General features: G+C 42.2%; 1 long non-coding RNA gene and 1 other non-coding gene across 2 annotated transcripts; one reads left to right on the top strand and one right to left on the bottom strand.

The window, feature by feature from the left end:
* Positions 1–28,964: 28,964 nt before the first annotated feature.
* On the bottom strand, positions 28,965–46,204 carry LOC126481623 (uncharacterized). Its single transcript, XR_007587599.1, has 2 exons — positions 46,156–46,204; positions 28,965–29,301 (listed from the first exon to the last, which is right to left on the bottom strand). It is a non-coding gene; the product is annotated as an uncharacterized LOC126481623 (long non-coding RNA).
* A 3,748-nt stretch (positions 46,205–49,952) lies between these two features.
* Positions 49,953–50,036, top strand: Trnas-gga (transfer RNA serine (anticodon GGA)). Its single transcript is given in 2 exon segments — positions 49,953–49,992; positions 50,002–50,036. It is a non-coding gene; the product is annotated as a tRNA-Ser (tRNA).
* The last annotated feature ends 22,053 nt before the right edge of the window (positions 50,037–72,089 follow it).

Below are 72,089 nucleotides of genomic sequence, written 5' to 3'. Positions count from 1 at the left end.
TTCATTATTTTATAACACTTATTCTCCAGAAGTTTTTCCCATATTGTTGATTCTTCTGAGTTTACGTTCAGCTACGAGGCTGATGAACTACACCCAAACCTTCCTATATCGTATATGTTCCTCGTTTTATATTTTCTTTTAATATTACTTTCTAGATGATTCAAGGTTTCCTCTGAATATAGAACTTCGTATTTCTCAATTCATTAATTATGCATTAACCATGCATAACATTTACTGGCGCTGACGCTATTAAAAGAGCCTCGAGATGGTGCAGTTTAGACAGAATTGTCATTCCTGCGGTTCCTAAGGCGAGAGAAAATTGATATTACCTGTCTCCATGATTCGTCCTTGCTGGTGGTAATCTGTAAAAGAAGTAAGCACACCGTGCTGGGGAATTAGTAAAACTTAATCCCTCACCAGGTCTAAATCATTCCACAAATTTATAACAGAATTATCTGGACGCCCCAGCTTTTATGAGGTGCAGTTGTCCATTGCTCATTACTCCTCTATTTTTCTTTACATGACTGTCGAGAAATAGGTCTGTGAGAAAGTGACAAATGAATTTACTTTGTTGTAACACATGGTCTCGTTATGGTTGCCTGACGCAATCACTCAGCGCAGTAGGCGATCTACAATTTTGTACTACGGTCTTCTTTTGAAAACCAATTTATAAATTAAAATCGTTATGTTAACAGAGCTGCTGGAGTACTAGTTTCGGCAGTATGTATTGTCATCCTCAGAACTGCAAAAAGAAAGGCTTACAATCACATAAAATGAAGTAGATCATACACAAAAACTCAGTGACAAAAATTACATACCAACTAAACTGGACAGGGGTAGTTACACCATACAGTACTTGCACCACTCTCTCTATACAGAGTGTATACAGAATGCTGTGATATAATAATTCTCATAAAATTCCACTCATTTAGACAGATACAATCCAATGTCAACATATAATAACGAATATCTCTCACAAACAAAATTTTAAATGTAATCTTACCACAAAAATGTCGAGGCACACAATGACGAACTTCTTGATAGCACACCTGACATGTCATTGTAATGCCTCGACTTTTTTGCGGTACGTTTGTATTTAAAATTTTACTTATTACGAGTATTAGTTATTATATGTTGACTTTGGATTGTGTCTATTGCGCCGTAAAGTCAAGCGCCGGAACGGCAGTCGGAAACGAGAGAGTAAACAGGGCTGTGAAGAAGACATCAGAACAGTTGTGGATTTTACGAATAAATAGTTTTAACAGTTAAAGCTAGCAATGACGTGTTTCAAAACATATTACATGACAGTGAACGCAAGTCGAGAAAAGATCAAAGGAATTTAAATTTGAAGCTAAAATTAATAGTCAGGGCACATTCGCAGTGACACGATTAGATCCAGAATGACTTTGCGACTGTAGAGTTTTGAAAAGAGAACTGTGGTTCAAAATGGTTCAAATGGCTCTGAGCACTATGGGACTTAACATCTTAGGCCATCAGTTCCCTAGAAGTTAGAACTATGTAAACCTAACTAAACTAAGGACATCACACACATCCATACCCGAGGCAGGATTCGAATCTGCGACCGTAGCAGTCGCGCGGTTCCAGACTGAAGCGCCTAGAACCGCTCGGCCACACCGGCCGGCAGAGAACTGTGATCGATGCTCCATTTAGGAGGCTATCATCTCACAAGAACTGCCTTAGCCATCATATCTTATGACGGCGCTGCCCCTTTGACGTTTAAGTGAAGTGATTGATCCATTTTTTACCAGTCCGCATAAGCTACCAAACACTATCTACCGGTGGATACACTCTTTTTGTCGTGTACTTATTTGCGTAATACATGATTGACGTATATATAATTCTTCACAGCAAGTGTTTCGATCGATCAAAACTTCTGCATCTGCAGTATATGATGTCTGGGGAACTGTTGCTGGTATACTACAGTTATTTTCTCACATCTCAGTGCGTTAGCATATAGGACACAACGGCACTATTCTTCGGTATCAGCCCGAAGTTTTCTCATTTTATCCAGGTGTTATTGCGTGATATGAATATTTCTTGTACTGGAATGTAGTCTCTCAAAATTTTGGGGAATAGTTAGCGTAACGGAAAGAGTTTTACATAATGTTTCCAATAGGACTTTCTTGAATATTTTTTAACTCTGTTGTGATGACTAAAGACATTCATGACGAGTCGCGCCGCTCTGTCCTCTTTTGTTAATCTACATGTTGGTTATAATTAAACTTTCGCTATTTAATTGGCCTCCGTGTAAAACGAGTGATCGAAGGACAATGAGACTTTTTGGAAACATTTGTAAGACATGCGGAAGATAAATAATCACTAAATCATGAAGAAACAGGTTTTAATTTCCCCCATAAGAGGATAACATTTGTTAACTGAGTACAATGTTTATGTTCCCATTCAGAAAAGTTGCTCGGTGTGACGACCATTTGCATCCAAGACAGCCTGGAAGCGCGTTAGAACTACCGTTTCACAATTGTTCACAGCACTTTTCGAACGGTGTGCCATGAAATGTTCAGCTGTCGTGACATAGCTCGTGGACTGCTTGAAAATCGCACAAAGTGTCCATTATTCTCAGCCACGGCAGCAGTAACATCTTTAGTAATTTGTGAAGTAATTGCCCATCGGCCTCTCTCAGGAGCAATTTCCAAAATTGCCAGTTAGTTAGGACTTCTGAATTATATTCTTCAACCCCAGTGCGGAAAGAGGACCTCTTCGTATTCCATTAATGTGTCGATGCTCGCCGGCCAGAGTGGGCGAGCGGCTCTAGGCACTGCAGTCTGGAACCGCGCGACTGCTACGGTCGCAGATTCGAATCCTGCCTCGGGCATGGATGTGTGTGATGTCCTTAGGTTAGTTAGGTTTAAGTAGTTCTATGTTCTAGGGGACTGATGACCTCTGAAGTTTAGTCCCATAGTGCTCAGAAACATTTGAACCATTTTGTCGATTCTCACGAAGAGCACAAGCTCTGATGCTGTTGCTTTGGTACAACAGCTTTACGAGTAAAAGCCTTTCTCTTCTTGTCCAGACCGATGCTGACTGTCTGCAACTGTAATGCACAGTACGGCTGTGTTTCAACTGTTTGTCACATACAAGCACCGGTGACTAACGGCAAGTCATGCCGCTAAATCTAATAACAACGTAAATCCTGCAATGCATAGTCTGAACATCATTCCCTTGCAGATCGCATAACATAAATAGTTATCCGTCACACTGGCTCAAGTAGCGAAAGTTTAATTGTAACAACCCTGTATATAAAGAAGAGCTGTAACAGCTTAAATTTGACCAAAAATTGATTGACTTTCTTTGATAAAACTGTGACTATAAAACTCGATATATGAAAGGTTCAGTGTTTTCAAATAACCTTAAACGTATCGATATTTTCAAACGATGTTAAATATCTTTAACAATCTGTTAAAAGTAGTAGCTATAGTTTTTGCTTTTGAAGTGCTTAGATGTCACTGATGGATTTGTCACTCAGATGACATCCAATGACTAGTCCACGTTCGAAGTCACTGAGCTCTCCTGGTCGATCAGTTCTGCTCTTTCTGCTTCTCTACCGACAACACGATACCCCTCTCCTCCTTTTATACACTACTGGCCATTAAAATTGCTACACCAAGAAGAAATGCAGATGTTAAACTGGTATTCATTGGACAAATATATTATACTAGAACTGACATATGATCACTTTTTCACGCAATTTGGGTGCATAGATCCTGAGAAATCAGTAACCAGTACAACCACCTCTGGGCGTAATGACGGCCTTGATACGCCTAGGCATTGAGTCAAACAGAGCTTGGATGGCGTGTACAGGTACAGCTGCCCATGCAGTTTCCACACGATACCACAGTTCATCAAGAGTAGTGACTGGCGTATTGTGACTAGCCAGTTGCTCGGCCACCATTGACTAGACGTTTTCAGTTGTTGAGAGATGTGGAGAATGTGCTGGCCAGGGCAGCAGTCGAACATTTTCTGTATCCAGAAAGGCCCGTACGGGGCATGCAACATGCGGTCGTGCATTATCCTGCTGAACTGTAGGGTTTCGCAGGGATCGAATGAAGGGTAGAGCTACGGGTCGTAACACATCTGAAATGTAACGTCCACTGTTCAAAGTGCCGTCAATGCGAACAAGAGGTCACCGAGACGTGTAACCAATGGCACCCCATACCATCACGCCGGGTGATAGGCCAGTATGACGAATACACCCTTCCAATGTGCCTTCACCGCGATGTCCGATGTCGCCAAATACCGATGCGACCATCATGATGCTGTAGACAGAACCTGCATTCATCCGAAAAAACGTTTTGCCATTCGTGCACCCAGGTTCGTCGTTGAGTATACCATCGCAGGCGCTCCTGTCGGTGATGCAACGTCAAGGGTAACCGCAGTCATGGTCTCCGAGCTGATAGTCCATGCTGCTGCAAACGTCGTCGAACTGTTCGTGCAGATTGTTGTTGTCTTGCAAACGCTCCATCTGTTGACTCAGGGATCGAGACGTGGCTGCACGATTCGTTACAGCTATGCGGATAACATGCCTGTCATCTCGACAGCCAGTGATAAGAGGCCGTTTGGATCCAGCACAGCGTTCCGTATTACCCTCCAGAATCCACCGATTCCATATTCTGCTAACAGTCATTGGATATCGACCAACGCGAGCAGCAATGTCGCGATACGATGAACTTGAATCGCGATAGGCTACAATCCGACCTTCATGAAAGTCGGAAACGTGATGGTACGCATTTCTCCTCCTTACACGAGGCATGACAACGTTTCACCAGGCAACGCCGGTCAACTGCTGTTTGTATATGAGAAATCGGTTGGAAACTTTCCTCAAGTCAGCACATTGTAGGTGTCGCCACCGGCGCCAACCTTGTGTGAATGCTCTGAAAAGCTAATCATTTGCATGTCACAGCATCTTCTTCCTGTCGGTTAAATTTCGCGTTTGTAGCAGGTCATCTTCGTGGTGTAGTAATTTTAATGGCTAGTAGTGTACTTGCAGGTCCGCCTCTGGTGACATCCAGTAGTCAGTTCAGGATGTCTTTTTCTATTTTAGATCTGATAGTGCAGTTGTTGAGTTTCGCCTGTACGAATATCCCAATTTTTTTTTTCACCAGTCTTCTGACATGGATTGATGCGGTCCCCGCCACGAATTCCTCTCCTGTGCTAACCTCATCATCTCAGAGTAGCACTTGCAACCTACATCCTCAATTATTTGCTGGCTGTATTCCAATCTCTGTCTTCCGCTACAGTTTTTGCCTTCTGCAGCTCCCTCAGGTACCATGGGCGTCATTCCCTCATGCCACAACAGATGCCCTATCATCCTGTCCCTTCTCTTTGTCAGTGTGCTCCACATATTCCTTTCCTCTCCGAGTCTGCATAGAACCTCCTCACTCCTTACCTTATCAGTCCATCTAATTTTCAACATTCGTCTGTTGCACCACATCTCAAATGCTTCGATTCTCTTCTGTTCCGGTTTTCCCACAGTCCATGTTTGACTTCCATACAATGCTGTACGTACGTACATTCTCAGAAATTTCTTCCTCAAATAAGGGCAGATATTTGATATTAGTAGACTTCACTTGAGCACAAATGCCTTTTTTGCCATAGCTAGATTGCTTTTGATGTCCTCCTTGCTCCGTCCGTCATTGGTTATTTTACTGCCAAGGTGCCACAGTTCCTTAACTTCATCTACTTCATGACCATCAATCCTGATATTAAGTTTCTCGCTGTTCTCGTTTCTACTACTTCTCATTACCTTCGTCTTTCTTCGATTTACTCTCAATCTATACTGTAACCTCATTAGACAGTTCGTTCCGTTTAGCAGATCATGTACCTCTCCTTCACTTTCACTGAGGATAGCAATGTTATCAGCCTATTGTGTCACTGAAATCCATTCGCCTTGAATTTTAATTCCACTCCTGAACCTTTCTTTTAATTCCATCACTGCTTCTTCGATGTACAGATTGATCAGAAGGCTACATCCTTGTCTTACACCCTTTTAAATACGAGCACTTCGTTCTTTGTCGTCCACTATTATTATTTCCTCTTGGTTATTGTACGTATTGTGTATGACCCGTCTCTCCCTACAGAAAACCCCAACTTTTTTCAGAATTTCGAACACTTTGCAGCATTTTACATTGTCGAACGCTTTTTCCAGGTCGGCAAATCCTATGAACGAGTCTTGATTTTTCTTTAGTCTTGATTATATTATTAATCGCAACGTCAGAATTGCCTCTCTTGTGCCAAACTGATTGTTATCTAGCGCATCCTCAGTTTTCTTTTCCATTCTTCTGTGTATTATTCTTGTGAGCAATTTGGATGCATGAGCTGTTAAGCTGATTGTGCGATAATTCTCGCGCTTCTCAGCTCTTGCCGTCTTCGGAATTGTGTGAATGATGCTTTTCCGAAATTCAGGTGGTATGTCGCCAGACTCATATATTCTACGCTCCAATGTGAATAGCCTTTTTGATGCAACTTCCCCCGATGATTTTAGATATTCTGATGGAATGTTATCTATCCATTCTGCCCTATTTGACCCTAAGTCCTCCAAAGCTCTTTTAAATTCTGATTCTAATACTGGATCCTCTGCTTCTCCTAAATAGACTCCTGTTTCTTCTTCTATCACATCAGACAAATCTTCTCCCTCATATAGGCTTTCAATGTATTCTTTCGAACTATCCGCTCTCTCCTCTGCATTTCAGTGGATTTCTCGTTGCAGTCTTAATGTTACCACCCTTGCTTTTCATGTCACCGAAGGTTGTTTTGACTTTCCTGTATGTCGAGCCTGTACTTCCGACAGTCATTTCTTTCTCAATGTCTTCACACTTTTTTGCTGTAGAAATTTCGTCTTAGCTTCCCTGCACTTTCTGTTTATTTCATTCCTCAGCGACTTGTATTTCTGTATACCTGAGTTTCCCGGAGCATTTTTGTGCTTCTTCCTTTCATCTATCAACTAAAGTATTTCTTCTGTTACTCAAGGTTTCTTCGCAGTTACCTTCCTTGTACCTATGTTTTCCTTCCCAGCTTCTGTAATGTCCCTTTTTAAAGATGTCCGTTCCTCTTCAAATGTAGTGCCTACTGAACTATTCCTTATTTCTGTATCTGTAGCATTTGAGAACTTCAAGCGTATCTCGTCATTCCTTAGTACTTCCGTATCCCACTTCTTTGCGTATTGGTTCTTCCTGACTAATGTCTTAAACTTCAAAAAATGGAATGGTTCAAATGGCTCTGAGCACTATGGGACTTAACATCTGAGGTCATCAGTCCCCTAGAACTTACAACTACTTAAACCTAACTAATCTAAGGACATCACACACACATCCATGCCCGAGGCAGGATTCGAACCTGCGACAGTAGCAGTCGCGCGGTTCGGGACTGAAGCGCCTAGAACCGCTCGATCACAGCGGCCGGCCTTAAACTTCAGCCTACTCTTCATCACTACTATATTGTGATCTGAATCTATATCTGATTCTGAGTACGCCTTACAATCCAGTATCTAATTTAGGAATCTCTGTCTGACCATGATGTAATTTAACTGAAATCTTCCCCTTATCACCGGGCCTTTACCAAATATACCTCATCCTCTTGTGATTCTTGAACAGGGTACTTGCTATTACTAGCTGATACTTGTTACAGAACTCAATTACGCATTCTTTTCTCTCATGTCTTGTCCCAAGTCCATATTCTCCTATAACCTTCCCTTTTACTCCTTCCCCTATAACTACATTCCAGTCCGCCATTACTTCTGGATTTTCATCGTCCTTTACGTACTGTATTACCCTTTCAATATCCTCTTACACTTTCTCTATCTCTTCATCTTCAGCTTGCGACGTCTGCATGTACACCTGAACTATCGCTGTGGCGTTGGCCTGCTGTCGATTCTGATAAGAACGACCCTGTCATTGAACTGTTCACAGTAATACACTATCTGGCCTACTTTCCTATTCATAAAGAATCCTAGCCCCGTTATATCATTTTCTGCTGTTGTTGATATTACCCTATACTCATCTGACCAGAAATCCTTGTCTTCTTTCCACTTCACTTCACTGACCTCTACTATATTCAGATTGAGCCTTTGCATTTCCCTTTTCAGATTTTCTAGTTTCCCTACCACGTTCAGCTTCTGACATTCCACGCCCCGACTCGTAGAACGTTCTCATGGTGACCTTCCCCTTGGCTGTCCCCTCACGGAGATCCGAATGGAGGACTATTCCAGAATCTTTTGCCAATGGAGAATCATGACACTTCTTCAATTACAGGCCACATGTCCTGTGGATACACGTTACGTGTCTTTGATGCAGTGTTTTCCATTGCCTTCTGCATCCTCATGTCGTTGATCATTGCTGATTCTTCCGCCTTTAGGGGCAATTTCCCACCCACTAGGACAAGAGAGTGCCCTGAACCTCTGTCCGCTCCTCCGCCCTCTTTGACAAGGCTGTTGACAGAATGAGGGTGACTTCTTATGCCGCCAATGCTGACTATTATCAAAATTTAAGCAGGGGTAGCATTCGGACCCGGTACCTAAGATGTTTTGATTATGAATCTAAGACGCTACCTCTAGACCACGAGTGAAATGTATGCAACAGAAACACTTGCGCGCAATTTTGGTTCAACATTGATCCTTAAATGCTCATTGTAAACAAATTAATCGGCCAGTGTTATGGCCTACGATTGTGTTAACAAAAATAAATGCGAAATTTTAACAGAAAAATAGTTCCACGTCGGAACAGTAGTATCTAGCGGACTGTTGTAAATCTTAGCTTCATACATATTGCCGGCCGAAGTGGCCGTGCGGTTCTAGGCGCTGCAGTCTGGAACCGCGAGACCGCTACGGACGCAGGTTCGAATCCTGCCTCGGGCATGGATGTGTGTGATGTCCTTAGGTTAGTTAGGTTTAACTAGTTCTAAGTTCTAGGGGACTAATGACCTCAGTAGTTGAGTCCCATAGTGCTCAGAGCCATTTGAACCATTTGAACCATACATATTGTTCTTCAATAGAAGCAGACAGCCGTCTTTTGTAAGCGAAATGCGCAAGCGGAGAAGACGTTATCGCTACGAAGGTCCCCACACTTTGTCCTCCGTGACGGTCACGCACTAGAGTGAGAGACTTCCCATGAAACAAGTTGTTTACGTGTCACGACCAGCTGCGCACGTGGCGAAATTGCGGCCGTGGTCGGAATGACGAGACTTCCAGCAAATGTGTCATCTTGTTGTTGTACGGATTGTCACCGTGCAATTTCGCAGTGCAGCAGATTGCGTACTTGGATCGGTTCTTCAGATAAATTTAGAAACGCCCCTTAGCATTAGTACACAATTTCAGTAAGACGCGTAACTGTAAAGAAACTGAGACCTGCACACGATCAAATCTTCCTATATATAGACAGTGTATGTACGTCAATGGGAAGATGGACAATAAAATATTCTTCCCTCAACTTTGTCTTCATTTTGCGATGTAGCTATCTAGAAGTGTGTGAAAGTAAAGCATTAATAAAACAGCATTGTCGACCAGTGACGATATAACTACATTTTATTAGATGCAATTCACCTAGCTGTTCTAAAACTATTCTTCTTGTGTAAACTGACAATTCTTGAAGTATACTACTACATGGATCATGGATGCACAATTTTAAAAGTACATTAACAAAGGAATCAAACAACATATTCAACAGATTTGTCTACCATTTTTGGTTTGTACTCGTTAATTATAGTAATAAGACAGTGAGTACCCTTCTTTCTCTTTAATGTCGTTGGATCCTGAAAGTCTTGGTATTCAAAAGCATTGTGGCCATGTCGTACAACTGCAATAATTCGTGGCACAGGAATTCCACTTTCAATTTTTTTCATGTAATTTTCTGTTAGCAAAACTAAAAGTATTCACATATCCTAGAAAACTATAAAATTTTAAAGTACTGAGAACTCTCCACTACTTCTAACATATACTTGATTACAAAATAGCGCTATCGTTATAAACTGTTGATCTTAACGTAGACGCGGAGTGGATTTACTCATTTTCATAATGCTAATAGTTCTCGATATTGACGAATGATAGTTTTTATTTGAAGAACATGAGTTATGTGCGATAGGTGCAGCAGTGAAACTACCTTAGCGCCTGATCTGAAACACTGAAGGAGGGCTGCTGTAATCCATGCGCCTATCACTCTACTCTGGAGAAGGCAAATTTGCCTGAATTCAAATGAACATAAAATGTAATAAATATTTTTAATTAGTTGCTACTAAGACTTAATTCCTTTATATAACACAGTAATTTTTGGGAAATTATCTAGTCCACTTTACGTACGTACAAGCATAATTTTATTCCTGATTCGATGCTCCAGTAAACACATATAACACAGTTCATGTTCGATTCTATTTCGTTGTCTGTCAAATGTGAGTCTTTACTGCATATTGATAATGGTTAGTAGTAACATGAAATAGTCATATATCCAATCAGAATCCTGCAATACTTGTTTTCAAGCTTTCGTGAACGCTGGCATGTTCATTTAGTATAACTGTATGCTTTGTAATTTTTCTTTGCTCGCATTTATAAATCTGTATAATCACAAATTAAAAATTACATTCCCACCTCATTCCTACCTGAAGTTTGTAATACACTTTGTTTCTCCACAATATCCAATACTTAAAAAAAAGGTTAATTGATATGAAATGTTAGTGTATTCCACGCATATTAATATGACGGGATAATTAATTTACTTGTAATGGTAATAATAATTGTAATTATTATTGTCAGATGGAATTGCACACTATGAAATCATTCAATGTTTATGATTCAGTCTTCTGAGTTACCGTTAAACTCTTTTCCTTTCTACAATTCATTTTCTTCCTGATTTCTTTGCAGTCGTTCTCCCCCTGCACTTACTACCTGTCAGTTTTAAGTCCGTTCGCGTTTCCGTCTAAGACTTCGGATGAATTTATCTGGGCTCTTTATAGAGCGTTTTGATTTGTCGAAGTCAGTCGTTTTGTCTAACGTTAAAATTTTGGTAGGAGGTCATGTCGCTGGGAATCTGTGAAGGGCCTTTAAATCCATAATATTTTTCAAATGTGTGCCGCGAGGTTTGCTGTTTTCCAGGATTTTAGTCCGTAGCCATCTCTGGTTGTACTTCAGACGATAATCTTTCTCATAATATTGCGTTTCTCGTTCAGGATGTTTTCTGTGTGGCGTTTTATGTGAGGTGTGGCATTCATGTCCTTTTGATTTGATAACTACGTATTGGGCCATAGTTTTCCAAGTCTGGCGAGAAATTTTTTGTTGTAGATGTGGTAAGTCTTTCAGCAGATCCTCTTGGGTTTTTGCAGGTGCATTTTCTGTGTTAGTTTTCCTCTCCCAGTAGGTTCAAGGATCTCACCTAGGTACATGGACTACGGTATTCTCTGGAGTTGACCATATTTTGTGATCAAGTTCTGCATGTCGCATTTAGAGCCTGTGAGATTTTTCGAAGAAAATTTGTAAGCCGACGTTTTCAGCTTACGCTCACGGGCATTTAAGTATTGATTCTTCACGCTCCACGGAACAGGAAGAAATCATAATACTTTGTACAATGTGAAGTAACCTCTGCCATGCACTGCACAGTGGTTTGCAGACTTGAGTATCTAGCACAGTGGTTATTGTTTATGTGCTTTTTGGTAGCATTACTAACATATTAAAACAGTTGTGGCACGATGGCTCCAAATCTTTGGTATCCATCTTTTTACAAATATATTAACGGATAAATGTTAAAGACGAAATGGCCCTCATTTACGTATTATATAGGTTGTGCACTGTATGCTATGACACACAGGGTCATAAACCTATCGAAGGTACACTTATGACTATTGAAACTGGAAGACTACGAAGGCGGCATGCAACAGATAACAAATAGGCGTAGAGTTAGACGAAGTTAGCTTTCATAAATGAAATACTTAACGTAACAGATGAATATGCACTCTAGGACAATAAAAAAAGGCACACGACAAAACAGTTATCCGAATGGGATGGAAATCAATAGATCTGATGTACATGTACAGGAAAAGAAACAATTACAATTTCAGAAAAATTGGATGATTTATTCAAGATAAAAAGCTACACAGTGTGAGCAAGTGAATAAGGCGTTGGTCCACCTCTGGCCCTTACGCAAGCAGTTAACTCAGCTTGGCACTGATTGGCAGAGTTGGTGAATGTCGTTCTGAGGGATAATGCGACAAATTATATCCAATTGCCACGCTTTCTTTCCTCTACTGTGCCAATTTTTTCATCTCAGAGTAGCAATTGCACGCTACGTCATCAATTGTTTGCTGGATATATTCCTCTGGAGTTTTTGCTCTCTACAGCTCCCTCAGGTACCATGGAAGTTATCCCCTGATGCCTTAACAGATATCCTATCATACTGTCACTTCTTCCTGACAGCGTTTTCCGTATGTCTCTTCCTGGCTGATTTTGCGGACACTCTCCTTATTCTTTAGTTTACCAGTCCACCTAATTTTCAACATTCATCTGTAGCACCACCTCACACATCTCCCACAATCCACATCTCACTATGATACAATGCTGTGCTCCAAATGTACATTCTCAAAAATTCCTTCCTCTAGTTGAGGCCTGTGTTTGATACTAGCGGGTTTCTCTTGGCCAGGAATGTCTTTCTCGTGAGCTCCAGTCCGTTTTTAATGTCCTCCTTGCTGCGTCCGTCATAGGCTATTTTGCTGTCTAGGTAGCACAATTACTTAACTCCGTGATTTCCAATTGTAATGTTACGTTTCTCGACGTTCTCATTTCCACTACTTCTCATTACTTTCATCTTTCTTCCATCTACTCTCAATCTATATTCTGTTCTCACTAGACTGTTCATTGAATTCAACACATCCTGCAATTCTTCTTCACTTTCGCGGAAGACAGCAATGTCGTAAACTAATCTTATCATTGGTATCCGTTCGCCCTGAACTTTAATAAAATTCTTGAATCTTTCAGAATGAGATTTTCACTCTGCAGTGGAGTGTGCGCTGATATGAAACTTCCTGGCAGATTAAAACTGTGTGCCGGACCGACACTCGGGACCTTTGCCTTTTGCGGGCAAGTGCTCTACCAACTGAGCTACCTAAGCACGACTAGCACCCCTTCCTCACTGGGTCTCCGCAATATCCTTTTTTTCAGGAGTGCTACTTCTGGAAGGTTCGCAGGAGAGCTTCTGTAAAGTTTGGAAGGTAGGAGACGAGGTACTGGCAAAAGTAAAGCTGTGAGGAGGGGGCGTGAGTCGTGCTTGGGTAGCTCAGTTGGTAGAGCAGTTGCCCGCAAAAGGCAAAGGTCCCGATTTCGAGTCTCGGTCCGGCACACAGTTTTAATCTGCCAGGAAGTTTCTTGAATCTTTCTTTTATTTGTGTCATTGCTTCTTCAATGTATAGATTGAACAGTAGATGCGAAAGACTACATTCATGTCTTACACCTTTTTTAATCCGAGCGCTTCGTTCTTGGTGGCGGTGGTAGTTAGTGTTTAACGTCCCGTCGACAACGAGGTCATTAGAGACGGAGCGCAAGCTCGGGTTAGGGAAGGATTGGGAAGGAACTCGGCCGTGCCCTTTCAAAGGAACCATCCTGGCATGTGCCTGAAACGTTTTAGGGAAATCACGGAAAACCTAAATCAGGATGGCCGGAGACGGGATTGAACCGTCGTCCTCGTTCTTGGTCTTCCAGTCTTATTGTCCCCTCTTCATAACTGTACATATTTTATATTACCTACCTTTCTCTATAGCTTACCTCTCATTTTCTCACGATTTCGAACCTATGGACCATTTTACATCGTCGAACGCTTTTTCCAGGCCGAGACATCCTGTGAACGTGTCTTGATTTTTCATCAGTCTTGCTTCAATTATCAACTGCAACGTGAGAACTGTCTCTTTGGTGCCATTACTTCTCCTACAGCCAAACGGATCGTTGCCTAACATATCTTCAGTTGTCTTAACCATTCTTCTCTATAGTATTCTTGTCACTAACTTGAATGCAGGGGATGTTAAACTGATGGTGCGATAATTCTTGCACTTGCTATCTCCGCAACTTTGTGGATAATGTTCTTCCGAGAGACTGGTGGTATATCGCGAGTCTCGTACATTCCACACACCAATATGAATAGTCATTTTGTTACCACTTTCCCCAATGATTTTAGAAATTCTGATAGAATGCTATCTATCTCTTGTGCCATATTTCATCTTTAGTCTACCAAAGCGCCATTAAATTCTGATTCTAATTCTGGATCCCCTGTCTCTTCTGCATTTAACAGTGAAATTGCCATTGAACTGTTAATGTTACCGACCTTTCTTTTGATTTCAGCGTAGGCAGTTTTGACTTTCCTATATGCTGAATCAGTCCTTACGGCAATAATTTCTTTTTCGATTTCTGCACATTTTCCATGCAGCCAGTTTGCCTTAGCTTCCCTGTACATCCTATTTACTTCGTTCCCTACTGATGTGTATTTCTGAATTCTCGAATTTCCCGGAACATTTTTGTACTTCCTTCTTTCGTCAATCAGCTGAAGTATTTCATAGGTTATCCATGGTTTCTTCTCAGTTGTCTTTCTTGATCTACTGTTTTCTTTTCAACTTCCGTGACTGCCCTCTTTAGAAACGTCCATTCCTCTTAAACTGTACTGTATATTGAGCTATTCATTATCGCAATGTCTATAGCCCCAGAGAACTTCAAACGTATCTCTTCACTTTTTAGTACTTCTTTATGAACCGATTCTTACTGACCACTCTCTTGGAGTTCAGCCTATTCTTCATCATTACTTAATTGTGAACTGAGTATATCTGCTCCAGGGTACGCCTAACAATCTAGTATCTAATTTTGAAATCTCTGCCTGATCACTATGTAATCTAACTGAAATCTTCTCCCGGCTTTTTCCAAGTAAACCTCCCCCCTCTTTTGATCCTCGAACAGAATATTCGCTATTACTAACAAGTATTTACTGTAGAACTCAATAAATTTTTCTCCTCTCTCGTATATACTACCAAGCCCATATTCTACCGTAACCCTTTATTCCACACCGTATTCAAATCCCCCATGACTATTAGATTTTCATCTCCCTTTACATGCTGACTTACCCGTTAAATATCCTCATATGCTTTCTCCATCTGTTCATCTTCTGTTTGCGACGTCGGCAAGTATACATTTGTTATTGTTATTGGTGTTGGTATGATGTATATGCTGATGAGAATAACCCGATCACTGAGCTGTTCAGAGTAACACACTCTCTGCCCTATTCATAACGAATCCTACTCCAGTTACACCATTTTCTACTACTTCTGATATTACCCTAAACTCGTCTGACCAGAAATGCTTGACTTCCTTTTATTTCGCTTCACTGACAGCCTCTGTATCTAGATTGAGCCTTAGCGTTTTCCTTTTCAGATATTCTAGATTTCCTACCACGTTCAAACTTCTGTCGTTCCACGCTCCGATTCGTAGAAAGCTATGCTTTCGTTTGTAATTCAATCTTTTTCTCACAATCACCCCTCCCTAGTCAGTCCCCTCCTGGTGATCCGAATGGGGGACTATACCAAAATATTTTGCCAATGGAAACATCATCATGACACTCTTAAATTGTTTTTAATTACAGGCCTCATGTCCTGTGGATACACGTTATGTGTCTTTAATGCAGTGGATTCCATTGTCTTCTGCACCCTCATGCCGTTGATCATTGCTGATTCTTGCGCCTTTATGGGTAGATTCCCACCCCAAGGGCAAGAGAGAGCCCTGAATCTCTATCCTCTCCTCCGCTTTGACAAGTCCGCATCAGATCGTCAAAATTGGAGAGAGATCTGGTTACCTTACTGCCAAAGATAGGGTTTGACAAGCACGAAAACAAGCAGTAGAATCTCTCGCCGTGTGCGGGCGGGCGTTATCTTGCTGAAATTTACGCCCAGGATGGCTTGTCATGAAGCGCAACAGAACGGAGCTTAGAATATCGGCGGCATACCAATATGCTGTAAAGGTACTGCGGATGAGAACCAATGGGGTCCAGGTGTGAAAAGAAATGGAACTCCTGGGTGTTGGATCTTATGGAGGGAGACAGTAAGGTTCATATCTCAACGCTGTCGGGGCCGTCTCCACAAACTTCTTCGGCCTCGAATCTCATTGACTAGCGTAGAGTTGTCTCCAGTGATGAGTCCGGCTTCCGACTGAGCCCCGATGAACAGCGCAGGCGACACGGAGAAATCCTGGACACCGGTGGGATACCTACCTATCTGTCGCCGGCCATACGGCTCCACAACCAGGAGTGGTGGTCTGGGGTGTTATTTCTTTTTATAGCAGGACCTCTTGGGTTGTCATCCGCGACATTCTTACAGCACAGTTTCCCTTCATCGCAAGATATCCTGGGTTTATATCTGAGCAAGATGAAGCATTATAGGTAGAGCCCTTCAACCATATCGAAATTCTGTCGCTGTACAGCGCCATTTGAACAGAATTTGGCACGATATCGCTCAGGTGGACATCCAACAACTCTATCAATGAATGCAAACCCGATTAACTGCTTGGATAAGGCCCAGAGGAGAACCAAGCATTACTGAGTTGCTCAATCTGTGAACCTCTGTCTCTTGAATAAGTCATCAAAATTTCCTGAAACTATAGTCATTTGGCTTAGTGTACATGTACATCATATCTATCGATTTCCATTCCATTCAGATAATTTCTTTGTGGTGCTTCGTATTTTTCTGCTTTTATCGTAGAGTGTATAAGCAAAAATAACAAGACCTAGTATAGATCCTGATATCGCAAATAAGACGTCGAACATTGAATTGGATGAATGGGGGAGCTATAAAAACGTAGTAAATAAAGCAGGCAAAAGGGGTTGCAGGTGTCGAAAAAATAAGGTCGACAGAAAGTGCAAATTGAAAACTGGGAGTGACCAGAGGAGAAATGCGATGACGTAAAAGCATGGATAACTGTGAGAAACATAAATTCACTTTGAAGAAAACAGAACTAGCTGTACAACTGTCAGGAGTTCAGATGGAAAGCCGGTACTAAACAAGGTAGTGAAGGCTGATGTGGCAGGAATACGCACTGATGAGCCAAAACATTACGACCACCTGCTCAGTGGTGTGTGGCTACATTTTTGGAACGCAGCACAGCAGCGATATTACGTGGCATGATTTGAGAAGTCCTTGGTAGGATCCCGGAAGTATGAGCCCCAGATGCCTATGCGTAGGTCACGGAGTTGCCGGTAATTTGTGTGCGCGGATCTGACGCGCGATAGCGTCCCACATTTGTTCCATCGGGTTCAGGCAAATTTTGTGGCCAAGAGATTAGCATGAGTTCACTATCATTCTCCTCAAATCACTGTAGCACGATTCAGTTATCTTGCTGAAAGGAGTTCCGTGGCGGCCCAGGTCAATATCATCCTTGGCGTAATACTGTCGCTACTGGTTCAGTCCGCAACCGCGCTGCTGCTACGGTCGCAGGTTCGAATCCTGCCTCGGGCATGGATGTGTGTGATGTCTTTAGGTTAGTAAGTTTTAAGTAGTTCTAAGTCTAGGGGACTGATGACCTCAGATGTTATGTCCCATAGTGCTTAGAGCCATTTGAACCATTCGTTTGTCGCCACTGGCCCGTGGGTGTGGCAAGGTGTACGTTTCGCGCAGCTGTTGCATTGGACACCAACATCGACCTGGTACAACAAGAAATGTGATTCATCCGACTGGGCAAGACGTTTTCACTGAACTACGGACCAATCTCGATAAAACCATGCTCACTGCTCCACAGAGCGGGCATACTTCGAACTACCACGTTCTGTGATAAGGGGTGGAGGTCCAACACCTTGTCACATTTTTGTGGTTTCGGCGTCCTGCAACAGATTTTCTTGGGTGTTCAAACCAGTAGCATATGAACACACGACCAGTTTCGTTATTTCCGAGGTGCTCGGCCCCAGGCGCCACACCATAAGAATCTGCCCTTTGTCAAAGTCGCTTACGTCAGTGTGTTTCCCCATTTCCTGCCCCTGTCGTGGCTAGAATGATTCCTCCTTCGTCCCTGCTCTGCTTACACAGTTTCCTTAAAGCATCATGTGTACGCAACTCCACCAGACGGCATTCAGTCTTATGGTGGCCAATGATCGTAAGGTTTTGGTTCAATAGTACATGTTATCCCACTTCTGACTGGCTAGGTGCTGCCCGCTATGAATTCCTCTCCTCTGCCCCTACACTCAACGTCCTCAGTTATTTGTTGTGTATACCGTAATCTCTGTTTTACTCTGCTGTTTTTACTCTCCTCAGCTCGCTCTAGTGCAATTAAAAGTCATTCCTGATGCCTTCTTTATGTCAGCGTGCCTCACATACTCCTTTCCTCGCCTATTCTGCGGAGAATCTCCTCAAGTTCTTATCTTCTCCGAGTAATTCTCATCATCTTTCTACAGAACCCCATCTGAAACACATCTGTTGTCATCTTGTCTAGATTTCCCAATGTCCATGTTGAACTTCCATCACAGTGGTATACTTAAGATGTACAATTTCAGAATTTTTTTTCAACTTATTAAGGCATACAGCGACGTGGAAAAAGTTTTGCGGCACCTTCTAATATTGTGACGGACCTCCTACTTGCGGCGTAGTGTAGCAACTCGACGTGGCTTCACTCAACAAGTCGCTGGAAGACACCTGCAGAAATATTGAGCCATGATGCCTCTACAACCATCCATAATAGCGAGAGTGTTGCGGGTGCAGGCTTTTATGCACGAACTGACCTCTCGATTATGTCCCATCATTGTTGGATGGGGTTCATGTCAGGCGATCTGGGTGGCCAAATTATTCGCTCGACCTGTTCAAAATGTTCTTCAAACCAATGGCGAACAAATTACAATGAAATGAACACGCTTGGCTGCTTACAGGCGTTGACATACGTCAACGGGGGCAGATGAAAATGTGTGCCCCGACCGGGACTCGAACCCGGGATCTCCTGTTTACATGGCAGACGCTCTATCCATCTTTTTTTTTTTTTTCGTTCGTTGTATCTGCTCTGGGCGGACGCCGCAAGACACCCGTTTCAGTTCGTCGTTGATCCATTAACTCAGTTTTTTTATTACAGAGGGCAGCGAACCCCCTGATCGAACACGCTGAGTTACCGAGGACACAGACGATAGCGCGACTACAGTATACCTATAGTTAAGGCTCATCGGCCACTTGACCATCTTCTTCTTCTGTGCGAATGCACAAACAGTGCCCGAACTCTTACGGGAATCGGCAACGCGCCGCGAGTAATGAGTATAATGGGCGGGGGCACTACGAATGTAGTGCGGGACAAGACGTAAAGAATGTGGGTTTCGCGGGAGGCGTGCCAGAGATAAATCCCTGCAGTCGCGCTTTCCTCTATGTCCTCTTAGGCTCAGATGGATAGAGCGTCTGCCCTGTAAGCAGGAGATGCCGGGTTCGAGTCCCGGTCGGGGCACACATTTTCATCTGTCCCCGTTGACGTATATCAACGCCTGTAAGCAGCTAAGGGCGTTCATTTCATTGTAATTTCATTCTAACGAGCTGCATGGTCACCGATGGTATCTGTTCTTTCGGACATGTCCGGAAGAACAGGTAGCATCTTAGTATATCAATGGCGAACAAATGTGGCTTGGTGACGTGGTGCATTATCATCCACAAAAATTCCATGATTGTTTGGGAACATGAAGACTCAGAATGGCTGTAGGTGGCCTCCAAGTAGCTGAACGTAACCGTTTCGACTCAATGATCAGCTCATTTGGACCAGAGCACTCCATCACTTATAAACACTGCGCACATCGTTATGGAGCCACCACCAGCTTCCACGGTGACATTTTGATAAATTAATTTCATGACTTCGTGGGGATTGTGACACAATCGACTCCTACCATCAGCTCTTACCAACGGAAGTCCGGACTCACCTGACCAGGCCACGGTTTTTCCGTCGTCGGGGACGCCGGCACGGTAACTCAGCGTGTTCGGTCACAGGATTAGCTTCCCTCTGCAACAAAAAACTGAGTGAATGGATCAACGAAGACCACAAACGGGTGTCATCGGGTGTCATCGGGTGTCCGCGCCGAGCAAATTCAACGAACAACATAGAAAAAAATGAGATTAACAAAAATAGGAGTAGCGTCTTCAGGCCACTGTTCGAATCGCGCCTCTGCTTAAATTTTGATAAATAATGAGCTTTGGCGGCCGAAGACTTCCGGTATAAGAAGTCACCCTCATTCTGCCAATGACCTTGTCAAAGAGGGCGGAGGAGCAGAGAGAGGTTCAGGGCACTCTCTTGTCCTAGGGGTGGGAAACTACCCCTAAAGGCGAAAGAATCAGCAATGCCATTGGGCATGAGGATGCAGAACGCAATGGAAACCACTGCATTAAAGACACATAACGTATATCCACAGGACATGTGGCCTGTAATTGAAGGAGTGTCATGATGATCTCTCCATTGGCCCATTCGGATCTCCGAGAGGGGACTGCCAACGGGAAAGTTACCATGAGAAAAACATTAAATAATCACCGAAAGGATAACGTTCTACGAGTCGGGACGTGGAATGTCAGAAGCTTGAAGGTGGTAGGGAAACTAGAAAATCTGAAAAGGGAAATGCAAAGGCTCAATCTAGACATAGTAGGGGTCAGTGAAGTGGAGGGGAAAGAAGACAAGGTTTTATGGTTAGATGAGTATAGGGTAATATGAACAGCAGCAGAAAATGGTATAACAGGTGTAGGATTCGTTATGAATAGGAAGGTAGGGCAGAGAGTGTGTTACTGTGAACAGTTCAGTGACAGGGCTATTCTTATCAGAATCGAAGCAAATCAACACCGACAACGATAGTTAAGGTATTCCTGCCTACGTCGCAAGCTGAAAATGAAGAGATAGAGAAAGTGTATGAGCATATTGAAAAGGTAATACAGTATGTAAAGCGGGATCAAAATCTAGTAGTCATGGGGGACTGGAATGTAGTTGTAAGGGAAGGAGCAGAAGAAAAGATTACGGGAGAATATGGGCTTGGGAGAGGAGAAAGAATAATCGAGCTATGTAATAAATTTCAGCTAGTAATAGCGAATACTCTGCTCAAGAATCACAAGAAGAAGACGTATACTTGGAAAATGGTGAGTGATACGAGATGATTTCAGTTAGGTTTCATCACGGCCAGACAGAGACTCCGAAATCAGGTACTGGATTGTAAGGTGTACCCGGGAGCAGATATAGACTCAGATCACAATATAGTTGTGATGAAGAGTAGGCTGAAGTTCAAGAGAGAAATCAGGAGGAAACAATTCAGAAAGAAGTGGGATACCGGAGTACTAAGAGATGACAAGGTACGCTTGAAGTTCTCTAAGGAAATAGATACAGCAATAAGGAACAGTTCAGTAGGCAGTACAGTTGAAGAGAAATGAACATCTCCAAAAAGGGCAGTCACAGAAGCTAGAAAGAAAAACATAAGTACAGAGAAGGTAACCGCAAGGAAACCATGGGTAACAGAAGTGCTTCAGTTGCTCGCTGAAAGAAAGAAGTACAAAAATGTTCAGGGAAATTCCGGAATACAGAAATACAAGTCGCTGTGGTCTGTAAGAAACAGGAAGTGCAGAGAAGCGAAGACGAAAAGGCTTCGGGAAAAATCTGAAGAAATTAAAAAGAAATGATTGTCGGAGGGACTGACGCAACACATAGGAAAATCAAAACAACCTTTGGTGAAACTGAAAGCAATGCTGGTAACATTAAGAGTGCAATGGAAATTCCACTGTTAAATGCAGGGCAGAGAGCAGATAGGTGGAATGAGTACATTGAAAGCCTCTATAAGGGGGAAGAGTTTTCTGATGTGACAGAAGAAGAAACAGGAGTCGATTTAGAAGAGACAGGGGATTCAGTATTAGAATCAGTAATGAAGAGAGCTTTGGAGGACTTAAGATCAAATAATGCAGAAGGGAGGTAGATAAAATTTTATCAGAATGTCTAAAATCTTTGGGGGAAGTGGCAACAAAACGGCCATTCACGTTGGTGAGTTGAATGTATGAATCTGGCCACATAACATCTGACTTTCAGAAAAATATCATCCAAAAAATTCCTATGACTGCAAGAGCCGACTATCAGCTAAACAGCTCATGCTTCAAAGATACTTACAAGAATAATATACAGATGAATGGGAAAGAAAATTGAGGATGTGATAGATGAGGGTCAGTTTAGCTTTAGGAAAGGTAAAGGCACCAGAGAAGCAATTTTGACATTACGGTTGATAATGGAAGCAAGACCAAAGAAAAATCAAGACACATTTATAGGATTTGTGAACCCGACTAAAGCATTCGACAATTTAAAATGGTGCAGTACGTTCGATATTCTGAGAAAAATAGGGGTAAGCTATAGAAAGACACGGATTATACACAATATGTACAAGAGCCAAGAGGAAATAATAGGAGTGAAGCACCAAGAACGAAGTGCTCGGATTAAAGAGGGTGTAAGAGAGAGATGTAGTCTTTCGGTCCGACTGCTCAATTTGTATATCGAAGAAGCAATGATGGAAATAAAAGAAACGTTCAGGAGTGGAATTAAAATTCAAGGTTCGCTGATGACATTGCTATCCTGAGTGAAAGTGAAGAAGAGTTACATGGTCTCCTGAATGGAATGAACAGTCTAATAAGTTCAGACTATGCACTGACAATGAATTGAGGGTAAATCGAAGAATAACGAAAGGAATGAGAGGTAGGAGAAATGAGAACATGAGAAACTTAACGTCAGGACTGATAGTCACGAAATTAATGAAGTTCGGGAATTCTACTAACGAGCCAGCAAAATAACCAATGACGGACGGAGCAAGGAGAACAAGGAAAAACAGACTACTACTGGGAAAAAGGACGTTTCTGACCAAGAGAAATCTAGCTAGTATCAAGCACAGGCTTTAATTTGAGGAACAAATTTCTGAGAATGTACGTTTGGAGCATTGTATGGTAGTGAAACATGGACTGCGAGAGAACCGGAACAGAAAAGAATCGAAGCATTTGAAATGTGGCGCTACAGACGAATGTCGAAAATTATGTGGACTGATTATGTAAGGAACGACGAGTTTCTGCGCAGAATAAGAGAGGAAAGGAATATGAGGAAGATACAAAGAGAAGGGACAGGATGATAGGGCATCCGTTGAGACATCGGGGAATAACTTCCATGGTACTAAAGGGAGCTGTAGATGGTAAAAACAGTAGGCGAAGACCGAGATTGGAATACATCCAGCAAAAAATTGAGAACTTAGGTTGCAAGTGCTACTCTGAGATGGAGAGGTTGACAGAGGAGATGAGTTCGTGGTGGGCACCATCAAACCAGTCAGAAGACTAACGACCAAAAAGGAAAGAGGTTACATTTATTGCAGAACTCAAGGAGTCTTTCTTTCTCTCATTCCTATCAACTCAGTATTCTCCTGTAACTCTGTTCTGTATTCCTTCCTCTATTACAGGTCTAAGATCCCATATAACTGTTAAGACATTCATTCCTCCTTTTTGGTGCAGTACTTGATGAATACAAGCATACACTTTCTGTTTCTTCATAGTCTGCTATTACAACCAAGTATTGTCAAAAATTAAAGTAAATTACTCATTTCAGTGATCCTCAGTTTAGAACAGTCAGATTATGTACAAGATTTAAAATTAAACTTCCACTATTTACAGACTTAAGACTTACATCTGCTTTCCATACATCCATCATTCACACAGTAGGTAGTTACTTGGCTGTTACATCCAAGTATTGTCAAAAGTTAAAGTATAATAAATTTTCATTAGAATTGTCTACTGCACTTGTTGAGAAACTCATGGATGGAATAGAAGGAGTTGGCCACCAAAAATTCTTTTAAATTATGTTTAAAGTATGCCTTGTCTGAAACTAAACTCTTAATGGTTACTGGTAACTTATTGAAAATATGCATTGCTGAATACTGGACTCCTTTCTGGGCAAGAGTAAGTGGTTTTAAATCTTTATGTATATTGTACTTATTCCTTGTATTGATACTGAGTGCTAAGCAGTTAGTTGGAAAAAGAGATGTATTATTTACAACAAACTTCATTAAGGAATAAATATACTGAGAAGCTGTGGTTAATATGCCCAATTATCTGAATAGGTTTCGACATGATGTTCTTGGATTTACACTACCCATTACTTTTATTATACGCTTCTGTACTCTAAAACTTTTTTCTCTGTTTGTGGAGTTACCCCAAAATATGATACCATCTGACATAATGGAGTGAAAATAAGCAAAATATGCCAGTTTTTTTATATTTATATCTCCTATGTCTGACATCATTCGCATTGCAAACACAGACTTGTTTAGGCGCTTTAGCAGTTCGTTAGTATGTTGCTCCCAACTGAATTTATTATCAAGTTGTAATCCCAAGAATTTTACACTCTCAACTTCTCCTATTTCCATGTCATCATATTTTATACACAGAAGGATATCTCTTGGAAGTTCTGAACTGCATATAGTGGGTCTTTTCAAAGTTTAGTGACAGTGAATTGGCTATGAACCACTTATGAATGTCAGTAATAATTTGATTAGCTGCCCTTTCTAAATTTATATTTGATTTACTATTTATTGCAATGTTTGTACCATCTGTAAGGAAGACAAACTTGGCATCTGGTAATGTAACAGATGACAGGTTATTAATATACACAAGTAACAGTAGTGGACCTATTATAGAACCTTGGGGAACATCACATTTAATTTCTTCCCATTCAGATGATTTCTGGTTGCCTACTGCTGAAGTGTTACATAATGACACCCTTTGTTTTCTATTAGTAGGATATGACTGAAACCACTTTGCAGCACTACCAGTGACGCCATAATATTTTAATTTACTTAAAAGAATGCTGTGATTCATACAGTCAACCGCCTTTGATAGGTCATAGAATATGCCAGTTGCCTCTAATTTGTTGGCCAAAGAATTAAAGACATTTTTGCTGTAAGTGTAAAAAGCTTTCTCAATATCAGAAACCTTAAGAAACCCAAACTGAGACTTTGACAGTATGTTATTTTCACTAAGGTGCTTAAGTAGACGCTTGAACATAACCTTTTCAAAGATTTTTGAAAAAGCTGGCAAAAGTGAGATCGATCGGTAATTTGACGGCATTTCTTTGTCCCCTTTCTTGTGGAGAGGTATAATTTCAGCATATTTAAGTCAGCCTGGGAATGTTCCTGTGACAAGTATTGATTACACAAAGATCACATGAACACTCTTTTATTAACTTTTTTGATATGTTATCATAACCACTAGAATGCTTTGATTTCAAGGACTTTATGATGGCTTCTATTTCTTTGGGTGAAGCAAGTGTCAATTCCATTTTACTGAGATTGCTTGCGTGCACTGGTTTCAGATATTCCATTGCATTATTTACTGAACCTGACAATCCCATGCTATCAGTAACAGAGACAAAATACGTGTTTAAATGGTTTGCAACACAACATGCGTTTGTTACCAGGGTTTCATTTATTTTTAGAGCTATTTGTTCCTGCTCATTTCTGGTCTTACCTGTCGCTGTCTTAACTATATCCCACAATAGTGACACAAGTTGTTTACAAGAGAATGAAAATCTGACATCAGTGAAGATCATTATTGGTTCCAGAGGAATATATATATATATATATATATATATATATATATATATATATAGTAAATTATAATTTCATAGTAGTGATATGCTACGCGATGGTTAGTGAAACCATGATCGCTTCATAGTATCAGTCACGTTGTTGCTTATGGTTTTCAGTTTCCAAGAATATGTTCAACAGTGTCATGTTCCTGGCTTTCTCTCATATTGGATGAGTGTTAAGCGTATTGTGGTTCCTATCAGACTTGTTTAAGTGCATTATAACCGATTCTTGGTAATTGCTGACAGTTACAGTTGTGTCAAAGGAAAAAAAAAACATTTTGAAGACATTTTCAGAAGCACGGTACCCCACTGCTAGTATTACGGTTTTAAAAACGTTAAGTCGCTATTAAAGCACGATCCATTGACGAAAAGGTTAGTAGAAGGCAGTGACTTTTGTACGCAGAGTTCTGTTGTCAGAATGTACCGACTCGATTCTATTATTTCGGATAGGCATGTTTTGTAACTAGTGTTCAGTCTTTGGAAGAAGAAATAGTGTCACTTTATGCCTAGCAACCTCTGTTCTGTAGCTTCGAGAAGGACAGCATATTCTCGTTATAAAACTGATGTATACAGTTTGAGTCAAAAAGACAGACTAGAGTTCAACAATTTAGTACAGACAAACCGTGGCCGGCCGGAGTGGCCGAGCGGTTCTAGGCGCTACAGTCTGGAACCGCGCGACCGCTACGGTCGCTGGTTGGAATCCTGCCTCGGGCATGGATGTTTGTGATGTCCTTAGGTTAGTTCGGTTTAAGTAGTTCTAAGTTCTAGGGCACTGATGACCAGAGCAGTTAAGTCCCATAGTGCTCAGAGCCATTTGAACAAACTGTGGAAAACAGAAACACATTGCACATGTCACTGGAAATTGGAAGGTTCAAAGTTTTGTGTTCATTCAGTCACTATGCCATTCACTCAACATGAGCACCATACGATGTTTGAGAAATATCGGAACTGTGGCCCTTTCATTCCACACACGAATCAGTAAGTCCTTATTTATTGGATCGACAGCTTCACCAATTCAGTTGCTAAGTTTTTGAAGCGTAGCTGCCATAGATGTGACAAAGACTCTGTCTTTTATGTAAGCCGACAGTAAAAAAATCGCAAAAAGTGAGGTCTGATGACCTCGAAGACAAAAAACAGGGAACAATATCGTGTTGTCCATCTCTTACAGTACAACGTTGTGGGATGGTGGTGTTAAGAAAACGCTGCACCTGAAAGGGTAAACTGAGGCTCGGCGCCGTCATGCATAAAAATGTGAACACTGGTATCTTCGTGAATGCGAGGACACAACCGATTTTGCAGCATGTCCAGATATGACATTCCTGTCACAGTTTCCTCCGAAAAAAAGGAAGATCCCTAAACTTTGTGAACAGAGACGGCAAAAAACTCGTTCAGTTTCGGTGAGTCTCTTTCATGTTCGATGACTACGCCAAGAGTTTGTGACCTCGAAATTTTTACATTACGGCGCTTTGCGTTACCTGATAGGTGAAACGTCGGTTCGTTCGAAAAGATGAGACGTACGAGAAGAGTTTTCTTTGCCGTACCCTCGAAATGAAATGCAAAATTCGTAACTTCTGTTACTGGCACTGGGACACAGTTGCTGCAGTAACTGCAACTTGTAAGGCCTCATATGCAGGTGTCGTTTCAGAACACTCCGCACCCTTGTTTGAGGAAGTTGAAGTTCATGACTGCCCGTCTTGTACACTGCCGAGGGCTCCGTACGTACGCATCTCAGGTGCGGCCGACATTTTCATCAGACGTGCGTGGCCGCCCAGTGCTCTTCCGTTTGCATATGCAATCAACTTCCAAGAATTTGTTTTGCCTGTTATAAATCTGCTTGTGCCGGCACGTGAGTGGCTGCTAGAGTACTGGCTATTCTTCACGTATTACTCTCCTAGCAGTACATATCGCATTGGATTAATTCGGGACAGCTCTGTCGAAAGGGGATGTAAAATTCCTATTTAAAAATAATTTTGTTTGTGGCGGGAGACAAAGCAAAGCTTTCCGTTGATCTGGGCGGCGCATAAGAGACGTGATGGGCTCTCTACTATATCAACTGGTACCAATTATTTTGCTTTACTTGCCCTTTCTTATATTGTAAAACAGAGCAGTATTGAAGGAAAGGTTGCAGCTAATTCCTAAATCTAATCCCCAGAGTATGAGACTCAGCTATTTGTTGCCACGATATATTAATATTAATTTTTTTGTGTTTTTGATAATAGTGTTGTGTATGTTCTGGGACCAGCTAATGTGGGAAACTTGGCCACGTTCTTGTGCAGTGTCACGGCTTCTACCGCCCTGTCGAACCACTTGCAATATCAGAAGGTTTCTCAGGATATTTTGTAAAAGTTTGACCTTAAAATTTATTATTAGTGTTGTTGTAAACGTCTTTTCTTAAAACATTCTTGAAATTGATTTATATGTCAATTGATGTACCCAGTTAAACTTCATTTGGGTGTTACTGTGAGTTTGTGTACATTATTCCACACATTGCTAAAAGCTTTTAAGAGATCTGGGGATCTTAAAAGTACAGGCTTCAAATGAAATCTTATTTGAAGCCTGCAGTTTTAAGATCATGTAATTTTTCTCTCAAGTGCTCATTGATTTAAAGAATATTTGGTAAATTTCGTCATACCTGAATCTTTGCCTTGCAATGCATTCAACTTGCAAACTGGTAACTATACCTTTTGGTGTTGGGAGCGATCCTTTTAAGTTTGCTGATTTATGTGGAATCTTATCATCTTAATAAATTCTAATTAAAATTTGGAATAAGCAATGATATCCAATTCCCATTTGCACAGACCATTCTTATCCTTCCTAGTAGAGGCGTATCGAGGCGTCTCCTTGTGTCAATAGAAAATCATTCTGTTCCTCTGTGTGTAATCCGTGGAGACAAGGCACGCAAACACCAGTTTCTTCTTTTTTCCTTTAAATTACTATTCACATGCAGGGAACTGAATCGTGAATACAAGAGAGGAAGGAACTTATGACGCTTTAAGATGGTTGGTTGAGAAATAAAAATTGCCTTCGGATCACTTCATTGCCAAATCGCGTATGAGTTATGCAGTGCTTCTCTTGAGCTTAGTTAAGCAACATTTCTGCTGCATTATCGAATGTTTTCCAAGCTTTTTAGTGGTAGATCATGGGAATTGTGGATAAGCCTGCTTGGTCCAGCACCACAGCTCAATGAAACAGTGTGGAGAAAAAGACGATTTTTTTTCACAACATCCTTTGTGCGCGCTATCAGTGTCACAGTGTATTATTTATAGCTTTTCATCACATCTCGACCGCACTTCACTTATGGTATTTTTGCCTCGGAGGAGATGTATGTTTTTAGGAAAGTTACGAAAGAGTATTTGGAGCTGTACCACCTGAAACTTTGCTTTATTAACCACAGTGAAACGCACAATTAAGTTTCGAAGGCAAGTCCATACATATGTACGATAAAGCGTAGAAGAGTAAGCTGATGGGTAACGAGCGTGCGTCGAAGCCAGGAACTTCCTGCGCTAGTTCCATCATCCGTAGTAGCCGTAGTAGCGCCTGTAGTACGGTCTGTAGTAGCCTCCTCCGTAGTAAGGGCGGTAGTAGCCGAGTCCGTAGCCGCGGCCGTACCCGTAGTACGAGGGGTAGCCGTAGCCGTAGAACTGCGCCGTCCCAACCGCCACCAGCATCGCCACCAGCAGCAGGAGCATCTGCAACGTAGGAGGCTGCTCAGCGACCATCGTACACATCTCAGTGACTGGCTGCAGCTATATGGGCTGTACGTTTAAACTACAGCTGGAGTGAGTTTGTGAAGTAGCTTTTCTCTGAGAAATGTAAAGGACGGACCATGAAAGGAAATAAAAAAAGAAAAAACTGTGGGGAGTGACAGGAATCAATGCGGAAAGTTTTGGTCAAGAGCTTAGTTAAAACCAGTAAACCCCTATACTCCGATTCTTTATAGAATCCAACTCCTTGTGCAAAACTGGATCAAACCACTCATTACTTTACAGATTAGTTAATGTGTTAAGCATGTAAGCGAGATGAAGTTTAAAAGAGCCTTAAAATTACGTCAAAACTTTGCTGGAAGTCATTAAGTGTTCTCATTATCAAACACTGGCAGAATATTCTCTGAATCAAACCATTTTAATTACACAAAATATATGTAAAGGTAATTTTCTCTTCATCAAAAATTTTAGTCAAACAATTCAATTTTCAAGATATTACAATTCTGAAAAAAAAATAGAGATCATCAGAACTGTTTAAAAGAGTTTAGTGAGATACATGGCTTTTTATATTATCGGCTGTTTATTGCAGTATTGTGAATAATTTGTCAGAATCAACTTTACACAGTGTGAAAGTTCAGGCGGTTATTTGTTAGTACAAACACCAATCTCGGTTTCAATTACACAAAGTACACTACTGGCCATTAAAATTGCTACACAACGAAGATGACGTGCTACAGACGCGAAATTTAACCGAGAGGAAGAAGATGCTGTGATATGCAAATGATTAGCTTTTCAGAGCATTCACACAAGGTTGGCGCCAGTGGCGACACCTACAAGGTGCTGGCATGAGGAAAGTTTCCAACCGATTTCTCATACAGAAACAGAAGTTGACCTGCGTTGCCTGGTGAAACGCTGTTGTGATACCTCGTGTAAAGAGGAGAAATGCGTACCATCACGTTTCCGACTTTGATAAAGTTCTGATTGTAGCCTATCGCGATTGCGGTTTATCGTATCGCGACATTGCAGCTCGCGTTGGTCGAGATCAAATGACAATTAGCAGAATATGGAATCGGTGGGTTCAGGAGGGTAATACGGAACGCCGTGCTGGATCCCAACGGCCTTGTCTCACTAGCAGTAGAGATGACAGGCATCTTATCCGTATGGCTGTAACGGATCGTGCAGCCACGTCTCGATCCCTGAGTCAACAGATCGCGGTGAACGTACACTGGAAGCGTGTATTCGTCATCGTCATACTGGCGTATCACCCGGCGTGATGGTATGGGGTGCCATTGGTTACACGTCTCGTCCACCTCTTGTTCGCATTGACGGCACTTTGAACAGTGAACGTTACATTTCAGATGTGTTACGACCCGTGGCTCTACCCTTCATTCGATCCCTTCGAAACCCTACATTTCAGCAGGACAATGCACGACCGCATGTTGCAGGTCCTGTACGGGCCTTTCTGGATACAGAAAATGTTCGACTGCTGCCCTGGCCAGCACATTCTCCAGATCTCTCACCAACTGAAAACGTCTGGTCAATGGTGGCCGAGCAACTGGCTCGTCACAATACGCCAGTCACTACTCTTGATGAACTGTGGTATCGTGTTGAAGCTGCATGGGCATCTGTACCTGTACACGCCATCCAAGCTCTGTTTGACTCAATGCCCAGGAGTATCAAGGCCGTTATTACGGCCAGAGGTGGTTGTTCTGGGTACTGATATCTCAGGATCTGCGCACCTAAATTGTGTGAAAATGTAATCGCATGTCAGTTCTTGTATAAGACATTTGTCCAATGCATTTCTTCTTGGTGTAGCAATTTTAATGGCCAGTAGTGCATTTAACTGATCATTGTCATCGTCGAGCGTGCTGTTGTTTCGCGCGGACTGGAAAACGGAGGTCTGTGTCTCCTACTGGAGTCTGAGCCTGTTCCCTCATGCACCGCACACTGCGCTTCATGTCACAGCTAACCCTGAGCGCTTTCCCCTCTCACCGCAACCCCAACTCACAACACGCGTAGTTAGCGAGTACTAACCTCACCTTGGAGGAATGTAGGCTTTTGTTTGACGCGAGCGTTAAACGCGGCGATATGTAAATGGAGACAAAAGAAGCGGGGATATTGTTGTCGGATTTACCGCCAACGGATACCGTCCAAAACACTCAATGTCAACAAACTGGAATTTGCAACAACATCTCATTTAAGCCCATTTTCGGGAAGGGTGTTGAAAGATCGACTCATAAAGTCATGGCGATCGACCGGACGATTCCGACTGACGGGTTGAACACCACTGTTATGGATACTTCGCTGACCGTTTTAAGAAAACCTAGTTTTTCAAGAATTTTATTGGTTATGGCTACATACCTCCTGAACTATACGTCCGTCAAAGATATGTTTCGGTCGCAGGTTCGAATCCTGCCTCGGGCATGGATGTTTGTGATGTCCTTAGGTTAGTTAGGTTTAACTAGTTCTAAGTTCTAGGGGACTAATGACCTCAGCAGTTGAGTCCCATAGTGCTCAGAGCCATTTGAAAGATATGTTTAAGTACATGAAATGCTCTGTTTGGGTACTGACTGCAAAATGTTTTGCGAATAGAATAAGTTCAAAAATGGTTCAAATGGCTCTGAGCACTATGGGACTTGACATCTAGGGTCATCAGTCCCCTAGAACTTAGAACTACTTAAACCTAACTAAGGACATCACACAACACCCAGTCATGACGAGGCAGAGAAAATCCCTGAACCCGCCGGGAATCGAACCCGGGAACCCGGGATAGAATCAGTAGTAAAGAAGTAAATAACGCCTGATGTGGCAGTTTTCACACATCTCAATGTTTTTGATGTCATATCTCCTGAACTGTTTCTCGCAATGATATAATTTTGCAGGAACATTCAGTTGTGTACGTGAATATCATCCGCGAAATGTGTTGTGAGTACAGTTAGCGGTAATGACGTAATTAATAAAATCGTTATGCTTCATGTGGCAGTTTTACTGCATGAACATCAACAATTTATTAAGCGATAAACTCTTTTTATTTCATTACTTTGTGGAGGTATCGGAGACAAAAAGTTTCTTAAATGTTCTAAATTTTGCTTAAATTTTGTTGCAAGTCGCTATGTGCTCCCATTTTTAAATACAGGATGAATAAAGTCTCGGAGTTACGTGTGATGCGCTACGTTCCTTTTCCACCTCCATCCCCAACAGAACCCCTTTGAGAGGTAGGAAGTTCTTACTCCCACAGTGCTGCTCTCCATTGCTTATTCATCGCAAGTACGTTGTATACCACGCCTGAATAAAACAGATCCAGACGTTTAGGAAGAGATAATATACACATACATTCATTTTTACAAGACACAGAGAAACTGACAATGAAAATTTTGTTTCCCCTGGAAGTCATTTAATAGGCAACCTGCAACTGAGATCATATGACCGTTTAGTGATATAGATTCACGCAAATAGATGACCTGATTTGGCGCAGCTGAAAGGATTACCATCCAACTAGCCACATGAATATCCTTCTGTGGAACCGGAGAACTGTCCCACAGGTTGATTTACCGTTATCATCCACTTTCAGATAGCTAAGAGATTAACTAAGATACCGAACAGTTCGAAAGCCTTGTTTTCCCTGCGCACCCCAGAACACGTGGGAAGAAGCATTACTGGAAGGAAGTTCCTCGCAGATTTCCGTCCAGCGGCGTGAGGATCCTTAGGACCTACCAGCATTTTAAATCATATTTCATTCCCGATGCCGCTATCGAAAAAACCAAACGCCTATTTCTTGCTATTCGGCAGTTGTGTTGACGTTTGGACACAGCAGGACTGCTCAATTCGCTTCTCAAGGACCGAGATTCATTCATTTATAAGAGGCGATCAAAAAGGTTCCGTTTAAAGGCTTCGCTGTAGCGTATATGGAACGTAGCACGACTTCGATGCGGCTTCGTAAGCACCGAGATGTTGGCAAGGAAGCTGGAAATTAGTGGTAAGTTCCTAAGGGACCAAACAGCTGAGGTCATCGGTCCCTTAATCTAACTTAACTAACTTACGCTAGGGACAACACACACACACACCAGTGCCCGAGGGAGGACTCGAACCTCCTGGGGGGGGGGGGGGGGGGAGACCGCACGAACCGTCACAAGGCGCCTATGACAACGCGGCTACCCCGCACAACTCCTAGGCAAGGAGTTACAGTCTTTCCGACGTGTATACGGTAAGTGCGGAAACGTGAACTACAGTGACATTACTACCATTGCTTCCAAACGGGACCAACGTGCTGTTACTCTTTTCTTTGCTGCCGAAGGACAAACACCGGTAGACATCCATCTGAGAATGCAGAATATGTACGGGGCAGCACGTCTATTGAAAACCATCGTTTTGAAATGGTGCGCCAAGGTGTGCTGCTGCTTCACGATAACGCAAAGGTCGTAACGCAGAAGTTGCGCCAACACGAGTGGAAGACACTGGAGTACCCGCCCTGTAGTCCTGATCCCTCCCCACGTGATTATCAAGCTCGCCCTTGCTTAAAAGAATGCCTTGAAGGGTCGACGATTCCTATCGGACGAGGATGTGCATCAGGCATGTATGGACTTCTTCACGCAGCAGTACACGGTGTTTTATCAAACGGGTATCTCCAGCCTGGTGTATCGGTGCTATAATTTCCTCAATGCTCCAGGAGATTTTGTCCGATTGGCATACCCGTTCTTGAGCGTAGACCTTCAACGGAAACTGTTTGATAGCCCCTTACGATTTATTTCACTCAACACCTTAGCTCAGTCTCCTGCCAAACACCTTCTGCGATCGTAATTTCAAATTAATACAGAATAGGGCTAAACAAAGCAAATACTTCATTTATAAAGAATGTCATTACGAGGGCTGCACAGTAGATAAATATACAGAGTGACAATTATTGAACTATACGAAAAAAAACGGATATTCGTTACGAATTACGTCGTACACACACTTTATTCAACATGTAAACGTCACTACAGATATTAGGATTTAGGTTATGACATGTTAGATGTACCTGTCATCATTGGCGATGATGTGACGTAGACGAATAGGGAAATCCTGCATGACCCGCTGAAGTATCTGAACATCGATGCTGTCGATGACCTTCTGATTGGCTGTTTTCAGCCCAGAAATAGTTTTGGGGTTATTGCTGTATACCTTGTCTTTAATACAGCCCCACTAAAATGAATCGAATGTGTTCAGATCCGGAGAATATGGCGACCAGTGAAGGCCCATGAAAGTGGCTTCTCGGTAGCCAGAATGCGATCCCGAAAGTGCTCCTCCAGGACATCAATCACTCTCATGCCTCGATGGGGGTCGAGCTCCATCTTGCATGAACCGCGTCTTATCGAAATCAGGGTTGCTTTGGATAATGGGGATGAAATCATCTTCCCAAACCTTCACGTACCGTTCGGTAGTCACCGTGCCATGAAGGAATATCGCACCGATTATTCCATGACACACCACACAATCATCCGTTGAGGTTGAAGAGACTTCTCGTTCGAGAAACGCGGATCACAGTCCTCAAAATGCGCCAATTTTGATTATTGACGAACCCATGAAAATGAAAGTGGGCTTCGTTGCTAAACCAAACCATAATGCGGATACTGATTCTCATCATACCCCGTGGTCGACCTTGCAGTTGGAACGTCCTAACGCAAACCGTTCAGAAATTATGGCGATTTTGTGTCATATAGTTCAATAATTGTCACTCTGTATGTAAAATAATTTACTGTGCTACTCTCTTGTTTCATTTTCCACCTACGCATTTCGATACTTTCAATTTGTTTAGATACAAAAATTTATTAAAGTATAATGTGCAGCACTGAAGAGCAAATACAATAACTAGTAGCATAATTCCCATCCCGCTTGCCTTCAAAAGATGGAACATAGCCTGCTTTCCACGTCTGATGAACTGAAAAGACATCTATTCTCTTCTCTAACACCAGCAATATAACTACGCCGCTCTCCACCTGAAAAGAATGACGTGAAGCATCGAAACGTATTGTGGAAGTATAAACCTGTGACTGACGCAGTAGACTATTTTATTTTTTAATTTATATAGCCCTTGGTATTTCGAAAGACTAAGAGTATCTAGAAACGATTTCAGGCACCGAGGCGGGATGGTTTCTGATTTACTACACTCTTTCATCCCCAATTCGTGAGAGAGGTGTGGGTTCTTGTAATTTTTTGATTTTTACAGCCATTACCAGAGCAGGCTGCAAGTGGGGCATAGGAAATTCCAGTTGGAAGTGCTTTGATCCGTGTTTTCCACACTTTTATAAACTAGTTAAAAATTTAAAAAAATCATTCAAAGCTATGGTGAAGTGTCATTTTTCGACTGAAGGGGTGCGATTTACCTTGTTGTTTGCTGTAACCATAAGTGATATTGGCTTTTGGGAAGACAACGTACTAACAAAATTGTCACCTGCTGATTCGAATGATACGTCTACATATTTATTTATTTATTTAAATAAGGTGTCAAATCCGATGAATGGCCCGACCAAAGTACAGGTCCTCTGAATCCAGTCCAACAATTTGGAAACAATTCGTGAAGACATGCTGTAGTGTATGGTGCACTGTCGGCTGGACAACTGTCTTCTTGATACGACAGGTTCCTCCTAGTCTACAGCATCCATCTTATAGCGCCCGTGGAAGATGGTCTGTTAGGAAGTTGCGACACTTCTGCGTACTCAGTGTTCCATCTGTGAAACATGGGCCTATGAGCTGATGGTTCACTATCCCACACCTCACGTTTGCACTCAATGGACGCTGATATTCCACTTTACGAAACCAACGGGGACTGTCAACAGACCAGTAGTGTTTGTTTCAGCTATGAATGGTAAATGTGGCTTCATCACTAAACAAGACACATGATACATCTGGAGTATCCTGTCTTAATATCCATGTACAGACTTTAACACGATTCTCACAATCGTTTCCATGAAGCTCTTGACGTGGTAAGGATGGAACCTATGCCGATGGAGAATATATGGTGTACCTGCCTGACTCATGCCATTTCCTCGTGCGTTTGCGCGGGAGCTAATGTGCGGGTCAACTGCACCAGGAGCAAGAACACTAATTTCCACATCTACTGTCGTCACTTGTTTCCTTCTTTCACGTTGTCTAGGTGTTACACTGCAGCTTCCAAGGCAGTGGTTGAAGAGGTAAGGAAATAATTGCCGAGACGTTTGACATCTATTGGGATATCTTGCCGCATACAACGTACAAGACCGAACTTCATTCTTCCTACATTCTCCATATACCATGAGCATGTCGGCTTTTTTGTATTGGTAAATCCCATCGTCCACTCACGACCTACTGCTTGGACTGTCACACACTGGCTAGTAAATCACAATGCACTCAGAGAAAACACAAGCCCACTGTAGGTAAACATAACAACATTGTACCTAGCAACTGCGCAGGTTGAATGGCACAAACAGTGTCTGTCTAGAAATTTATCAAAATACAATATCTCGAAAATGACTCGCACTGGACTCCTGCAGCAAACGCCACTGGAATTTTAATTTACCCGACTTTTAGTTTGTTGATGCCAACAGCCATTCCATTTCAAAAAGTATAAGTTTGCATAAAATATACACTTTGTAAGTATTAATACGCTCTGTTGATTAACCCGCCAAGTTAGCTGGGGGCACTAATGTGGTGCTTCCTGGACTCGGGTAGGCGAATTAACGGCGAGGGCCGGTGTGTCGGCCAGCCTGGATGTGGTTTTTAGGCGGTTTTCCACTTCCCACTAGGTGAATACCGGACTCCTCCCCACGTCCCGCCTCGGTTACACGACTGACAGACATTTGAAAATGTTCACACTATTTCATGGCTTACACTAAACATCGTAACAAGGCCAACCCCGCGCTTGAGTGGGACAGAGGCCAAAGAAAATGATGATGATGATTACACTCTGTTGACTGGCTTAAAATACTAGCCCCTGACTACCAATCCATTCCGTGTCAACCGCACATCAATAGGAATTTCTATTTCCGCAATATTTGCAGAGGAAGTTTGGGTGATCCACTGTATATAATGAATGTGAGGTTTTCTGATGTATGTTTTCTAATTGAACTACAGACACTTCTCTGTTGCGCTAGAAAGAGCCTTTGAAGAGGACTTCAGCAACATGGTGTGTGTGGAACTTGGTCAAATAGTAACTACAGTCTCGCTGAAACACGAAACACGAAATGGCCTGCACGCTCACCAGACTTAACGCTTATGGGCATTTATCTGTCGGGAAAATTAAGAAAAGAGGCATACAAGTAAACTTCAGTGCGTCTCAACCCTTAAAACGCCGTACAACACTTACCTGGACCGCGCCAGTTTCACATGCAATTCAGCATGTGGTTGTAGCAGGGATCAGTTCTCAAGGTCAACAATCTGAGTCAGTGGTCGTCAAACAGCGATCCGCGGGCGCATGCGCCCGAGTTAAGCGTCCGTACGATCTCGCGGTTCTCAGCCGCGTTTTATAATAATAAGCTTCTAGCAATCAACAGCAGAAACCAAAAAGGTCAACTAACGCTACCAGCATATTAAGAGTATTATTCTTGCTCTGTAACCAACAAAAATACATTGTAATATTTCAAGATGTATCGAATTTTAATTGATGTTAGTGGGTTCGGTCGTGAGGTAAGTACAGTTTGGCCCTTATCTCAGAGAGCGAGTGCAAGTAGCGGGGCAATGCAAGGGGAATATATGTGAGAAGGGGAATATTTTATTGCTTGTCATCCAATGCGTGCGCAAATCGAACAGACCAGGTCTTATGGCATAAATTTCGAACTGAAGTAACATGGGCTCATGAATGCGCATCCGTCATCTTCAAGTGTGCTGCACGTTTGTAGCAGATAATATGAAATCAAATTGAGGTTGCTGTAATATAAAAGTGAGATAAAGAAAAACAAAATTACAAAAATCATTAAACATCTGCGACCGTGTCTGGTGTCTCATATTGCAATTACCGTTATTAATTGATGTAACATACTAATTTATGTAGTTTACCACTTAATAATGCCAGTAGGGGAAAGTGTGGTACAGTAGGCAGGACGAGAAAAGTGGCCATTGTATAGTTTTTGCCGTAAACAGCGCTACTGCCTGCCGCGAAGTGATCACACTACTCAAGTACATGACCATTTTTGTCAGTGAGATTGATACAGGAAGCTTGTCCCGTTATCTTTTAGTATTTTTGGTTTTGAGTCGTCTGATGTGAGGTAAGTCATTTATATTACTCCTGTAACCTTACTTGTGTGGAGAGCAACATATTTATTTTACAACATCAATGTTTAAACAACGTCCCTTGGCCTACAAATGTAGTTCCCTGTTATTTACTTCAGTCTGATAGTTTCTTCTGTGAATCACTAAAGCCGGAGTGACGTCCTGTCGGGAAAAGTGGGTCATTACTTGTCGGGAAAACTTGCCCAGGTATTCACCCCAAAAGGGTTAGTTTTTTTACAAAAAACATGCATAATACAACTCTTTTGTACACGAAGCTATCATCCGCCGTTTTATCCCTTTGTGACGATTTTGAACTAATTAATTTCTATTATTTAAAACTGTTTTTCTTTTGTTTTATTTGGCGTAATACAAGAGGCCGATTGAAAATTTATTGACGGCTGCAGTGGCTTGGTATTGATTCACTTGGTATTGATTCAACATGCTTAGAAAATGGGCCCGGAAAGCAGAAAAGAACATCGGATCCTGTTGCGGTGGCAGTGGCAACGTTACCCTCTTAGGTACGGAAAATTGGTCACTGTGTAAGGCTCCACAACAATGCATGCAGTTCCTTTATGCTATTTTCTTTTCTTTTTAAAAACATTTCATGTGATTCTTTGTGGATTCAGTATGTGTAATTGCCAAACTTCGATCAATAACCACGATTTGATGAAAATTGAATTTCTTTTTGAGTGGTTACCTTCCCGCTCCCCCCCCCCCCCCTTCCCCTACCTATGCATCCCGAGTTGTCACTGTATAATGTCAGTATTGGCTCTTAAGCAAAACAAAAAAGTTTGGTGACCACTCACCAATATACTCGATCTGGTGGTCATTCCGACAACAACAGGAAGGGACAAACGCTGTCAAATCCAGATTAACATGCCGAACCTATGAATTACGTGGGGAAAAGCCAGGAAAAAGAGGAAGTAATGTACACCAGAAAATACGTTACACTGCACGGTGTAACTTGATTAAGACACCACCTCAATGTATTTGCGTATATTTAGGATGACCTGTCTCAAATCTTTAAAATTGTGCAACTTGCAGCCCACTTCACATAAAAACTAACCACTGTTTATTCTATCAGTTTTCTGGAGTGCATCCTATATATTGTTTTTCTGATATATCGCCAGACAACCATTCAGCCAATCTCAAGGTGAGTCCCTTGCAAAATTTTTAAATAACTTTGCAGAGTAAAACCACATGCGTCAGAGATAACATGGTTACGACAGCGTGAGTCATAGATAAAACTTTACGCCTCTATGTGCAAAACACAGCAAGCGCAGAGCCAGCGAAATCGCAGTGCTTACGAAGTATTTTGTAGGTTATTGTGGATGGCGTATGTTGGAATGCCAGGCAGCGTAGACAGTGTAGACTTAGAACAGTATTTTTTTTTAATTTATTTATTTTATTTTATTTATTTATTTATTTATTTATTTTTTTTTTTTGAGAGCGCAGACGTGAAATGATTTTTCGTGATTCGTCGAGCTGAGACGTTCTTCTACTGACTGTATTACCACAGCCTCCTTGATAATTGAATCCCATAAGAATGAGGCGGTGGCCACTATCTTAACTTCTCGTAACCCATGGAATTGCCAGTGGAAATACAACTTTTAGCCACTGTGATTTTTTAAACCCATGAAGTCAATATTGCATATGAAATCTTCTTTATTTGGATGTGTTACTAGTTTCGGCTAACAATCTAGCTATCTCCAGATGATAAACCATTCGTGTTGGTGCCATTTCGGCTTCACGCATTATTAAAATCTTTCTTAAAATTACGACATCCATAAATGAAATAATTAAAAACAGCTTTTCATCGTTCGTTGCCAGTATAATTGAACGATAATCATAAAACAAAGGTGTTATGCCATTTCATCTTTGTAATTGACATAATCAGTATTTAGAGATCGTCATATTCAGGATGGACCATTTTAATCCATAATCGGGAATAACTCGGGACAGATATGAGATACAGTAAAATGTTGTAGATAAAAGTAGTAGGTGGCGAAGAGGGGTAGACACTGCTACTAATGGCCGTGACCTCGAAGGTGATTTTCAAAGTGATTTCGAGGTTAAAGCTTCTTTTTTTAATGCGAACGATAATATTTGATTTAAGATTTGAAAAGAACGGTAACTTTTAAGTATAAAATGATACGTTACTCAAGATCATGGCATGGTTCAATGAAGGACAAATAAGCAAAACCGTTTTTAGTTAAAGCTATTAACTCTTAAGTAAGAGTGCAGGAATATGATGTAAGATACAATTCGGAAGCTGCATAACGGTTCATCTATCATTAGCATAATCTTAAAGGTAATTATCGAAGATCATTCGAAAGTTGAGTCTTGTTTCATGGAAACACCTATTTGTGACATCGGATTTGGAAAGAGCGAAAGAGATTTGAACTTTCAGTTGTAGCTAACGTGTTTATTGCCAAACATAAATATGTTGTCGTTGTGGTCTTCAGTCCTGAGACTGGTTTGATGCAGCTCTCCATGCTAATCTATCCTGTGCAAGCTCCTTCATCTCCCAGTACCTACTGCAACCTACATTCTTCTGAATCTGCTTAGTGTATTCATCTCTTGGTCTCCCTCTACGTTTTTTACCCTCCACGCTGCCATCCAATGCTAAATTTGTGATCCCTTGATGCCTCAGGACATGTCCTACCAACCGATCTTCTAGTCAAGTTGTGCCACAAACTTCTCTTCTCCCCAATCCTATTCAATACATCCTCATTAGTTACGTGATCCACCCACCTAATCTCCAACATTCTTCTGTAGCACCACATTTCGAAAGCTTCTATTCTCTTCTTGTCCAAACTATTTATTGTCCATGTTTCACTTCCATACATGGCTACACTCCATACAAATACTTTCAGAAACGACTTCCTGACACTTAAATTTATACTCGATGTTAACAAATTTCTCTTCTTCAGAAACGCTTTCCTTGCCATTGCCAGTCTACATTTTATATCCTCTCTACTTCGACCATCATCAGTTATTTTGCTCCCCAAATAGCAAAACTCCTTTAATACTTTAAGTGTCTCATTTTCTAATCTAATTCCCTCAGCATCACCTGACTTAATTCGACTACATTCCATTATCCTTGTTTTGCTTTTGTTGATGTTCATCCTATATCCTCCTTTCAAGACACTGTCCATTCCATTCAACTGCTCTTCCAAGTCCTTTGCTGTCTCTGACAGAAAAAAAAGTATAATGTTATTTTGTCATCAGCAAGAAGGAACAAGCATATAAAAGGTAAATAATTGATTTATAAATCGTTGAGTGAGTCCACTCGCTTCTCATTCCTCGGGATGACGCTTACAATCGAAGACTGTATTTTGCTGCATCCCTCCTGTGTTCCGTATTAATCCCTACTACAATCAGCAACATATTTATATATCTGACGTTCATTGGACCTTGCAATGACCTTGAATAATATATCATTTAATACGTAAAATTTCCCGCTCTTTTCAAATCATCAGTAAAATATTAGGATTTCCATTCAGTAAAATCACTTTAATCTCCAAATCACATTGAAAATCACGTTCGAGGTCACGGCCTTTAGTAGCAATGCGGGACCGTCTTTGCCACCTAACACTTCCCTTGGTATTCCCGATTATGGATTAAAATTATCTATCCTGTATATGCTACTGATTGTGTCAGTTACTAAATTTTAGTGACATAACGGCTTTGTTTTATGAGCACAGTTCAATTACACTGGTCACGAATGGTGAAAAACCGTTTTTGTTATGTTATTTACGGATGCTGTCATTTTAAGAAAGATTTTATCGATGTGTGAAGTCGTAATAGCACCAACAGTAAGCAAGAATGTTTTATGATCTGATGATAGCTAGATTTTTAGCCGAAACTAGTAAACAATCCAAATAAAGAAGATTTCTTGGACGAACGTGACTTCATGAGTTTTAACTTCCTAACATAAATAAAAAAAGGACAACAGATCGCGTATCTCCTGGGTGACAGTGCCAACAAACTTGAAACCAGACAAAAAAGCAGTGAAATTTTGAACTCGGAGTGGACAATGTTTAGGAACGATAGGACTGATGCTATGGGAGGTGGTGTGTTCATTGCAGTTAAAAGCTGTTTAAACGCAGTTGAGATCGATACTGGGTCGGACTGTGAAATAGTCTGGATAAAGCTGTCAATTAGACATGGATTGACCATTTTATTGGGATGTTTTTACAGACCACCATCATACGCAACAAACGTCGCAGAACGTTTCAGGAAAAGTCTTCAGTATATAGGAAATAAATATCCAAATTATCCATTAGTTATAGGTGGAGACTTTAATGTGGCATCCGCTGACTGGGCAAATTACACGTATATCACAGGGGCAGAATCAAAGACTCGTGTGAAGTAATCCTAGGAGCGCTCTCAACATACAACCTTGAGCAATTGGCTAGAAAACCAACTCGAGATGGGAACATATTAGATATCTTGGCGACAAACAGATATTTTGAGGAAGTTGATTTAGAAGAAGGTATTAGAGACCATAATGTCGTAGTGGCTTCTATGTCAGTGGAAGTTGCAAAAGAACCAAAGAAACAGCGTAGAGTTTTCTTGTTTGAGAAAGAAAATAAAAGTGTCATTAATGAATATCTTCATAGTCAGCTCCAAGCATTCACCGTAGGGCACAAAGATATTGAGCATATTTGGTCGGAATTTAAAGGTATTGTCCACCACGTGCTAGAGAAGTATGTGCCTAGTAAACATATAGGGGAGGGAAAGGATCCACTTTGGTACAAGAAACATATTAGGAAGATACTGAGAAAGCAGAGAATTTTGCACAGTCGTTTTAAGCGTAGTCACTGCCCCGCTGACAAACAGAAATTATGCGAAATGAAAGCAGCTGCCAAAAGGTCTATGAGAGATTCAGTTAACGAATCTGAAAACAGTATTTCATCAGCAGATTTTAAAAGTAACCCCAAAAAATTTTAGTCATACGTAAAATCTATGAACGCTACAGATAATTCAATACCTTCTCTTGCTGACAGTACGGGTAATGTAACCGATGATGATAAACAGAAGGCCGAAATTCTAAACCTAGCCTTCAAAAACTCATTTACGTTGAGGACTGTAGCACCATTCCCCCTTTCAATTATCGAACAAACTCAAGGATGGCTGAAATAGTGTGTGGTGTCACCGCCAGACACTACACCTGCTAGGTGGTAGACTTTAAATCGGCCGCGGTCCATTAGTATACGTCGGACCCGCGTGTCGCCACTGTCAGTGATAGCAGACCGAGCGCCACCAGACGGCAGATCTAGAGAGACGTACTGGCACTCGCCCCAGTTGTACAGCCGACTTTGCAAGGAAAGGTTCACTGACAAATACGCTCTCATTTGCCGAGACGATAGTTAGCATAGCCTTCAGCTAAGTCATTGGCTACGACCTAGCAAGGCGCCATAGCTTTGATAATTAATATTGTGAAGCATTTACCATCAAGAGCGATGTTCTACAAATGTGGATTAAAGCTAAGTATTACAGCAACTGCGTCCATTTTCTAAGTTCTCATTTCGTTTTAACTGTTCCAGACCTCACGCCAATCTGCGTGAGCTTAACGCGTGCCTTTCGGCTTCCTCTCATTGTGTCTAGGCTGTCTTGTCTAGACACAACATAGTGTTTAGTGTATCTGGGATCGTAAAACAGTTAAGATCCTTAGACGCCAGGAAGGCATCTGACCCAGGCGGTATCCCCGTATGATTATATGTCGACTATGCTACAAATATCGCACCATTCTTATGCATCATGTATCAGATCGTTGGAACAGTGGAAAGTTCCACGGGACTGGAAGAAGACCCAGGTCATAGCAATCTATAAAAAGGGAAGAAAATCGGATGCACATAATTAAGGGCGAATTTTACTGACTTCGATTTGTTGTAGAATCATGGAACATATTTTGTGTTCAGACTTAATGACCTTTCTAGACTCTGAGAAGCTCATCTGCAGAAACCAGCACGGTTTTAGGAAACAGCGGTCATGCGAGACACAGGTGGCCCTCTTTGTGCATGATATCCAACAGGCTCTAGATACCGGCTCCCAGGTTGATTCCATATTTCTAGACTTTCGAAAGACGTTCGACTGAGTTCCGCACTGTCGCTTGCTCCAAAAAGTGAGCGCTTACGGTCCATCCGATGACATATGCGGTTGGATAGAAAGATTTCTAACAGACAACAGAAACAAGCGTAACTTCAGGTGTGCTCCAGGGTAGCGTAATAGGACCGCTGCTTTTTACGTTTTAGGTAAAGACTCTGGTTGATGGTATTGACAGCGGCATTAGACTGTTTGCCGTTGATGTTGTAGTCTACAGGAAAGTAGTATCACACGAAAGTTGTGAACAAATCAATGAGGATTTACAGAAAATAAATGCGTGGTGTAATGACTGGCAGTTATCTCTCAATATTTGTAAGTGTAACCTACTGCGTATAACAAGGCGAAAATCTCCATTAATGTACGAGTACAAAATAAACGCCCGGTCTCTGGAAGCGGTTAACATCCGTCAAGTATTAGGGTGTGACTATTCGAAATGATCTCACATGGAATGATCAGATTACACAAGTAACGGGCAAGGCGAACTCTAGATTGCTGTTTATTGGTAGAATCCTGAAGCGATGCAGTCCTTCAACAAAGGAAATTGTTTACAACACGTTACTTAGTCCAGTCTTAGAGTATTGTTCGTCTGTATGGGACCCTTACCAGTTGGATCTGATTCAAGAGATTGAGAAGATCCGAAGAAGAGCGGCAAGATTCGTGACTGGCACATTTAGCCATCGCGAGAGCGTTACAAATCTCATAGAAAATTTGAAGTGGGGCACACTTGCAGATAGGCGATGCGCTAAACGGAAGGGGCTCACTAAATTCCGAAATCCGATCTTCACCGAGGATGTAAAGCATATATTATTACCACCAACTTTCAAATCGCGCAATGATCACCATTCAAAGATAAGGGAAATCAGAGCTCGTACTGAGGCGTTCTGACAGCCGTTTTTCCCTCGTCCGATCCGCGAGTCGAACAGGGGGAGGGGGGGGAGAATATGACTTTTGCGCGAATTGTGCCCTCCTCCACACACTGCTTGGTGGCTAATGGAGTATATATGTAGATGCAGCTGTAGATGTAGACACCTCAGGTTTGTTAGGCTGCAGCAGGCGAGTGTATCGCTGGTGTTCAATGCAATGTTCTTTTACGGTGCGTATTGTTCGTCATGTGTACATTTTACCGCGTTCACAAAGATTTTCATATATATATATCTTTCGTGTAAAGAAGATTATCTTTCACAGATCCCAGAAGAGCTGTCGTCTTGCACTGTTGGTAAATGATGGAGTATTAAATCCATCGCGGAAACCTCAAGTAACTATTGGTTATTTACCCCGAAATGACTGATAATCGCCACATATCAGGCAGACACTACTCACATTTCAGAAGTATATGCAAATTGGAGCTTATGTTTTTGGAACTGTAGAAAATCTAAATCAGCGCACTTGGAACGCAAACGGGATCCTACTCCTGTCGAAGAAAAGCGCACTGTGCTAACTGATATGCCGCATCGCTCGGTAACAGCAACACAATCAGCCTACTAGCGTTACGTCTCACACACTTACCGGGATTCCCGACATGGTTCTTGCGCTGTCTTCCTTCGAACTACGTACCTTCATCTCTGGGACCGATCTTTTGTTCCATATATACTGAGTCTCCCACGTGACGTTGTTGCATATAGCAGGTTCCATCTCTCTCACAACTGTCCCTTTTTGCACGCACTTCGCGGTTGCAGACGGAAAGTCAAAGCTCGGACAGGACGACGCCAACTTGCGAAACAGTGGGAAAATTCTACGGTCAACGACTGCGCAGAAGACGCTTTTTCTGTTCCGACTGACTGCTCACAAATTTACCTCGTGTGACGCTCCCGTCTAAACACAGCTGGGAGTCAAGAATCTTTCTTGGCACCGGTCCTGCCCTGTAATTTAACCGTGACAGACTGGAGGAAAACGAAGATGCGACGTATCTAATGTGTAGCGAAGTGATTATTCACGGCCAAGTGTTTCGCTACAATATAGTAATCGAAGTATTAAAGACGTGAAGAACATTAATCTGTGGATGTTGTTGTGGTCTTCATTCCAAAGACTGTCTCTGACAGAATTACAATGTGATCGGAAAACCTCAAAGCTTTTATTTCTTCTTCCTGGACTTTAATTCCTACTCCAAATTTTTCTCTTATTTCCTTTACTGCTTGCTCGATATACAGATTGAGTAACCTCGGGGATAAGCTACAACCCTGTCTCACTCTCTTCTCAACCACTTCACCCCTTTCGTGCCCCTCAACTGTTATAACTGCAACCTGGTTTCTGTACAAATTGTAAACAGCCTTTCGCTCCCTGTATTTTATCCCTGGTACCTTTAAAATTTGAAACATGTTATTCCAGTCAACACTGTCAAAAGCTTTCTCTGAGTCTACAAATGCTATCTTCTTATCAACAGGCCACTCGCCTAAGCTTACAAGAGACAATTACTATCCCGTAAATTGTTCTTGTTAATTACAAAACTACGAATGCTATATATAACTTGAGACAAAGACAGATCGTCTATGTTCAAAGCTAGTCCCCAGAATAGATAATAATTACTTATCTTGTAGTTGACGTGCGTCTCACTAGATCTGATCACAGACTTCCAGCTGAGAATATTACTTCTGCATACTTCTGCTGCTGCCGCCATGCGTAGCTACACGGTGGCTCCTCAAAGCGGCCACTACTGCTCTCCCTGAATCCTCTCTCAGAATCTCTCGAGGCTGACCTTCTATAATAGCTGTTCGGGATATTTCCATCCGCTGGCTCGTTCGACACGAAAACACTTTTATGTTCGATTTCTCTTATAGGTTTCCACTCCATGTTACCACTTACGTATACTGGAAAGGTTCCTTTAGCGTCAGGGCTTGTGCTTCTTGGCGCAGTCTCCTTTCATTTGGTCTGACAAGTATTGCTTATTAAATTTTTTCTTGGCACCGGACAGGTGAGCCGTGCGTGGCTCGCGTCCGTGCCATCTCTTATTTAGCATCCTGTTTTTGCCGTACTGCCACCTCGTTATGTTAGTTTAAATTACTTGTGTCACTGAGTTGCTGCTTTGCCTGCCCGTGAGCGGCAGCAGCAGCGCTTATCGATATAAGCCCTGCCGTATTATCTTTGCTGGACTGCTACTACTTCCTGCTTGTCGTCTGTCGACCGGTGAGTAGGTACGTGCCAGCAGTTAGTTCGGACCTGGCAGTGTTTGAGTTGGCACGCGGCACCAGTTCAGTCGGAGCGCGGCAGCAATGAGGTCCGGACCGCTATGACTCGCCCGACGGTTACCGACGCACATAATTGGAGTGGCGACGACTTTGGTTGGTCGTCGGTCGGTCGTCATGCCGGAAGACGTGTATTTGGCCGGCGATCGCTTATGGGTTAGCTGTGTGTGCCGACTCGCGATTCGTCCTTGTTATTGTACAGTCACTGCTGTTAGCATTGTCTAGTTCTTCGGACAAGTGAACCTGAAACTGTTTGTAGTTTGTGTGATTTTGACTGACAAGTTATTTCAAATGTTGTCGGCGTACTGGCTCTGAGCAGTCGGTCGGTTGGCGTGGAGCAGCGAGGAATTCTCGGCGGGGCGTACTTTGGCCGGGGACCGCTGGCGGTCTCTACGCGGTGTCGGAGAGTATGGCGCTGTTCCCATTACTACGAGGTCTGTGGCTCACCGACCCTGGACAAGAAAGTTGAGTTTTGAGTTAACCTACCAGCAAGTCAAGACTGTTCACATCGTGTCGTTTGGAGTTCGTTGTCGGCTGTTGGGTTATTCCCACGAGCAACAACTTGGTTTTCAAGTTGGAAAATTCTAGCCACCCTTCGGTGGAGTTTCACTGTATTTGGTTATTTGAATTGAAGTGCACCAGCAGAATCTTGTGCCATGTGACCGTTAACGTTCCGGTTACCTACCCTGGCCGTTGACGTAAATTCCAGGCAGTGTAGTTTCCTCATCATGTTGTTGCTGTCCAGCACGGCCGGCCGCGGTGGCCGAGCGGTTCTAGGCGCTTCAGTATGGAAGCGTGCGACAGCTACGGTCGCAGGTTCGAATCCTGCCTCGGGCATGGATGTGTGTGATGTCCTTAGGTTAGATAGGTTTAAGTAGTTCTAAGTTTAGGGGACTGATGACCTCAGCTGTTAAGTCCCATAGTGCTCAGAGCCATTTGATTTGTCCAGCACGGTTTGTAGTTTGACAGCTCCGTGTTTGATTGGTTGAGGCCGCAAATATATTTTACGTTGTTCCGTTGAACTCCCTGTTGTGCCCTGGTCGGGTGAAGTTGAAGTTATCTTGTCAGTGAGTCCGCTGACTGTCGGTCGGTTGGGTTGTCGTCGGATCGTGAATGGTTGGCTCGACTGCTTGTCTCACCTAAGGCCGACCCTCGAACATATGGACGCCCTTGTGTATACTGCCTTTTTTTAAAAAATTTGTTCTTGTTGTTGGTACTTGTATGGCTTCTAGCAGGTTTTGTGTTTTAAATTAGAGTTGTTTTACTCTTAAGTAGTGTTTCGCGTAAGCCCTTTGGCTTTTAAAAAATTTTGAATTTTTAAGTCTTCGGCCTTCAGCCGGTTTGAGTTTCAGTTATTTGTTCTTGAAGCCTTCAGCCTAAATTAAAGAACTGTTTCATGTAAGGGCTTTGATATTTAAAAAAAATTAATGTTTTGGGGTTTTAAGTGTTCGGCCTTCAACGGATTTGAATTTAACTTGCTTACTTCAGCTTTTACTAAAGAACTGTTTGAAGATAAGGCTTGTCTTTTAAATTTCTGATTATGCTTGCGTTTTAAGTTATTGGCCTTCATCCGTTTTTAAATTAAAGTGGCTTTCAGCCGCCAATTAAGTCCCAAAGATTAAGGCTGTGTGTTTAAAAAAAATTTTTGGGCTCTTGTAACGTTTGATCAAAGTATAAAGTTGTATGTTCGAGTGTAACTGACAGCCCCTTATTTTGGCCCCTTTCAACAATTTATTCTGTCTGCCCTGTCCTGTGGGTTAGCAGGGCGCTTCATCAGGTTAATGCTGTTTGTAGATGACGGTGAACTTGTCATACGATGATGTGGTTCATCAGACAGATTTGGTTAACGAACAGGCCAGGGCAACATATTGACACTATTTAGAGCATGCTGCGTTACAACAGCGGTATGTGGGCGAGCGTTATCCTGTCGGAAAACATCCCATGGAATGCTGTTCATGAATGGCAGCACAACAGGTCGAATCACCAGACTGTCCTTGAAGTAACCAACTTGTAACAGTTCTTTGTGTCACTGTGGTGCCAGCTGCTGCTCAAATTCATGCTGCAGACGCAGCTTGATGCGCCACTGCTGTACGCCGAACACGATTGTTCCCTCCGGAGAGGCCGGCCTGAGTGGCCGAGTGGTTCTAGGCGCTACAGTCTGGAACCGCGCGTGCGCTTCGGTCGCAGGTTCGAATCCTGCCTCGGGCATGGATGTGTGTGATGTCCTTAGGTTAGTTAGGTTTAAGTAGTTCTAAGTTACAGGGGACTGATTACCGCAGAAGTTAAGTCCCATAGTGCTCAGAGCTATTTGAACCACTTGAACCCTTCGGAGTCACCTTGTGGCCATACACTCCCGTGATCATCACTGCTGGCAATCATGTACAGTGGCTACCCTGCCAAGTCTTTCTGTAGTATCGCACAAGGAACATCCAGCTTTTCGTAGCGCTATTACACGACTTCGTTCAAATTCAGTGGGGTCTTTGGCGCCTTACAGGGGTTCTTGACTAACACCAACTCATCACACCCAACCTCAAAGGTAACTAACTCTGACGACCGGTACATCGTATGTTGAAAGTAAACCCGATTTGCACACCGAGTGAGGTGGCGCAGTGGTTAGCGCACTGGGCTCGCATTCGGGAGGACGACGGTTAAAACCCGCGTCCGGCCATCCTGATTTACGTTTTCCGCTATTTCCCTAAATCCCCAAATGGCGGGCTGATTCCTTTGAAAGGACACAGCCGACTTCCATCCCCATTCTTCCCAGTCCAATGGGGCCGATGACCTCCACCCGGATCAATCAACTAACCAACCTGATTTTCATCCTCATAGTGGCGCTATAAGTGCCACTCTAATCGACTGGCGCGAAAGTTGAATAGACATTATCTTTGAGATGTAGAAACGTGCCTACCAACTTTCGTTTATGTCGCACAAGTTATGCTTGGAGTTGCGTTTTTTTTCCCTCAGTGTGTAATCATGTTTTAATCATATTGGCATAGTAGATGACTTACCTTCAGATAATTTCATTCTCTGCCTTGCTATACCGAGTGTCCCAGGAGGAATGGTCAGTATTCAGAGATATGACAAGAACGAACACTCAAAACAAAAATACGTAGTAAACATGGGCTCTAAAATGCTCACCTTAAGAGCTATGAGCACATCGTGAAACAAATCTCTTCTACTGCATGCTATTTTGTTTCCATATTTCTAGAGGTATGGACCAAAACAAGGAAATAATTTACAGAAAAAACGGGCTCTAAAATGGATGCCTTATGAGCTGTTAGCATTGGTTCACCTTCATTTACTGAACAAGTGGTCATAACTCTTCTGGTATGTATGTTAGAGCCCGTATTTACTAGACAATTTTTTCTTGTTTTGGTGTCCGCCCCCGGCAGCTGAGTGGTCAGCGTGACAGAATGTCAATCCTAACGGCCCGGGTTCGATTTCCGGCTGGGTCGGAGACTTTATCCGCTCAGGGACTGGGTTTTTGTTGTCCTTACCATCATCATTTCATCTCCATCGACACGCAAGTTGCCGAAGTGGCGTCAACTCGAAAGCCTTGCACCAGGCGAATGGTCTACCCGACGGGAGGCCCTAGCGACACGGCATTTCCATTTCTTGTTTTGGTCCATATTACCTCATCCCAAAATATGGAAAGCAAAGAGCTCGCAGCGGAAGCGATTCGTTTCACAGTATCGAAGATAAAAAAGTTCTCATAGGTCTTAAGGTATTCACTTTAGACCCATGTTTGTTAGACGTTTTTGTTTCGAACAAACGTTCCTGTCACATCCCTCAATACTGACCACTCCTCCAGGGACACCCTGCATTTTTGTGACCTCTTAAGATGTGTGTACAGAAACACGCTAATGAAACCTTTAGACAGATTTCCAAAATTTTAATGAACTCTGATCATTTACAAACACTATCAGGAGCAAAGTTCATTTATTAAAGGCTTCCTGCTTTCTCTTAAATAGGACCAAACACCATCCGTTTTACAACTATCACATATTTCTGCACAGAAAAAAAATCTGTCGTGATAATACATAATCGATTCATGCTGTAACAGTTGTAATAAAAAATGAAAACTTATAACATAAAGTAATGAAAAAATTAGTAAACTGAAAAGGATGTAGCTACTTAACGAAACGTAGACGTAGAGTTAAAACTCAGGGTAACAATTTTTAATGCTCTAATTACGGTAAACTTGGTTCGAGTGAGAAGTAAATGCTGCCTTTTAGTAATTATAACAAAGGTAATTCGTTAATTATTTGAAAATAAGAAACTACGCAACTTCTCTAATTTTGCAGGGCAAGCTACCACTGACACATCTGGGCAGTGCTGCACCATGAAGCCCCAGTAAGACGTACACAGAGATGACAAAAGTCATGGGATAATGATTTGAACATGTGTAAGTGGCGGTGGCCTGCCGGTGTGGCCGTGCGGTTCTAGGCGCTTCAGTCTGGAACCGCGCCACCGCTACGGTCGCAGGTTCAAGTCCTGCCTCGGGCATGGATGTGTGTGATGCCCTTAGGTTAGTTAGGTTTAAGTAGTTCTAAGTTCTAGGGGACCGATGACCTTAGATGTTAAGTCCTGTAGTGCTAGAAGCCATTTGAACCATTTTTTGAAGTGGCGGTGGTATCGCGTACACAACGTATGGAAGGGCAGTGTATTGGTGCAGTTGTCGTTTGTAGTCAGATGATTCATGTGAAAAGATTTCTGACGTGTTTATGGCCTGACGACAGGACAGACTTTGAACAGGGAATGGTAGTTGGAGCTAGACGCATGGGACATTCCGTTTCTGATATCGTTCGGGAATTCAATATTCCTAGAACCACAGTGTCAATGTGTCGAAAATACCAAATTTCAAGTAATACCTCTCACCGCGGACAACGCAGTGGCCGACGATTGAGAGCAGAGGCGATTTCGTAGAGATGTCACTGCAAAAAGACAAACAACAATCCATGTGGGACGTACGTCTAACGTATCCGTTTGGACAGTGCTGCGAAATTTAGCGTTAATTGGCTGTGGTGGTAGACGGAGGGCACGAGTGCCTTTGCGAACAGCACGACATCGCCTGCAGATCCTATCGACTGAACAACTGCTGTCTGGTCAGATACGTCCCGATTTCAGTTGGTAAGAGCTGATGGTAGGGTTTGTTGTGGCGCAGACGCCACTGAGCCAAGGACCTAAGATGTCAACAAGACTTTGTGCGAGCTGCTGCTGGCTCCAAATAATGCGGGCTGTGTTTACATGCAACGGACTGGCTCCTCTGATCGTTGACCGGAAATACACTCCTGGAAATGGAAAAAAGAACACATTGACACCGGTGTGTCAGACCCACCATACTTGCTCCGGACACTGCGAGAGGGCTGTACAAGCAATGATCACACGCACGGCACAGCGGACACACCAGGAACCGCGGTGTTGGCCGTCGAATGGCGCTAGCTGCGCAGCATTTGTGCACCGCCGCCGTCAGTGTCAGCCAGTTTGCCGTGGCATACGGAGCTCCATCGCAGTCTTTAACACTGGTAGCATGCCGCGACAGCGTCGACGTGAACCGTATGTGCAGTTGACGGACTTTGAGCGAGGGCGTATAGTGGGCATGCGGGAGGCCGGGTGGACGTACCGCCGAATTGCTCAACACGTGGGGCGTGAGGTCTCCACAGTACATCGATGTTGTCGCCAGTGGTCGGCGGAAGGTGCACGTGCCCGTCGACCTGGGACCGGACCGCAGCGACGCACGGATGCACGCCAAGACCGTAGGATCCTACGCAGTGCCGTAGGGGACCGCACCGCCACTTCCCAGCAAATTAGGGACACTGTTGCTCCTGGGGTATCGGCGAGGACCATTCGCAACCGTCTCCATGAAGCTGGGCTACGGTCCCGCACACCGTTAGGCCGTCTTCCGCTCACGCCCCAACATCGTGCAGCCCGCCTCCAGTGGTGTCGCGACAGGCGTGAATGGAGGGACGAATGGAGACGTGTCGTCTTCAGCGATGAGAGTCGCTTCTGCCTTGGTGCCAATGATGGTCGTATGCGTGTTTGGCGCCGTGCAGGTGAGCGCCACAATCAGGACTGCATACGACCGAGGCACACAGGGCCAACACCCGGCATCATGGTGTGGGGAGCGATCTCCTACACTGGCCGTACACCACTGGTGATCGTCGAGGGGACACTGAATAGTGCACGGTACATCCAAACAGTCATCGAACCCATCGTTCTACCATTCCTAGACCAGCAAGGGAACTTGCTGTTCCAACAGGACAATGCACGTCCGCATGTATCCCGTGCCACCCAACGTGCTCTAGAAGGTGTAAGTCAACTACCCTGGCCATCAGGATCTCCGGATCTGTCCCCCATTGAGCATGTTTGGGACTGGATGAAGCGGCGTCTCACGCGGTCTGCACGTCCAGCACGAACGCTGGTCCAACTGAGGCGCCAGGTGGAAATGGCATGGCAAGCCGTTCCACAGGACTACATCCAGCATCTCTACGATCGTCTCCATGGGAGAATAGCAGCCTGCATTGCTGCGAAAGGTGGATATACACTGTACTAGTGCCGACATTGTGCATGCTCTGTTGCCTGTGTCTATGTGCCTGTGGTTCTGTCAGTGTGATCATGTGATGTATCTGACCCCAGGAATGTGTCAATAAAGTTTCCCCTTCCTGGGACAATGAATTCACGGTGTTCTTATTTCAATTTCCAGGAGTGTAGTTATTTGCAGCCAGTCATAGACCATGTCACTAGACCACGTTCGTTAGCGATTGGTTTGAAGAAGATTCTGAACGACTCGAGCGAATGATTTCGTCACCCAAATTGCCCGACATGAATTACATCGAATATTTATGGGACATAATGGAGAGGTCAGTTATTGCACAAGATCCTATACGAGCAACCCTTTGGCAATTATGGATGGCTGTAAAGGTAGCATGGCTGAGTACTTCTGCAGGGGCTTCCATCGCACGTCGAGTTGCTGCACCGCGTCGGGCAAAATAAGGTATGACACGACATCGGGAGTTATCCCATGACTTTTGGTACCTCTGTGTAAGTGCCACCTTATAATAATTCCAGACAAAGCCAATCTGTTAATGTTTCGACAACAGGAAACCAAACAAAAACTACTCTCTTAATGGTTCAAATGGCTCTAAGCACTATGAGACTTTACATCTGAGGTCATCAGTCCCCTAGAACTCAGAACTACTTAAACCTAATTAACCTCCTAGCCCGAGGCAGGATTCGAGCCTGCGACCGTAGCAGCCGCGTGGTTCGGGACTGAAGCGCCTAGAACCGCTCGGCCACAGCTGCCGTCACTCTCTTTACGCAGGTGAGGCAACTACTAACTAAACTGACAGTGCTGGAGCGTAAGACCCTGTACGACATATATCATAGTTTACGATCATCACAAAGGTGTATTAAATGATTGTATTTCATTTCATTTGGACCTATTGTCCATCATCAACATTACAATGGAATGTGACCCTCACAAGCGCTATACAGTCCTCTTTTCATTGTGGCATGGAAGGAATCAGGCAAGGAATGTCACCTTGGGAACATGTTATAGCGCATGACGGTTCGTGAACGACTGATCTGCCTTTCTTATGACGTGTGATCGTTGCCCTGGATGTCTCGGGCTGTGTCTTCTCTCTTCCTTTTTTTTTTTTTTTTTTGGTCATCAGTCTACTGACTGGTTTGATACGGCCCGCCACGAATTCCTTTCCTGTGCTAACCTCTTCATCTCAGAGTAGCACTTGCAACCTACGTCCTCAATTATTTTCTTGATGTATTCCAATCTCTGTCTTCCTCTACAGTTTTTGCCCTCTACAGCTCCCTCTAGTACCATTGAAGTCATTCCCTCATGTCTTAGCAGATGTCCTATCATCCTGTCCCTTATCCTTATCAGTGTTTTCCACATATTCCTTTCCTCTCCGATTCTGCGTAGAACCTCCTCATTCCTTACCTTATCAGTCCACCTAATTTCCAACATTCGTCTATAGCACCACATCTCAAATGCTTCGATTCTCTTCTGTTCCGGTTTTCCCACAGTCCATGTTTCACTTCCATACAATGCTGTACTCCAGACGTACATCCTCAGAAATTTCTTCCTCAAATTAAGGCCGGTATTTGATATTAATAGACTTCTCTTGGCCAGAAATGTCTTTTTTGCCATAGCGAGTCTGCTTTTGATGTCCTCCTTGCTCCGTCCGTCATTGGTTATATTACTGCCTAGCTAGCAGAATTCCTTAACTTCATTGACTTCGTGACCATCAAACCTGATGTTAAGTTTCTCGCTGTTCTCATTTCTACTACTTCTCATTACCTTCGTCTTTCTCCGATTTACTCTCAAACCATACTGTGTACTCATTAGACTTTTCATTCCGTTCAGCAGATCATTTAATTCTTCTTCACTTTCACTCAGGATAGCAATGTCATCAGCGAATCGTATCATTGATATCCTTTCACCTTGTATTTTAATTCCACTCCTGAACCTTTCTTTTATTTCCATCATTGCTTCCTCGATGTACAGATTGAAGAGTAGGGGCGAAAGGCTACAGCCTTGTCTTACACCCTTCTTAATACGAGCACTTCGTTCTTGATCGTCTACTCTTATTATTATTCCCTCTTGATTGTTGTACATATTGTATATGACGCGTCTCTCCCTATAGCTTACCCCTTCCTTTTCCAGAATCTCGAACAGCTTGCACCATTTTATATTGTCGAACGCTTTTTCCAGGTCGACAAATCCTATGAAAGTGTCTTGATTTTTCTTTAGCCTTGCTTCCATTATTAGCCGTAACGTCAGAATTGCCTCTCTCGTCCCTTTACTTTTCCTAAAGCCAAACTGATCGTCATCTAGCGCATTCTCAATTTTCTTTTCCATTCTTCTGTATATTATTCTTGTAAGCAGCTTCGATGCCTGAGCTGTTAAGCTGATTGTGCGATAATTCCCGCACTTGTCACCTCTTGCCGTCTTCGGAATTGTGTGGATGATGCTTTTCCGAAAGTCAGATGGTATATCGCGAGACTCATATATTCTACACACCAACGTGAATAGTCGTTTTGTTGCCACTTCCCCCAATGATTTTAGAAATTCCGATGGAAAGTTATCTATCCCTTCTGCCTTATTTGACCGTAAGTCCTCCAAAGCCATTCGGTATTTACATTCTGTCGTTTCCTGTAACCGACTGGCCAGCCCCTTCCTGCTCACGACTTACCGTACATATCTGGTCGCACTCCTCAGAGCCACGCCTGACTTTCCTAGCCCATCTATATCTACATCTACATCTACATGGATACTCTGCAAATCACATTTAAGTGCCTGGCAGAGGGTTCATCGAACCACATTCACAATTCTCTATTATTCCAATATCGTACAGCGCGCGGAAAGAACGAACACCTACATCTTTCCGTACGAGCTCTGATTTCCCTTGTTTTAGCGTGGTGATCGTTTCTCCCTAGGTAGGTCGGCGTCAACAAAAGATTTTCGCCTTCGGAGGAGAAAGTTGGTGATAGGAATTTCTTGTGAAGACTCCGTCGCAACCATAAACGCCTTCCTTTTAACGATGTCCAGCCCAAATCCCGTATCATTTCAGTGACACTCTGTCTCGTATTTCGCGATAATACAAAACGTGCTGCCCTTCTTTGAACTTTTTCGACGTACTTCGTCAGACCTATCTGATAAGGATTCCACACTATGCAGCAGTATTCTAAAAGAGGACGGACAAGCGTAGTTTAGGCAGTCTCCTTAGTAGATCTGTTACATTTTCTAAGTGTCCTGCCAATAGAACGCAGTCTTTGGTTATCCTTTCCCACAACATTTTCTGTGTGTTCCTTCCAATTTAAGTTGTTCGTAATTGTAATTCCTAGGTATTTAGTTGAATTTACGGTCTTTAGATTCGACTGATTTATCGTGTAACCGAAGTTTAACGGATTCCTTTTAGCACTCATGTGGATGACCTCACACTTTCCGTTATTAAGGGCCAACTTCCAATTTTTACACCATTTAGACATCTTTTCTAAATCGTTTTGCAATTGGTTTTGATCTTCTGATGACTTTATTAGACGATAAACAACAGCGTCATCAGCAAACAACCTAAGACGGCTGTTCAGATTATCTTCCAAATCGTTAATATAGATAAGGAACAGCAAAGGGCCTAAAACACTACATTGGAGAACGCCAGAAATCACTTCTGTTTTGCTCGATGACTTTACGTCTATTACTATGAACCGTGACCTCTCTGACAGGAAATCACAAATCCCGTCACATAACTGAGACGATATTCCATAAGCACGCAATTTCACTACAAGCCGCTTGTGTGGTACAGTGTCAAAAGCCTTCCGGAAATCCAGAAATACGAAATAGAACTGAAATACCTTGTCAGAAGCACTCAACACTTCATGCGAATAAACAGCTAGTTGTGTTTCACAAGAACGATGTTTTCTAAACCCATGTAGACTGTGTGTCAGTAGATCGTTTTCTTCGAGGTAATTCATTATCTTCGAACACAATATATCTTCCAGAATCCTGCTGCATATCGACGTTAATGATATGGGCCTGTAATTTAGTGGATTACTCCTACTACCTTTCTTGAATATTGGTGTGATCTGTGCAGCTTTCCAGTCTTTGGGCACAGATCTTTCGTCAAGCGAACGGTTGTATATGATTACTAGGTATGAAGCTAATGCATCAGCATACTCTGAGAGGAACCTAATTGGTGTACAGTCTGGACCAGAAGACTTGCTTGTATTAAGTGATTTAAGTTGCATCACTACTCCAAGGGTATTTACTTCTACGTTACCCATGTTGGCAGCCGTTCTTGATTCGAATTCTGGAATATTTACTTCATCTTCTTTTGTGAAGGCATTTCGGAAGGCAATGTTTAGTGACTCTGCTTTGGCAGCACTGTGTTCGAATGTATCTTCATTGCTATCGCGCAGAGAAGGCATTGATTCTGTCTTGCCGCTAACATACCTCACATACAACCAGAATCTCTTTGGATTTTCTGCTAGGTTTCGAGGCAAAGTTTCGTTGTGGAAACTGTTATAGGCATCTCGCATTGAATTTCGCGGTAAATTTCGAGCTTCTGTAAAAGATCGCCAATCTTGGGGATTTTGCGTCTATTTAAATTTGGCTTGTTTGTTTCGTTGTTTCTGCAACAGTGTTCTGACCCGTTTTGTGTACCAAGGAGGATCAGCTCCGTCGTTTGTTAATTTATTTGGTATAAATCTCTCAATTGCTGCCGATACTATTTCCTGGAATACAAGCCACATCTGATCTACATTTATATTATTGATTTGGAAGGAGGGGAGATTGTCTCTCTTTTTTGAACAGATATAATTTCCTTTATTTTTGGAGGATTTGGGGGTTACAATATTCAATCTCGCTACCCTGTGTGCACTGATCCCTGTATACGTTTTGATGCTCGTTATTAACTCAGGATTATTTGTTGCTAAGAGGTCAAGTGTGTTTTCACAACCGTTTACTATTCGCGTGGGCTCATGAACTTATTGGTCGAAATAATTTTCAGAGAATGCGTTTATCACAATTTCGGATGATGTTTTATGCGTCCCTCCGGAATTAAACATGTATTTTCGCCAACATATCGAGGGTACATTAAAGTCACCACAAACTATTATCGTATGAATCGGGTACGTGTATAAATCAAACTCAAGTTTTCTTTGAACCTTTCAGCAACTGTATCGCCTGACTTGGGAGATGACATGTACATGAGCATCCTGTCTGATAACCTGCATAAATTCATGTCCATAGTGCATTCCGACGGACTTGGGCAATTCTAGCAGGACAATGCGACTCCCCACACGCCCAGAATTGATACAGAGTGGCTCCAGGAAACACCTCCGCTGGCCACCAAATTCCCCAGACATGAACATTATTGAGCATATCTGAGATGCCTTGCCACGTGCTGTTCAGAGATGATCTCCACCCCCTCGTACTGTTACGGATTTGTGGGCAGCACTGCAGGATTCATGGTGTCAATTCCCTCCTGCGCTACTTCAGACTAGTCGAGTCCATGCTACGTCGTGAGCGCCAGACACGATATTAGGCAGATGTACGGGTTTCTTTGGCTCTTGAGTGAAGTTTAATATCCCGGAACAACGGTAGACTCCAACGGAATTAAGGCATCCATTGTATTAGGCCCCCGTCAACGAAGTTAAAAAACTATTCTTTGTCTTGTTAGACGGTCTATGACTCGGAAAGGCGAGAGTGTACCACAGTTCATGTGAACATGGCTTGTCTTACCTTGGGGCAGGTTATTAGAACACACAAGAAGAGGTGCGACGACTTCCCAAGTAGAACAGTAGCAACACAGACACGGGACAGATCCGATGTCGAAATTCAAAGGCTCGGCAAGGTGCACATGAGAGCCCTGTCAGCAGCTCCGCAATGACGTCCCGGGTAATGGGCAATAACCGGCGTTTCGAGACACTTCGACGGCGCTTGGCGCGCCGCGTAGGCGACCTCCGTCGCAAGAACTGCCTTGTCTCTTCTCTTCTCAATAGCGGGTGCATCTCCTAAGAGTCGTCACGTGTATTTTCACGTGCACGAATGTATGAGGCTGGCGACATACCGCATCACTTTCGGAGAAGCTATCATCTACACAATTCCCAAGACTGCAATATCCGACAAATGCGAGACGCAATTCTGACGTTGCGATTGATAATGGAAGCAAAACTGAAGAAAAATCAAAACACCTTCTCAGAATTTGACGACTTAGAAAAAGCGTTTGACAATGGCATATGATGCAAGATGTTCGAAACCTTTAAAAAAAGATAGGGATGAGCTGTGGGGAAGTATGGATAATATACAGTAGTACAAGATACAAGAGGAGACAATAAGAGTGGAAGACCAAGAACGAAGCGCACGGATTAAAAAGGGTTTAAGAGAGTTATGTAATCTTTTTCGCCTACTGTTCAATCTAAACGTCGAGGAAGCAATGACGGAAATAAAAGAAAGGCTCATAGACAGGATTAAAATTCAAGATGAAATTATATCATTGTTAACATTCGCTGATGACACTGCTGGCTTCAGTGAAAGTGAAGAAGAGAGAGGAGCTGTTGAATGGAATGAGCAGTCTTATAGTACCGAGTATGAATTGAGAGTAAAACGAGGAAAGACGAAAGATGGGAAGTAGTAGAAATGAGAACAGCGATAAACTTGGTGATCACTAAGCAGATGAAGTTAAGGATTTCTGCTACCTAGGCAGCAAAATAACGCATTACGGAGGGATCTAGGAGGACATAAAGAAAAGATCAGCACTGGCAAAAAGGACTTACGTGGCCATAGGCCTTAATTTGAGGAAGAAATTTCTGAGAATATACGTTTGGAGTACAGCATTGCACGATAGTGAAACATGTTATACTGGAAAACCTGAACAGAACAGAATCGAAGCATTTGAGATGTGGTGCTACAGGAGAATGTGGTGGACTGAAAAGATAAGAAATGAGGAGGTTCTGTGCATAATCGGCGAGGAGATGAATACATGGAAAACACCGACAAGAAGTAGGGACAGGATGATAGAATATCGATGAAGACATCACAGAATAACTTCCACGTTACCAGAAGAAGCAGCATCAAATCTGTCAGAAGACAGAAAAAAAGAAAAGATGTTTGTTGTTTTTTATATTATTGTAGAAGTCAGTAGAGTATACTTTACCGATATTTCGAGAATTTTTTAAAAATTTTTGTAATTTAAGAATAAACATAAAACCAGGTTTTGCTCATTTTCGGGCTCCATAAAGTGTTTAGTATTTCAAAAGTTTCGCTCACTTTCTTTTTCATGTCTGTATTGGTTTGACAACCCTAAGTAATCTGAACTGACAGGTTTCAGGTAGATTATATAATGGTAAGACAGAGATTTAGGAACCAGGTTTTAAATTGCAAGACATTTCCAGGGGCAGATGTGGACTCAGACCACAATATACTGGTTATGAACTACAGATTAAAACTGAAGAAACTGCAAAAAGGTGGGAATTTAAGGAGATGGGACCTGGATAAACTGAAAGAACCAGAGGTTGTAGAGAGTTTCAGGGAGACCATAAGGGAACAACTGACAAGAATGGGGGAAAGAAATACCGTAGAAGAAGAATGGGTAGCTTTGACGGATGAAGTAGTGAAGGCAGCAGAGGATCAAGTAGGAAAAAAGATGAGGGCTACTAGAAATCCTTGGGTAACAGAAGAAATATTGAATTTAATTGATGAAAGGAGAAAATATAAAAATGCAGTAAATAAAGCAGGCAAAAAGGAATACAAACGTCTCAAAATGATATCGACAGGAAGTGCAAAATGACTAAGCAGCGATGGCTAGAGGACAAATGTAAGGATGTAGGGGCTTATATCACTAGGGGTCAGACAGATACTGCCTACAGGAAAATTAAAGAGACCTTTGGAGATAAGAGAACCACTTGTATGAATATCAAGAGCTTAGATGGAAACCCAGTTCTAAGCAAAGAAGGGAAAGCAGAAAGGTGAAAGGAGTATATAGAGGGTCTATACAAGGGCGATGTACTTGAGGACAATATTTTGGAAATGGAAGAGGATGTAGAAGAAGATGAAATGGGAGATATGATACTGCGTGAAGAGTTTGACAGAGCACTGAAAGACCTGAGTCGAAACAAAGGCCCGGGAGTAGACAACATTCCATTAGAACTACTGACAGCCTTGGGAGAGCCAGTCCTGACAAAACTCTACCACCTGGTGAACAAGATGTACGTGAGAAGCGAAATACCATCAGACTTCAAGAAGAATATAATAATTCCAATCCCAAAGAAAGCTGGTGTTGGTTGACAGATGTGAAAATTACCGAACTATCAGTTTAATAAGTCACAGCTGCAAAATACTAACGCGAATTCTTTACAGACGAATGGAAAAGCTAGTAGAAGCCGACCTCGGGGAAGATCAGTTTGGATTACGTAGAAATATCGGAACACGTGAGGCAATACTGACTCTGCGACTTATCTTAGAAGCTAGATTAAGGAAAGGCAAACCTACGTTTCTAGCACTTGTAGACTTAGAGAAAGCTTTTGACAATGTTGACTGGAATACTCTCTTTCAAATTTTAAAGGAGGCAGGGGTAAAATACAGGGAGCGAAAAGCTATTTACAATTTGTACAGAAACCAGATGGCAGTTATAAGAGTCGAGGGACATGAAAGGGAATCAGTGGTTGGGAAGGGAGTGAGACAGGGTTGTAGCCTCTCCCCGATGTTATTCAATCTCCATATTGAGCAAGCAGTGAAAGAAACAAAAGAAAACTTCGGAGTAGGTATTAAAATCCATGGAGAAGAAATAAAAACTTTGACGTTCGCCGATAACATCGTAATTCTGTCAGAGACAGCAAAGGACTTGGAAGAGCAGTTGAACGGAATGGACAGTGTCTTGAAAGGAGGATACAAGATGAATGTCATCAAAAGCAAAACGAGGATAATGGAATGTAGTCGAATTAAGTCGGGTGATGCTGAGGGAATTAGATTAGGAAATGAGACACTTAAAGTAGTAAAGGAGGTTTGCTATTTGGGGAGCAAAATAACTGATGATGATCGAAGTAGAGAGGATATAAAATGTAGACTGGCAATGGAAAGGCAAGCATTTCTGAAGAAGAGAAATTTGTTAACATCAACTGTAGATTTAAGTGTCAGGAAGTCGTTTCTGAAAGTATTTGTATGGAGTGTAGCCATGTATGGAAGTGAAACATGGACGATAAATATTTTGGACAAGAAGAGAATAGAATCTTTCGAAATGTGGTGCTACAGAAGAATGCTGAAGATTAGATGGGTGGATCACATAACTAATGAGGAAGAGTTGAATAGGATTGGGGAGAAGAGAAGTTTGCGGCACAACTTGACTAGAAGAAGGGATCGGTTGGTAGGACATGTTCTGAGACATCAAAGGATCACCAGTTTAGTATTGGAGGGCAGCGTGGAGGGTAAAAATCGTAGAGGGAGACCAAGAGACGAATACACTAAGCAGATTCAGAAGGATGTGGGTTGCAGTAGGTACTGGGAGATGAAGAAGCTTGCACAGGATAGAGTAGCATGGAAAGCTGCATCAAACCAGTCTCAGGACTGAAGACCACAACAACAAGAAGTAATCTGAAGTTTTGCTGCTTCCCCGTTTTTAAACAGTCACAATATTATTGCTGTTGATCAGATGTGATAGACTGAACTTAACAATAGTCCATATTTAATCATCTCTATAGGCCTGTTTGTCCCATCACATCCTGAGCATTTCTTTCACATTTGTGTTTTAGTTACATATTCCATTTCCTGTAAGGTAATTAAAACTGTGTAAACATAATCAATTATATTTTCGTGATAACTACTTGCCTTCGAATTATACCATGGATTCTCGTACTGTGCATTGTTTTGTGCATACGGTAAGTAGCAGTTCGGTAAAGAAAGCGTAGCTTGAATTATCTATGTTTTTCGGATGTCCGTGCAATCTCGCGCCCGTCGGAACCGCATAATAGAGAGATTGCTGCATTTTATATCTTTTCCTCATATGTTGTAAAGTTCTAATGTGCCGAGTAGCAATACTAAATAGCTGCGGGGAAGAGACCTTGGAAAAGATGGAGAGCTTCTTTCTTGTCTTGTCCTTAGTCACAACGAAGATTCAGGCGACAGCAGTCTTATGTTAATAACCTGATTATTCTCAAGGCCTCTATGTTAATGGGTTTCCAGTGCAGAAATATTAACAGTTATTCTCTTCCATATAGATAATACATGGAGGCGTAGTATTTTCAGACAGTCTTCCGGGGCATCTTATTTTGTGGTCTTTTTTTTTCTCTTATCACGCTGATTTAGATGTCCGAGACGTCGTATCAGATCGTTTTATTCATGGGACGATATTTTAAATGTGAGAGCTTTTTTTACTCGCTACTGACGCATTTCCTGACGAAAAGTGAAATATCCAGAAGACACAGTCGGATGTCTGTTCAAAAATGTCCAAATGTGTGTGAAATCTTATGAGACTTAAATGCTAAGGTCATCAGTCCCTAAGCTTACACACTACTTAACCTAAATTATCCTAAGGACAAACACACACCCATGCCCGAGGGAGGACTCGAACCTCCGCCGGGGCCAGCCGCACAGTCCATGTCTGCAGCGTCGGATGTCTGTGTAACTTCGTTCAGATGTATACCGTCGGCAAGTATATAAGTGATAGGAGTTGCAGATCTCTGTGATATGTAGAACGGCACAAGAGTACAATAGTGTTCTTCATATTTAGCGTTGTTACCAGAAATAGCAGGGTGTATAAGGGACTTAAGCAGCGTCAGACACTGAGTGATCACCGTGAACGACACGGAGATGCCACGTACCGTGTGAGGCAGAGTTATTAACACTTGACATAGTTTGAAAGGGCCTCATGGTGAGTCTTCGTCCGGCCTCCTGGTCGAATCATGCATTACCCAGATTTGTGTGGCATTCAGAAGTGATACTGGTACGGTGTCCCACTGCATAGGAGCGGGAGGACAAACATACTCATCGTCCAAGTTCTGGGGATGAACTATTACTTTTAATAAAGGAGTTACGTTTCTTTTTGTTTTTAGTTTATCGTGCCTATGTGCGCTTCATTTTATTTGAATACATGAGGTTTTTTTTCTTTTTTATAAGTCTCTCTATACTCAAGAACCACAAAATGTAAAAGTAAGTCCAACGTCATCAGTGATATAAAATAAGCCTGTGGCTGAAACATAACACTTTTTTTTCATGATGGTACAAGGAGGTGTAATAAGGGGAGTGGCGCTACAGCATTACACTGTATGTTGGTTGAAGCCGTTGCCGCCATGATAATTTTCCCAAAGCATTAGCAGACGATTGCTTCTTGTTCTTATTTTCCCTCGTGTGCACGCAACAACTGTTTCAAATAGTAAATGCTGTTGTGAGTAATACAGCATGAGAAAGGCATTCTGAGACGACCTTCTGGTCTTAAGTGCCTACTTGATCCAGTAACACAACGCATTTTGTCTCGTTAATTGAACAAATTTTTATGTTTCCAATAATCAAGAAAAGAATTATGTGATATAAAAAGGCTGCTATCACAATGCAGCATTTTTCTTAACACGAACAGACGAAACTGATGTTCGGTCCGTATCATCTTCCAGAAAACGCTGAAAATATGTTTTGCCATGTTTGGTTGGTTTGGGACTTTCCTTCACACCGAGTTCGCAAGAGCGATTTTCGAGTTGAACTGTTAGGAAATCTAAAGTTAAATGACAAAAAGAAAACCACTAGAGTAAAAGTAAGCAGCGCAACTAAAATTCGTGCATATAAAAGAAAAGTCTACTTTGGTATGGAATGTGATTCCTCTACACTTTATACTATAGTAAGAACGGCTTTTGCACCTCTCAATAATGCAAGCAAGCATTTTCTATCGAAACCCTTCCACCAGAAGCTAATGTCTGGCCATACGAACATGGCAGACGTTGGCTTCAAGTTTATGGCGTCATCAAAACTCTTATTATACCTCCGTGGTTTTATCGCTTGTCTTTTCCAAGAGCGAATGATTCATTCATTCATTTCTGACCAATGAATCTGTTGGGCTTCGATCTCGTCAGATGCAGGCTGCAGTGAGTAACACTGAGGGACGATGGGTCACAATAGCTAAGGTATTTGAAAGTAAGACTTCTACAACTATTGCTGAGCATCTTAAGAGTTCATACCATGCAGTCATTAAGGCCACATGCCCACCATCTGAATGATGCGTCGCTCCCCCTCTTTCTGGTGATATCTGCGTAACTGTTGAAGGATTTTATTTTTGTAAGTTTCTGATAAATTAAACTAATTGTCACATTGAAAAACTTTATGTTCAATTCAAGTAATAATTAAATTTCCATAGGATAGTAACGCGCCATTGAACGCGTCTGACTACCACAGGGCAGGGAAGGGGTGGGTATCGCCATATTTTGCACTAAGCACATCGTAACCCTTTGGCATCCGAGCCTGCCATCGCATATAATGAACTTCCTGCAGCAGCCGAACTAGGGAATTACTGTCCCTTGCATGGGCGGCCTGTAGCACAATAACACAGACGGTCAAGACTGGAGTGGTACCGTAACTAGGATGTATGGACTGCTAATTGGAGGGGTCACCACTGTATTAATCGTTTAATCGCAATTCTCCATCATCCCCGACGATCGTCGTCGGCGAGTGTAGTGGCAACTTTGGGAAAGGTCCCATTCTTCCAGTGTTTCGAAGAGGCACAGTGGTTTTAGTCCTGGTGTGTCAGACCGAGTGAGGTGGCGCAGTGGTTAGAAAACTGGACTCTCATTCTGGAGGACTGTGGTTCTAACCCGCGTCCGACCATTCTGATTTAGGTTTCCCGTGATTTCCCTAAATCGCTTTAGACAATTGTCGGGATGGTTCCCTTGAAAGGACGCGGCCGATTTCCGCCCTTCCCCAACCCGTCTCTAATGACCTGGCTGTTGACGGGACATTAACGTCCTCCTCCTGGTATGTCAGAGTGTGGGGCGATATGGTGTGACTTAAGTTCGCAATAGTATTTGAGGGTGCTCTGACGGTGCAACGATAAGTCACGGACACCCTGCGTCCTCATGTGTTACCTATCATGTGACAGTCCCAAAGTGCCGTTTTTCAACAGGACAATGCTGACATGGCACATGTCTCCATGAACTGTATTGGTGATGCTGAGGTAGTCACGCAACCAGTAAGACCCCAAATCTGTCCTCGGAATACAGCTCGGACATCAGTTCCAGTTAGAAGCACATACAACTGTTGTTGCCCACAGGAGAGGAAACGACGACCTGATAAATCGACTCTAACTACCACGTACCTCGTAAATTTGTCGCCGTTTTGTAATCTCTGAAATAAAATAACATATCCTTTTTAAACCCATTACGTTTCATTTTTGTTTTCTCCTCCTCTTGTATGTGCCTAATTTTTTTTGGCAGGCAGTGTAGTTTAGAGCTGATGACAGCCTCGTCGTGTACCATGTGTGTGGAAAGCACAAGGAGCCCTAGCTGACATAGTATTTGCTTATACAACTTTACGCATCCGTACCATATTTCTCTAACACATAATCACACAGCTATCTGATCATTTAACTGAGAGAGGCAAACATTTTTTCTGCTATGTCAGTGACAGATGTTTACACAATTACAAATTCGGAACCATTCTGACACTATGAGAGCTTTGAATAATGTATTTGGTATGGGATCATTATTTTTAAAGTACGTTTGAGGTAGATGACACTATTTAAATGAGCAGAGAATTTGTTTTAGGTTTTGAAATTATTGCAGAAAGGTACAACGTTTTTGAGACCTGGCTGAGGTTTTATGATATTATTATGACAACGATGTGTATTATGCTGTTGAGGTATGTTTATGATCAATAAGCTGATGCTATATGAGGAATTTCATTATGCTATGTATTTATTATGATGAAATATTGAAGTGTCGACGAATATGTATGTGTAATAAGGTAAGGAATAATGAGTAGTGGTTAGGGACTCTGATTTGTGAAAAAGGATGTTGGAAACAAAGAATTGTACTTTACGAGTTAGGAAATGTGTGTACATGAGTGAATGTATCACAATGCTGGCGAAAATTTTTCGGACACTGTTATTTTTATAGGATTTTGTTTGTACACATTTGTAACGCAAATTCTCGACGAGTGAATTTTTTTTTTTTTTATCAGACTGTCACTGTAACCCAAACTGCTGTCGTAAATATTTTGGTAACAAAGCTAAGTGACCTTGACATAATGCGTTGTGTGCGCCCAGATGCGCCGGTCACCTGGGGAAATAGTCATTAGGTGGAGAAAAAAGAGGCCATATACCTCGCTATTGACATTCCTTTGTAGAAAGCATCGCAAATATGACACGCTATTACTTGGAAACATATGATTACACTTTGGAGCTTGTACTTTGTGCTACTTACTGAAATGCTTATGAATTGATGGGAAATATTCTTACATCTGCATACCTGATTATGACAAATGTCTTTCTACGAGAGTTGAGAGAATTTATACTGACTTATGAAATGCCACATGGCTCTTGAATGATGTTTTTATGTTTTGCTTTGTACATAGTTGCTTATTGCATTTGATATCTGGTTTCCAGCTGTGTTGCAGCATTGGTTTTATAAAATAAAATTAAATGCATTCGCTAATGTGAACACTTTCTGTCAACAGATCTATTAAATAATAATTTTATGATCCACATTCTTCAAAAATAGGAGCACTTGGATAGGAAAGAACAATAAGAAGGGACAAATAACAGTAACTGCATACATAATTTTCTTTTTAAGTGCTTGGTAATTTTTTTTGTAGAATAAGTTGTTGTGGTGCACATAGACATAGACATTAAGATGTGAATAGACATTTCCCTTATCTTAATTGTTGTCTTTAGTGTACTGTTTTTTCTACTTGTGGGTTTGTCATGTTTAGATATAGGTTATTGCATTTGCTGCTGCTGTTTGCCAGGCATAATGCTACTGAATTTCACTTTGTATTACTCTTCAAAATGGTTCAAATGGCTCTGAGCACTATGCGACTTAACTTCTGAGGTCATCAGTCGCCTAGAACTAATTAAACCTAACTAACCTAAGAACATCACACACATCCATGCCCGAGGCAGGATTAGAACCTGCAACTGTAGCGGTCGCTCGGTTCCAGACTGTAGCGCCTAGAACTGCACGGCCACTCCGGCCGGCTGCATTACTCTGTTAAGCCAGTTTTACTACTGATTTATTTTTCTTCTTTGCTGCACATTGCCTTATATTAGTTGAAATATTGCATTTGCGTTGTTAATTTATATATACTGCTGCTTGGTTTGCCAATTTGCTTTGCTAATTTATATATACTGCTGCTTGCTTTGCCAATTTGCATGTTTTGGTCATTGCTGTTGGCGTTAATTTTTTTGCTGCTGCATTGCATCATCCCTTAGTATACATATATCTGAGCTCGGTAGATTTAAGTTAAATTAAGAGGGGGTAGGCTATATAAGACAATGAGTTATGAAGAATAGGAAAAGAATGCTCTGAGAAGTTATATGAAAAAGATTTGGGCCAAAATGAGTATTGTACAATGAGAAATAATTAGTTTGAAAGAGGATATGAACAAAACAGTAGGCATTAGGGACAGCAGGTTTGGATAGGATGTTTTTATGAGGGAACAATTGTTGAAATCAGAGGAAAGATCTGTGGAATGAAGATTTGGGTTGGACTGCAGCACCAAATGTTACACTGAAAACGAACCCTGTCCTTTCCTTTTGTGTTATTCTGCTATGTGTTTGTGTGCCCTTGTGTATTTGTGTTTTTCCTGTCTTTATGTGTTTAGCTAATAAGATTTATGTTGTAGAATTTTTCTAATACTAAGCTACATTCACTGTGATGAGGAATACTGTTATCCTCAAATATAATTTGCATTAATAATGTGTTATTTACTTTGTGAAGATGTTTAGACATTATTTCAAAAGCTATTCTTATCTTTTATGTATGTGCTTGTGTCGTAATTCCTGTAACACTGATGTATATGCTTATTTCTATTCTTTTGTAAAACCTGTATTACTAAAAATGTTATCTGTACTATTACGTTCTTTAATGTTGTATTTTGAACGTTTGTAATTGTATTCTTATGTTGTAAATTTATAATTGTATAGACACCAGTTCTTCAAATTAAGTTTCATTTCACTGCACACACTTCTGTTGGTCATTGTATATGCAATGCACTTGCACCCGGCAAACGGTCTACCCGATGGGAGGCCCTCGTCACACGGCACGACGACAACAACAACTTCGCTTCGTTGACTTCAGTTAAATTCTGTGTTTTGAGGTCTTAACTGTTATTTTCCTACTGGTACCTAAAGGTCTATTGCGATCTGTTAGCTGATCTATTTCGCCGCCAGTTGGTTCCTTGAACTGAGACTCTCGTTAGCTTTTCCTAAGTCGATACTGGCCTTGGTTGTTTGTTAACACGATATCCTAAACTGTGTGAAGCGATAACGTGTTTCTTCTATACCTGGGCCCCACCCACCCGTAAATCAGTTGAAGCCTACAATTATGGATAAAGGGATGTAAGGCGGAGGTTAGGGCCCATGGACCATCACTTGTCATTTCCTGTTGCTACCTTGTTGACATAAATACCTCTGAAACAGTTAGACAATCACAATTTCAGTGAATTACTACACAAATTGAGTAAGTCATCAGATCTCAATAACAGTGCAGTAAAAACAGGTATACATTGATTAATAAGAGTTTCAGGTAACCCAAATTACGAAACATATCTTAATTCAATTAAAAGGCAGGCCTTCAGTAACAACAGCTTCATTTAAGTAAATTTACTAAATAGAAACGGGTGAACGTGGCAGAGATGTTGAAAAAACTGAATTGGCAGACGCCTGAAGATACACACAAACTGTCCCATAAAAACATACTCGTAAAGTTTCAAGAATCGGATTTCGGGAAGTAGTCTTGAAACGCACTATAACCTCCTGCATATCGCTTCTGTGGATGGAGAAGACGTCGACTAATTAAAACGCACAAAGAGAGATCCAAACAAACATTCTTTCCACTCTCCATACGCGAGTGTAATGAGAAGATGCTTTAGTAATTGGTACAGAGACTGGGAAGTATCGTTTTCAGAGTACTTGATAGTGGTTTGCACAGTATAGATACCGATGGAAATGGAGTTCCAGTTAAAACGCTATGAAAGACAATCACTGCTCAGAGTGACGTCAAATTTGAACAGCATATTTTTGACGCAGGGAGAAACGCCACAGAAAAAATTCCAATAGATTATAATGGTGTCGTCTACACATGACAGATGAATCCCATTATGTCTACTATGATTTCAGTTGCACATTGCATCATCGGTGTTGTATAATATGCATGACTGCATAAGTTCGGCAGTCAGCAGTTCTGGAAGTGTCAAATAGGTAAGCCCATCCACCACTACATCGTCGTACCACGTCGGATAGAAGAATAGATTTTTTATTGTCCTTTGACTAAAAACCCCGTAAAAAGCAAGCTGACATCGGTTTTTAATCGTCCCGGAGCAAAAAACCACATAAAAATAAAAATGACGTCAATTTTTAATTGTCCTTAGATCAAAAACCGCGTAAAAAACAAAATGACATCGCCTTCTAATTGTCGTGAGACTGACGCGTGACATGTCCATCGTCTTCTACCACAGGCTGAAATCTTAAAGCAGCATGTTCGACAGAACATCGAAGTGTCTCGGGGATCACGTTCAAAATGCGATGCGCAGTTTGTGCCTTCAGTTCAGCTACGTTC

Source organism: Schistocerca serialis, chromosome 5 (assembly GCF_023864345.2).
Source record: "Schistocerca serialis cubense isolate TAMUIC-IGC-003099 chromosome 5, iqSchSeri2.2, whole genome shotgun sequence".
NCBI classification, from domain to species: domain Eukaryota; kingdom Metazoa; phylum Arthropoda; class Insecta; order Orthoptera; family Acrididae; genus Schistocerca; species Schistocerca serialis.
This window is presented reverse-complemented; position numbering and strand designations above follow the sequence as displayed.